Source organism: Dermacentor variabilis, unplaced genomic scaffold (assembly GCF_050947875.1).
Source record: "Dermacentor variabilis isolate Ectoservices unplaced genomic scaffold, ASM5094787v1 scaffold_12, whole genome shotgun sequence".
NCBI classification, from domain to species: Eukaryota; Metazoa; Arthropoda; class Arachnida; order Ixodida; family Ixodidae; genus Dermacentor; species Dermacentor variabilis.
Genome location: NW_027460280.1, coordinates 5,752,811 through 5,824,899, shown reverse-complemented (window position 1 = coordinate 5,824,899; position 72,089 = coordinate 5,752,811).

The window sequence follows — 72,089 nt, the reverse complement described above, 5'->3', positions numbered from 1 at the left end:
GAGCCTGTTAAACATTACTTTAGTTTTCTGCAGATTAATTTTCAGACCCACCCTTCTGCTTTGCCTCTCCAGGTCAGTGAGCATGCATTGCAATTGGTCTCCTGAGTTACTAAGCAAGGCAATATCATCAGCGAATCGCAAGTTGCTAAGGTATTCTCCATCAACTTTTATCCCCAATTCTTCCCACTCCAGGCCTCTGAATACCTCCTGTAAACATGCTGTGAATAGCATTGGAGATATCGTATCTCCCTGTCTGACGCCTTTCTTTATAGGGATTTTGTTGCTTTCTTTGTGGAGGACTACGGTGGCTGTGGAGCCGCTATAGATATCTTCCAGTATCTTTACATATGGCTCATCTACACCCTGATTCCGTAATGCCTCCATGACTGCTGAGGTTTCGACTGAATCAAACGCTTTCTCGTAATCAATGAAAGCTATATATAACGGTTGTTTATATTCTGCACATTTCTCTATCACTTGATTGATAGTGTGAATATGGTCTATTGTTGAGTAGCCTTTACGGAATCCTGCCTGGTCCTTTGGTTGACAGAAGTCTAAGGTGTTCCTGATTCTATTTGCGATTAGCTTAGTAAATACTTTGTAGGCAACGGACAGTAAGCTGATCGGTCTATAATTTTTCAAGTCTTTGGCGTCCCCTTTCTTATGGATTAGGATTATGTTAGCGTTCTTCCAAGATTCCGGTACGCTCGAGGTTATGAGGCATTGCGTATACAGGGTGGCCAGTTTCTCTAGAACAATCTGACCACCATCCTTCAACAAATCTGCTGTTACCTGATCCTCCCCAGCTGCCTTCCCCCTTTGCATAGCTCCTAAGGCTTTCTTTACTTCTTCTGGCGTTACCTGTGGGATTTCGAATTCCTCTAGGCTATTCTCTCTTCCACTATCGTCGTGGGTGCCACTGGTACTGTATAAATCTCTATAGAACTCCTCAGCCACTTGAACTATCTCATCCATATTAGTAACGATATTGCCGGCTTTGTCTCTTAACGCACACATCTGATTCTTGCCTATTCCTAGTTTCTTCTTCACTGTTTTTAGGCTTCCTCCGTTCCTGAGAGCCCGTTCAATTCTATCCATATTATAGTTCCTGATGTCCGCTGTCTTACGCTTGTTGATTAACTTAGAAAGTTCTGCCAGTTCTATTCTAGCTGTAGGGTTAGAGGCTTTCATACATTGGCGTTTCTTGATCAGATCTTTCGTCTCCTGCGATAGCTTACTGGTTTCCTGTCTAACGGAGTTACCACCGACTTCTATTGCGCACTCCTTAATGGTTCCCATGAGATAGTCGTTCATTGCTTCAACACTAAGGTCCTCTTCCTGAGTTAAAGCCGAATACCTGTTCTGTAGCTTGATCCGGAATTCCTCTAGTTTCCCTCTTACCGCTAACTCATTGATTGGCTTCTTGTGTACCAGTTTCTTCCGTTCCCTCCTCAAGTCTAGGCTAATTCGAGTTCTTACCATCCTATGGTCACTGCAGCGTACCTTGCCGAGTACGTCTACATCTTGTATGATTCCAGGGTTCGCGCAGAGTATGAAGTCGATTTCATTTCTAGTATCACCATTCGGGCTCCTCCACGTCCACTTTCGACTAACCCGCTTGCGGAAGAAGGTGTTCATTATCCGCATATTATTCTGTTCTGCAAACTCTACTAATAATTCTCCTCTGCTATTCCTAGAGCCTATGCCATATTCCCCCACTGACTTGTCTCCAGCCGGCTTCTTGCCTACCCTGGCATTGAAGTCGCCCATCAGTATAGCGTATTTTGTTTTGACTTTACCCATCGCCGATTCCACGTCTTCATAAAAGCTTTCGACTTCCTGGTCATCATGACTGCATGTAAGGGCATAGACTTGTACCACCTCCAATTTGTACCTCTTATTAAGTTTCACAACAAGACCTGCCACCCTCTCGTTAATGCTATAGAATTCCTGTATGTTACCAGCTATTTCCTTATTAATCAGGAATCCGACTCCTAGTTCTCGTCTCTCCGCTAAGCCCCGGTAACACAGTACATGCCCGCTTTTTAGCACTGTATATGCTTCTTTTGTCCTCCTAACCTCACTGAGCCCTATTATATCCCATTTACTACCCTCTAATTCCTCCAATAACACTGCTAGACTCGCCTCACTAGATAGCGTTCTAACGTTAAACGTTGCCAGGTTCAGATTCCAATGGCGGCCTGTCCGGAGCCAGGTATTCTTAGCACCCTCTGCAGCGTTACAGATCTGACCGCCGCCGTGGTCAGTTGCTTCGCGGCTGCTGGGGACTGAGGGCCGGGGTTTGATTGTTGTATTCATATAGGAGGTTGTGGCCAAGTACTGCACCAGGGTGGCCAATCCTGCTCTGGTGAGAGAGTGCGTTACCGGTTCTGGTCACCGGGATCAGGCCGCACTCCAGGCCTGTTTGTGCAATTTTCTCAACACACGGTTTTTTTTTTGTATTTCCCGGAGGAGAATTGCGCGGCACCGGGATTTGAATCACGGTCCTCCTGCACTGGAGGCGGATACTCTACCGTCCCCGCAGGAGTTAAATTAAAAATTGAATTATGGTGTTTTGCGTGACAAAAACCACTTTCTGATTATGCACGCCGTAGTGGAGGACTCCGAAAATTTCGACCACCTGGGGTTCTTTAACGTGCACCTAATTCTAAGTACACGGGTGTTTTCGCATTTCGCCCCCATCGAAATGCGGCCGCCGTGGCCGGGGTCCGATCCCGCGACCTCGTGCTCAGCAGTCTAACACCATGACCACTGAGCAACCACGGCGGGTCCCGCAGGAGTTGTACGCCTCATTTAACCTACAGTGGTGCCCTATTTGATCAGTCAAGGTGGACCAATCTGAGCTCGGTTATACCGCATGGATGGCACTCGGCTAGAGAACCTGGTATTTATGACCTGCACATGTGTGGCCACACATAATTGAGGATATATAATTTTTTTTTATAGGAGGGTTTCCGTACAGTGATAAAAGCAAGGAAAATACCTTAAAAAAAAAAGGAACATAACATGTGATTTGAACTCGTGATCCTTCAATGTTGCCCGGAAAGGTAGCTCAGTCGGTTGGTTCGTCAAGCCAGCGGTTACTTTCAAGCGCTATAGCTCCTGCTCCGAGCCTCATACTTATGGGGAAAGGGGCTGGTGTTGTCCGCGACAGTCGATGGAAGTGGTTGGAAGGCATAATTTCTTGGAAAAATGGCCGCCAGAGGAGCAGCGTGAACTCGAGCGGCTTTAGAGACTAGGAAAACTGCCTTAAAGTATTTAGACTTAAGGGGAAGCTTCGTTAACAAACTATAACACGGCAATCAGCACTCGAATATAATTATAACCCTAATAATAATTGTAAATATTCATCTCATCTATAGGATCTAAAGCGCGCGCTGTTTCTTGCCTCTGCGTGTAGTAGTTAAGAGAGCCAGTTTAAGGGCGGAGAAGAGGGAAGGAAAAGAAAGCAAACTTGCAGCGCCGTGGTTTTAAGGCGCAACCGTGGTAGAGAAACGGAAAGGCGATATAAGCATGCGTGGCCACGATACGCACACGACAAACTGCCTTACAATATTTAGACTTGAGGGGAAGCTTCGTTAACAAACTATAACACGGCAATGAGCACTCGAATACGACGAGAGAAATAATTGAGACGTGGAAAATTCCCTTGAAATAAATCTGGTTTGCGAGACAAATGCTTGTATGTATTGAATCTCTTAAAAGATGAGGGGGGAAATATGCGCTCACCGAGAGGGCATCGTCAGCACGAGACCACCACCAGGCTCCTTACGGGGATGTGGAGAGCTTCGCGGCCGGAACGAAGCCTCCCCTCTCCGCCGGCCAGGCGTGGAAAACGCGCTTTCCGATCGCTCAATGTTGCGTAGGAATAGCATAGTTCTAGCGTCTAGGAAAAGCTTTAACAGGTGCGAGGACGGCACGCATAGCGTGGGAAGCTAGCCGCCGGAATAGCTATCTTCGAGAGCTATTCTATATTATATTATATTATACTTCTAGAGCTATGACTGATGCTTTTCTATATATATGTATTCATCTCATCTATGCGATCGCATGCGCGTGCTGTTTCTTTGTCTCTGCGTGTAGTAGTTAAGAGAGCCAGTTTAAGGGCGGAGAAGAGGGAAGGAAAGGAAAGCAAACTTGCAGCGCCGCGGTTTTAAAGCGCAACCGTGGTAGAGAAACGGAAAGGCGATATAAGCATGCGTGGCCATGATACGCACACGACAAACTGCCTTACAATATTTAAAATTTAGGGGTAGTTTCGTTAACAAACTATAACACGGCAATCAGCACTCGAATATAATTATAACCCTAATAATAATTGTAAATATTCATCTCATCTATAGGATCTAAAGCGCGCGCTGTTTCTTGCCTCTGCGTGTAGTAGTTAAGAGAGCCAGTTTAAGGGCGGAGAAGAGGGAAGGAAAAGAAAGCAAACTTGCAGCGCCGTGGTTTTAAGGCGCAACCGTGGTAGAGAAACGGAAAGGCGATATAAGCATGCGTGGCCATGATACGCACACGACAAACTGCCTTACAATATTTAGACTTGAGGGGAAGCTTCGTTAACAAACTATAACACGGCAATGAGCACTCGAATACGACGAGAGAAATAATTGAGACGTGGAAAATTCCCTTGAAATAAATCTGGTTTGCGAGACAAATGCTTGTATGTATTGAATCTCTTAAAAGATGAGGGGGGAAATATGCGCTCACCCAGAGGGCATCGTCAGCACGAGACCACCACCAGGCTCCTTACGGGGATGTGGAGAGCTTCGCGGCCGGAACGAAGCCTCCCCTCTCCGCCGGCCAGGCGTGGAAAACGCGCTTTCCGATCGCTCAAGGTTGCGTAGGAATAGCATAGTTCTAGCGTCTAGGAAAAGCTTTAACAGGTGCGAGGACGGCACGCATAGCGTGGGAAGCTAGCCGCCGGAATAGCTATCTTCGAGAGCTATTCTATATTATATTATATTATACTTCGAGAGCTATGACTGATGCTTTTAAAAGAGAAAAGAAGCATATACAGTGCTAAAAAGCGGGCACGTACTGTGCTACCGGGGCTTAGCGGAGAGACGAGAACTAGGAGTCAGATTCCTGATTAATAAGGAAATAGCTGGTAACATACAGGAATTCTATAGCATTAAGAAGAGGGTGGCAGGTCTTGTTGTGAAATTTAATAAGAGGTACAAATTGAAGGTGGAACAAGTCTACGCCCCTACATGCAGTCATGATGACCAGGAAGTCGAAAGCTTTTATGAAGACGTGGAAGCGGCGATGGGTAAAGTCAAAACAAAATACACTATACTGATGGGCGACTTCAATGCCAGGGTAGGCAAGAAGCAGGCTGGAGACAAGTCAGTGGGGGAATATGGCATAGGCTCTAGGAATAGCAGAGGAGAGTTATTAGTAGAGTTTGCAGAACAGAATAATATGCGGATAATGAATACCTTTTTCCGCAAGCGGGTTAGCCGAAAGTGGACGTGGAGGAGCCCGAATGGTGAGACTAGAAGTGAAATCGACTTCATACTCTGCGCGAACCCTGGCATTATACAAGATGTAGACGTGCTCGGCAAGGTACGCTGCAGTGACCATAGGATGGTAAGAACTCGAATTAGCCTAGACTTGAGTAAGGAACGGAAGAAACTGGTACACAAGAAGCCAATCAATGAGTTAGCGGTAAGAGGGAAACTAGAGGAATTCCGGATCAAGCTACAGAACAGGTATTCGGCTTTAACTCAGGAAGAGGACCTTAGTGTTGAAGCAATGAACGACAATCTCATGGGCATCATTAAGGAGTGCGCAATAGAAGTCGGTGGTAACGCCGTTAGACAGGAAACCAGTAAGCTATCGCAGGAGACGAAAGATCTGATCAAGAAACGCCAATGTATGAAAGCCTCTAACTCTACAGCTAGAATAGAACTGGCAGAACTTTTTAAGCTAATCAACAAGCGTAAGACTGCGGACATCAGGAACTATAATATGGATAGAATTGAACAGGCTCTCAGGAACGGAGGAAGCCTAAAAACAGTGAAGACGAAACTAGGAATAGGCAAGAATCAGATGTGTGCGTTAAGAGACAAAGCCGGCAATATCGTTACTAATATGGATGAGATAGTTCAAGTGGCTCAGGAGTTCAATAGAGATTTATACAGTACCAGTGGCACCCACGACGATAGTGGAAGAGAGAACAGCCTTGCGGAATTCGAAATCCCACAGGTAACGCCAGAAGAAGTAAAGAAAGCCTTAGGAGCTATGCAAAGGGGGAAGGCAGCTGGGGAGGATCAGGTAACAGTAGATTTGTTGAAGGATGGTGGTCAGATTGTTCTAGATAAACTGGCCACCCTGTGTACGCAATGCCTCATAACCTCGAGCGTACCGGAACCTTGCAAGAACGCTAACATACTCCTAATCTATAAGAAAGGGGACGCCAAAGACGAAAAATTATAGTCCGATCAGCGTACTGTCCGTTGCCTACAAAGTATTTACTAAGGTAATCGCACATAGAATCAGGAACACCTTAGACTTCTGTCAGCCAAAGGACCAGGCAGAATTCCGTAAAGGCTACTCAACAATAGACCATATTCACACTATCAATCAAGCGATAGAGAAATGTGCAGAATATAACCAAGCCTTATATATAGCTTTCATTGATTACGAGAAAGCGTTTGATTCAGTCGAAACCTCAGCAGTCATGGAGGCATTAAGGAATCAGGGTGTAGATGAGCCATATGGAAAAATACTGGAAGATATCTATAGCGGCTCCACAGCCACCGTAGTCCTCCACTAAGAAAGCAACAAAATTCCAATAAATAAAGGCGTCAGACAGGGAGATACGATCCCTCCAATGCTATTCACAGCATGTTTACAGGAGGTATTCAGAGACCTGCAGTGGGAAGAATTGGGGATAAAAGTTGATGGAGAATACCTTAGCAACTTGCGATTCGCTGATGATATTGCCTTGCTTAGTAACTCAGGAGACCAATTGCAATGCATGCTCACTGGCCTGGAGAGGCAAAGCAGAAGGGTGGGTCTGAATATTAATCTGCAGAAAACTAAAGTAATGTTTAACAGTCTCGGAAGAGAACAGCAGTTTACGATAGGTAGCGAGGCACTGGAAGTGGTAAGGGAATACATCTACTTAGGGCAGGTAGTGACCACGGATCCGGACCATGAGACTGAAATAATCAGAAGAATAAGAATGGGCTGGGGTGCGTTTGGCAGGCATTCTCAAATCATGAACAGCAGGTTGCCACTATCCCTCAAAAGGAAAGTGTATAACAGCTGTGTGTTACCAGTACTGACATATGGGGCAGAAACCTGGAGGCTTACGAAAAGGGTTCCGCTGAAATTGAGGACGACGCAACGAGCTATGGAAAGAAGAATGATGGGTGTAACGTTAAGGGATAAGAAAAGAGCAGATTGGGTGAGGCAACAAACGCGGGTGAATGACATCTTAGTTGAAATCAAGAAAAAGAAATGGGCATGGGCCGGACATGTAATGAGGAGGGAAGATAACCGATGGTGATTAAGGGTTACGGACTGGATTCCAAGGGAAGGGAAGCGTAGCAGGGGGCGGCAGAAAGTTAGGTGGGCGGATGACATTAAGACGTTTGCAGGGACAACATGGCCACCATTAGTACATGACCGGGGTAGTTGGAGAAGTATGGGAGAGGCCTTTGTCCTGCAGTGGGCGTAACTAGGCTGATGATGATGATGATGATGATGATGATGATGATGATGATGATGATGATGATGATGATTATGCATGGACTGGAAAAGCACTCGATCGTGAGCTGAACGGCACATTTGTTATTTTCCTTGGGTGACGACAAGCCGTGAATAGTTCTCACGTTGTCGTCTACGTTGTATTCCTTCGTTAGTCGTAGCAAGGAATGGAAATGATCCAAACGCAAACGTATTCCAGTACACAACAGCACAGCACACTGCAGAGAAACTCCACCCACCGCAGCCGATTCCTCAAATACATTTGTTATATATATAACCTCTAAAAGAACACCACTGGGCGTGGTGGCTCTGTGGTGTAATGGTTAGGATGTGTGCTTTGAATTGTATAGATGCAAGTGTACGCGGGTACGAATCCACGTGATGCATAGAGCAATATGGTTCTTCATAAGTATGTGATTCCCTTGATTATTGTGTTCTAATTAGATTATGGGACTCCTGATTGGGAAATTTGCGAAAATAATTGCGGAATAAATGTTAATTAGCTTTTTTTTCTCCGCAGTGGTGTTCGCGACGCTACGCATAGGCCGATTCCGAGCCGTCACGCCTCATGGTAGAGAGCAAATAGCCAGGAAAAATGACTTTAAAATCCTGCGTAACTGCTCACGCCTATTCTGAAGGCCGCTTGGAATTGGGCCACTGACTGTGAGGAGCCGCCTAGGGAACGGTATATCAGCGGCCCTAATTTGATCTAATTTCCTGCCTGCATGCGTGGCCAGGACTTCGCCAAGAGGGTATTGGGAAGAGTACTAGCACTCTGTTTTGGGGAGTAGGAGTACTCGGTCTGGTGGAGTGCCATTACCCCTGCGGTGAGAGTATTAGCACTCTGCGGAAGAGTACTAGCACTCCCTGTGGGAAGAGTATTATCACTCTGCGCAAGAGTACTAGCAATCCCTTGCGGTGGAGTAACAAAACTCTGTCAACAGCAGTTGACCTACTCTCTCTCAAAGATGGTCGATCTACTCTCGAAAAGAAAGTGAAATATGGGACAAGCCGCTACTCCCTCAAAGAGAGTGCCCGGAACTCTCTTTGTTTTTAGAGTGTTCTTCTGAGCCTTGTTCACGCCTGCAGCTTCAAAACAAGTGTATGTGTTCATACTGCGCGTGCTTTTAGCGCGTTTAAGTTGATTTTGTTTCCAATGTGCTTTCTTTGTTCAATGTAGTTTCGTCTTGCGGCGAATGTGTACGAACCTGCAGCCGGCCTGTGACATAAAAGTGACTTTATTAATGTTATGTTTTGAACTCCACCAGAAGTTAGCACATTCTCGATGCTTTCGCAAGGCTCGCTATGACTTACAGCTGCAGTCTTTAGCTTCGAATGTACGACCGCATGCATTCATTTCGTTTGTGGTGATTAACGTTTTTAACATCCCGAAGCGACTAAATCTATGAGGGACGTCGTAGTGGATGGCTCCGGATAACATTATTTAGGCCGCCTGTGGATGTCTAACGCGTACTTTGATCGAAGTTGTATATGTGACGGCAAATTCCTCGTTGGCGTTTTGTTATTCTCGCGCGGGAGCGGAAGCACTGCGCCAGACGTTGGCGACTCGGCGTGATTGTACTTCTTTATTAGATTTTCTTTACTAGTTGTAACAACGTGTCGTTATTTCGTATTACTGACGGCGCCTCCAGGGCACCAAAGCGGCAACGGCAACATTTGTAATGTCACGTTCTCTCCAGAGGCCTCTGTTAGCCATTACATGTGTCCTCCTGGAGCAGTACTTGTATAAAAAAACAATCTATCGTCGCAATTACCAAAGCACCCCGCAACGAAAAAAGCGCCCAGCGACTGCTGCAATATACCACGCCCGTGCGAGGAGAATTAAGGAACACGAACGAACGAAGAATCTCTCCACAGGCTTTTTGCATTTCGCCTCTATCCCGGCTGCTGCCGGACGCGTCCTCAATATTGGAGGCATGAGCAGCGACTAGCCGTACGTTTTGTGTGCAGGATTATAATGGCCGAGAAAGGTCGAAAAGGACCGCAGGCCCGCTGATACGGATTAACATTTTACTGATTAACGTTAACATATTATAGGTCCAATTAAATAAACGGGTATCGCATGCGCCACATGCACTGTATGTGAACCTACGAAACAACGTACACATACTTTCACGCTCTCAAAACCTAAAACTCTGGTAATTACGCACGTGTTTGAGCACACCACGTGCATCAGTCGTGTTTCAGCAACATGAACTTTCTCAACGTGGGCGTGCTTTACGCCTTAAATAATGGTCCTTTTCTCTATTTTTTCCGCAATTCCAACACGACATTCTTAAGGCCAGTTGCCGACTGACGAAGCAAGATCTCGATTGGAAAAACTGCTCCGCAGGGCGCTGAACGACCTTTTCCGCTGATTTACTGCCGTAGCCTGTTAGCCGTCGTCTGCTACGGCAGGGCCAACACAGGCGGCGCTACCGTCGAGGCCGCGCCGAGTGGTCGAGGAGGAAAGTGGTTGGCGCCACTTTTGGAGATTGAGGGGTTTTACTGCCACGGAAACGGTGGAGTTTCCGAGGCCGGGCAAAGCCACGATTTATTCCGTGCTTTTCAGAGTCTTCGCAAAAGACATCCATGGTTCTTTTTATTGCGATTTTTATTACACTCCAAGCAACGTTACTAGATTACCTCTTTCAGTTTGCAAACTCCCACGCCGCGCGAGTTTGCATGTAATTGCATGTTCCGCCAAGCGAGGACGCGCTCGCCTCCGATTGACCGGTGTCATTGGATTTGACCAGGGCCGGATTAAGAAAAATGGGGTGTCTGGGGTAAGGCGCATGGAAGCCCCCTTTCCCTATACTGAACACCCTCCCCCCTGTCGCCTGTTACGCTACTGGAAGTATGCCGTGTTTCGTTTTACTTCCACCAAATTAAACAGAACGAAGTGCGATTAACGGGATTATTATTATTGTTATTATTATAAGGAAAACACAAAAGTTGCTTGAAACGCGTGCTTTTTTAAACACCAACACATATGTTCACTTTGTGATTAATCTGCATTCTGTTTTCACCAAAAGCTAGGCTTTAAGGAAATGTTTAGTGCACTCAATACGAACAAGAACGTAGAAAAGACAACACAGCTCAGATGTCGATCCAACTGAAGCTAGGCTTTGTTTGCATCACTAAGTTTAATCCCGTGATGGGACGCATGGTTGTATCCAAAACATTCTTTATTAAAATTCAAGCATCAGACATCAGTAAACGTTATACACGTTACTCTATGAATATGCATTTGATATATACATTACTTGAGGGAATATAAACACAATAGAAATGCACTAGAATACAGATGAAAATTACCAATCGTAATTACAAAACATTATTGAAAATATTTTCGTTAAAGGTAAGACAAGCAAGGACGATACCAAATAAACGTGCCACTATCAAAAACAACAAAAATACAGTTCTTTATAAGCACGCTAAATATCACAAAAAGAACAAACAAGAGACAAACAACGAAGAGTTGCATATCTTGAATTACGCTGCTCAGCGTTTCATTGGCAACGTGGAGGCTGGGAGGCGACACAACGAACTTATTGAAACTATTCATGTATAGCGCAAACAGTCCTCTTTTAAAATAGCATCTTTCGCGCCTTCGCTTTGGCGAAATAAGATATAGTCTGTTCGAAGGATAGATCGCGGAGTAGGACACTTTCAATGGATATGATAGCAAGCGAGTTCAGCTTGTCGTCAAGGAGGCTCGAACGAAGGCGATTTTTTATCAGCGACAACTTGGAAAATGATCGCTCGGTTTCACAGTTTGCCACGGGTATGCTTAAGTACAATCGCAAAGCAATGGAAAGGTTCTGAAAAACATTAATAAGCTTTCTTTCGTGCAGCAACTTCATTATTCGCAGGGGACTCTTGTCCTGGCACACAGAGTTGTGCAGAAAGCTCGTAAACTGAACGATTTGAGCGGTAACTGCTGGCTCCGAATAATTTTTGTAGGTTTTCACTAATTGAATCTTCAGGTTTTCACTAATTTCACTGAGTTTTCCCTCAGTGAAAGCGCTGGGGTTGCTTGAAATGAAAAATAGTTTGCACATGAAACAGTAAATGGAACCTTTGGACTCCGAGTACATTAACCAGTGTCGCTTGTACGCCTCTCCATTTACAGCCTTTCGTACGAAAAGATGAGGTGACATATAGCGTTTCTGAGCTTTATACTGCCTTTCGGAAGACGGAAAATTTTCTGCCCGATTTTGAAAATAGAATGGTCCTTTCTCAAAGCATGCAGTCCGAAAGCTATCAGTAATAATGTCGGCCACTTAGCAGGGTCACTTCGGAGAATTTTGCAACGTACCTCTTGCTGCGGGAGTGTCTGTACTTCTCTGCTGCCGCAAAGAGAAGCCGTCTCATTCGTCCTTTCGAGGCACACTTTGCGGGTGGTAACATGATTATTTGAAGCCGAACTCACAGGAAACAAGTGAGTTGGTTCTTGAAGTGTTGTTTCTTGGTACTCATTAACAGAAGGAGGCTCATCGTGGAAGTTTGGCACCTGTTGATCAGCAGTAGTAGAAAGCGGGCGTGGCGGACCGGACACCTGGAGCTCTGTGGCAGGGGCCCGGTCAAGTAGTATAGACGTTGCTGATTCAGGAACAGGACAGGGCTCGGTTAGCGTCGGTTGCTCAGAAATATGGACGACCAAGGTTGGCACCGTTTTCACAGGATCTAGACAACTAAGATGAGTCAAACCTTACTTCTTGCCAGGAAACCGTGGTGATGGAGTTGGCAATTCCTCCGCAGAAGCACAGTCGGTACAATTGGGAGTTTGACAAAGACGCTGGGTAGAGCGATCATACTGCTCCGTGGAAGCTGCATCCAGTAGGTACTTTGTCATCTTTGGTAGCTTCTTTTCACGCTCTTCTCTTTCTAACTTCGACTTTCGTTTAAATGCACCACTTTTATGCTTCCGACCGAGCATGATCGCATGAATGGATGCTAATCGTTCACAGGGCACTTCGTCTATCCGACGCGACCGCAGGAGTCCAACGATGGCCGCCTCGATGACTCGCGCATGGTGCCTTGATGGTCCGTAGCTGGCCGAGAGTGTTGCGTCCCCCGGGAGCTCATCAGCGGGCGGGCTTATGCAAGCTTAACCGGCTGTTCGGGGCTGAATTGCAGCCCGCGATAAACTTTCTTTTATAGACGCGAGTCGCGTCTGTCTTTTACTAGCGCCAAAGCAGGCGTTCACATGCGCATAGAGTTCCTTGTACAAATTCCCTCCTTCTCCGTACAAACTCACTCCTTCCGTTCCGGTCTCGCCTTCCTATTGGCTATGAGCAATCGTCTGTTCTGCGAGGTTCTCGATTTTTCTTTTGCTCCGTCGACACCGAGAGCAAGAACGAACTCGAGAGGGCGACTCCTCGCGCGGGCAAAGTTACGCGCCTTCCGTCACCTCTGAGTCATCTTCTTCTACTTCTTTCTGGAAAGTTCGGCGGCCAGTCCGACCTACTTTTTCCGTCGAGAGCACGCGAGGGTGCACAGCCGCTACGCAGGAATGGGCCCAGGAGATAGGCCTTTGTGTCCAGCTCTCCAACTTCCCCCTTCACTCTTCCACAATCCTCGCTCCTCCCTCTATTAAACAACTTGCTTTTCTAACCTTTGTGCGGCCCAAGCTTGAGTATGCCGAAGCTATTTTTGACCCCCACCACAATAACCTTATTAAAGCCCTCGAGTCGGTTCAGAACCGCGCGACACGATTTATCCTGTCAACTTATTCATACAATTCAAGCATCTCGGCACTAAAAGCCCAAATAAACCTACCCTCTCTAGCCTCACGTCGTAGAATAGCCCGTCTTAACCTTTTTCATAAATTCTTTCATTACTTGCCTTTTGACAACCCGTACATAAAAAGTGCACATCGTATTGCCCGCACCAGTCACTCTAATACAGTATATCCCCCACATGCCCATACCGTTACTTTTCAGCAATCATTTTTTCTGCACACAACACGAGACTGGAATGGCCTGCCCGCCGAAGTTGCCACTATGATCGACCCACTTGCATTCAAGCGACTCATCGGAAATATCCCTTTGTAATTTGTTGTATCTATATTTGTCACTAACTCCCCACTCCCTCATGTAATGTCTCAACAGAGACCTTTGAGGAAATGAATAAATAAATAAATAAATAAATAAATAAATAAATAAATAGCCCGAATAGTGAACATTCCATGCCCCACGGCACGCGGACAAAAACACGTGTGACGTCTTCTTTCCTTTCTTGCCTAGACTCTGCCATCAGACTCATCATCATCTGCTGTCAGACTCATCCTCCCCAGTCCAAATTGCCATCGCGGTAATGTCGAATGGGTAGCACTGGTGGGTACTGCAGCACATCCTTTCTACGAGAAGGACAGCAGCGGAACTATTTGTGAGGTGGAGCGTGGCGTGGTGGTGATGAGGGGCAACGGAGATTTAGGTCCTCATCCCACATCACATGTTTTAGGTGTTTCCCTCCTGCCCCTCCTCTCCAGACAGCACCGGACAGACGGATTGACAGGCAACCACGAAAACTCTTCCAAGCAAACACACCTCGCTGCGAAGAAAGAGGGCCCCGCCGGTGTGGCGGGGGATTCCTGTTTTCGCAGATTGACAAGCTCTCCCAAATCATCAGGCTAAACGCATGCTGTTACATTAGGCGGGGGGCCCCGTCTGGTCGTTCTGGTTTTCTTGCTTCACGCATGTCGCTCGAAGTTCCGTTGCCCATGGTTTCATATACTAAGCAGGTTAGAGTAAATGGGCCCCCTTCTCCTAATGTCCGAGATGAGGCCCTGGGCTGCAGCCTCCTTAGCCCCCCCGCTTAATCCAGCGATGGGTTTGACGGTGGCGACGGCAGTTTCGGTGGGTGTCAGCGGTGCGTCGGTGTTTTTGCAACTGCTCTGGCGAAGTCAACGCCGGCTTGGAGGCGTGTCGAGTGCTTCTTCATTGCCTACAACGATGTTGTGTATCACTGTGAGTGCCAGCGAGACCTATCGACGCAGCTCGTGTGGCGTGTGCTCCCGGTGCAACTTCTCAAATTCGCGACAACGTGCGGCGTCCTTGGGCCCGAGCTGTGCGTCTTGCGGATCGTGCGACGCAGCTTGATTTGCTCGCTTAAAATCTAGGCGAGAACAGTTTTTCAACGTAATGGGCGACCACGGTTCATCACCGTTGATTATAGCAAGTGCATATATATCGTGTCTTGGTGTGACCTGTCTTGAATGTGAGAAAACATGCCCAGTTGCTTTGTGACTAGTTGTCGAAGTGGCTGCGATTGGACGAAATCCACGGCTGAAAAAATACATCTTTAAGCTACCCGCTGACGAGGTCCGCCTTCAACAGTGGCCACGGGCTATACCCAGATTGGATAAGGAGCTGTTCAGCTCATGCGCTGTCTGCGACCTCCACTTTCACGACGAAGATAATAAAGCGAAAGCTTTACTGGCCGCGAACTTGCGATTTCGCCGTGGCGGTGCTCCGAGGAGGCACATGACGTCACAATGCGCGCCGCGCCGCGGATACAGCGCCACCCCACGTTCCTCGTCATTGCGCTCGCCTCCACTCGCTTCGCCAGCTGCGTCGCACGCCTGATAATATGGCGGAGGATTGAAAAGGAGAGCTCGCGTGCGCCGTAACCAATGTTGATGCGGCAGTATTGACGGCGACAATTCTGATAAGCAGGAGGAGGCCTGGAATTTACATCAGAACGGGATGAAGAGGAAACGAATCGCCTAGGAAACAGACGAACAGCGCGCCGAACGACTGGATAAACGCCGCAACATAGCTAGACAAGCAGACTAACCTGGACTTGCAATCAAGATTAACCAAGGTTGGCCATGCTATGCCTAGCTTTCGCTACGTATATCCTGTCATAGCCGAGCTAAGCCACTGCCAATTTTTGTGAAATACTTCGTTCGCAAATTTCATGGTGACGTAGTTGTCCTGCCGCGTTACAAGGGGGCTCTTAAGGGAGATACTGTGAGGCGAATTTTTCCCAATTGCCCGGGAACGCCAGGTGGCACCGAGCAGTGCGGACGCGCTCTCAACGGCTCCGTCTACGATTGTATCCTGTTGCAGCCAAAATCAAAGGACAACTCCCGAAATTGCACCATATATACCGGAAGGCGTTAGAATGTCGCCGATACCAAGTTTTTGGTGATGCGAATCCCGGTTCTTCCGAAATCGAAGACCATCGCCTGCACTTCGACTCGCCACGCTAACCCTAATGGCTGGTGCGGAGAGCGCGACTCCAGGAGCCTGTACGCGGTCTAACCGCTACGTGGCGAGCAGCACTCCACCCGATATGGGCCCGGACCAACCAAACACCACAACGCACAAGGACCAGGACTCCGAAAATCAAATGGCGGCAGTTACGAGTGTTGATGACGACTTTCTCTCGCCTGACGAGGTGAATTACGAGGAGTCCGCCACCGACGCTGAGAACGCCGAGGACATCAGCAAGCAAGGTCAGTGGCAAATAGCATTATCCCTACGAACGCGCAACAAGATAAGAAAAGAAGCGCGGACCACCAAGTCGAATGGCGGGGTCAACCACCCCAACCACGAAGCCGGGGTGTAGCAACGCGCCGGAGACGCTCGGCGCGTCGCGCTTGCGCAAGGACAACGGGGGCGCACTAGCTCTGGAGGAGCAAGCGACGGGGCCCGTGACGCAATATTACCTACAGAAGAGAGAGCCATGAGACGATGCATGACGGAAAGGGGCCACCCACGCCGAAAAGCACCCCCTCTAGCTAAAAATGACATGAAAATTATTATTAGACCGAAACCAGGACTGGCGATTCGGGAATCGCGCACGCATGAGGTATCCAGAGCAATAGTCCAGGGTTGTGGCGGACCTGCAAACATCACAGGAGACGATTTCTTGCTGCGTATACGGCCGGGCTCTAACATCGTCATAGCAAGCACACCCGAAGAATGAACAGCGGAACGAATCCTGAGGATTCAGGAACTGGAGCTTCTAGGCAACAGACATTGTGTCAACACCTACATCTCCACGCCTGACAACCTCTAAGGGAGTCATACACGGACTGGAGCCTCGAACTACAGAAGAGGAACTCATCAACAGCCTAAGAGTACGGACGCAAGGGGTACGAATACTCTACGCCCGTATGCTTGGCACATCGAGGACGGCAGTGCTGACGTTCGATGGCCCCATCGTGCCACGCTACGTATATTACTACGGTGGCGAGACGCCATGTATACCCTACCAACCCACTCGACAATACTGCAAGATATGCCAAAATCAAGGAGATAGGACGGATGTCTGTCCAACGCCAACTATCAAGGCTTGTGCGAAATGTGGCCTCCGCGACCCACCAGCGGACCATGAGTGTGAGCGCAAGTGTCCTGTGCGGGGGAGCTCATCCTACAGCGGCACCAGAGTGCACCAAAAAACTGAAGCGCGTCCCGCAAAGGGGAAGATAGCATATGAGACAACATAACCAGGTCACAGGGACCCCCAAGAAGATGTGGCTCAGTTCGGACCGAGAGAACTCTGACTCGCCGGAGAGGTCCCGCTCGCGTACCAGGTAGACCTCCCGAGGCCGATCCAACTCTCGGGGCAGAAAACAGGAGAAGCAAAGCACCAGCCAACAGAAGAGCAAGAAACAATCTCCAAAGAATGAAGGCGACAAAAACAAGGTGAGCTGGTCAGCAATAGCCTCCCAACACACACCTCAAACAACTGCACAGATAACGCGCCTAGAAGAAGAGCTAGAAATCATGAGAGTTCGCCTAGGCGACTTAGAGCGTGAGAATGCGATGGTAAAGCAAATGCAGTCGCAGCAACAGAACACACAGGCAAAACCGACGCAATCAGAGCATGCTTCGGGGCAAGCTGTAGAAGCACACCAAAAGCGCCCTAGAATACAGTCGGTCGAAACACTCCAGACACAAATCCAAGAGACTTTCGAACAACTATTACCCTCAATAGCACAACAGATCCCCCAACAGTTGTCAGCCCAAATAACACAACTAACGCAACAAATGACTGAGTTTGAAGTAAAGTCCCACAAAAAGCTCCAGGCTCTGCAAATTGAAATCATGAAAACGGTGCGTAAGCAAATTATCGGAACTAACATTAGAGAGAGAGCCGAGAAGCCATACGCCAGACCAGGGCTGGCAGCCATTGCACAAGAAAGCAACCATGCCTAAACATAAACCAACTATAACAGAAAATTGCGAAATCTGGCAGTGGAACTGTCGTGGATACCGGCGGAAAAGGGGACTTTTAACACAGCTGGTGAGCTCACAGAGCGAGCCACCAGCTGTAATAGCCCTTCAGGAAGTCGGATCCCCTCCAACCCTTCAGGGATACGAGGTCTACACACACCCGGATTCGGAGAAAGCAATAGCAACTTTGGTAGCGAAATTTATTACCGCAATCAAACAGGATCCTTTTACTGACCCGGATATTAACCATTTACTAATAGAAATCATATATAAAGGCCTGAACAAAAAGAGTGCCTTTATACTAAACATTTACAGTCCACCAAGCCAGAGAAAGACAAAGTTTGACAGACTCTTGCAGGAAACTGCCCGCCTGGTAAAGGGAAGACCACTAGTGATAGTAGGTGATTTCAATGCAAATTATCCTAGTCGGGGATGCCCGAAACAGGACGCTAAGGGCAGAAACATTCTGGAACAAACAGAACAACTCGACATGACAATTATAACGGATCCTGCAGTGCCCACTAGACAGGGCAACAGTGTGAGCATGGACACCAGCCCTGGCCTCACGATAGTGCAGAATTGTGAAGATGCGCAATGGATAAACACCCTAAATGATTTAGACAGCAACCATTACATCATCAGCACTACAATTCGAACTGGGAAAATCACACGACACATAGCAATAGCCAAAATTACCGACTGGGTGAAATACCGCCGGATGCAGAGCACGCAAAGCACCACGATCGATGATTTAAGTAAATGGTGTGAAAGTTTTAGAACACAAAAGGATAAAGTCACAAAAGAAATAGCCCGCACATGTGAGATACCAGAGATAGACCCTCACTTACTGCATCTCTGGGAGGCACGCACAGGACTAGCAAAAAGATTGAAGCGACAGACACAGAACCGGAGGCTAAAAGTACGCATTGCAGAAATCCCCCGCAAAGCGGAAGAGTACACACCCGCAACTGACTACTTCCAATTGGGAACGCTTCTGTGACTCCCTCAATGACACACTGAGTACCGCAAAAACTTGGCGCATACTAAGAGCAATTATGGAACCAACAAAAACCAAGAACGAGGGCTGTAAAGCGGTGGAACGGCTAATCCATACGTACCCAGTGTTACGTTTCGCCTACGACGCGCGGTATAGCCGGCGCGGATGCAACGGACGCCGGGGCTTCGTTCAAAGCGGCGGACATTTTGGCCCGTTCGGCGCCGCCGCTACGCCTCCCCGCCAAGCGCGTCCAGGCATGTTCCAATGCCACGTGTCTTCGTGTGCGCGTGTGTGTGTGTGTGCATGTTGGTGCCCACGCTTGTCAAAGCGCGGCAGCCGGGGAGAGGAGCTCCCCCAACTGTGAAGCGAGGAGGTCTGATCGGCGCCAGCCCGGCGGATGCGTCACCTACTCGTCTCAACGTGCCCGAGCGGCGCCGTCACGTGCGCGACTATCGAGGCGTTCCTTCTTGCCCTCAACTGCGAGACTATAAAAGCAGCTGCCCCCGGACGCCAAGAGGCGCTCCGATTTCTTCTGTTGAGTAACGTGCTCTCCCGTCTCTCCACTTCGGTCGACCTGACCGGCCGCTCTTTTGCGATGCTAGAATAAACAAGTTGTTCTGTTAGCAGTCGACTCATGCTTTGCCGGGACCTTCGGATGCTTCCAGTTGTGCCCCAGGCCGCCAGGCCAACGCTACCCTTGGGGCTTGCAACCCGATTGCAACAACGGGTGTCAGCGCTGAGATTACAACACCAGGGACGGAACAAGGACTCACAGAAGAATTATATGACAAGTGCTTCGGAACAGACCCATCTCCCCCACCCTGTGTGACCAAATACGGGGGGGGGGGGGGCGTCTCACCCTGAACTCGATGAACCCATCTCCATCGAAGAAGTTAGAGCTGCCATAGCGAAAATGACCCGAAACACAGCGGCAGGCAAAGACCGGATAACTAATCCTATTATTAGAAACCTAAGCGATGAGGCGTTACAGGCCAATACTACCTTTATAAATGAACATTTGCAACAGGGTACTATTCCAAGGGAGTGGAAGCACGCTCAAGTAGTTTTAATTCCCAAGCCTGGCAAGAAATTAGCAATTAGTAACCTTCCACCAATCTCCCTAACTTCCTGTCTGGGGAAACTATTTGAAAGAATAGTAAACTCTAGATTACAAAACTACTTGGGGGACAATGAAATCATTCCAGACACTATGTTTGGATTTAGACCCAAGCTCTCAACTGAAGACATCCGCCTACAGTTGAAGGCAGAAGTCCTGACAAATATACCAAAATCAAGCGAACACGTTGTCATGGCCATCGACATAAAAGGAGCTTTTGATAACGTAAGCCACCAAGGAATACTCGATGGCCTGGCTGAAACAAATTGCGGAGAGCGGATATACAACTATGTTAGCAGCTTTTTAAACCAACGAACCGCTGAGATTAAATTTGGCGCAGTTGAAATCAGGACTTTCAAGGCATCCAAAAGAGTACTCCCCAGGGCGCAGTGATCTCGCCAACGCTATTTAACGTGGCGATGATAGGCCTTGCAAGAAAAGTACAAGCCATCCCGGGTATCCAGCACGCCCTATACGCGGATGACATTACAGTCTGGTGTGTCACCGGGTCGCTACGTGAAAAAGAAGAACGATTACAAGCAGCTGCCTGTGAAATCGAGACATACGTCCGAGCCAGAGGGCTGCAATGCGCGTCAGAGAAATCGGAGATTATACGGGTCTGGAAAGGCAAAGGGAATCGTAACGTCCCGATGGACCCTGCCCTTAAATTGGAAATCAGGTTGACAATGATGCAATACCTGAGAAGACCACAATCCGGGTACTAGGCATGTGGCTACAATCAAATCAACACTGCCAACACGGGCTTAACCTCATCAAGACGGCAACACATCAAGTCGCGAGAATGATAAAACGGGTAGCCACGAAAAGGACGGGGATGAAGGAATCAGACACCGTTCGCCTAATCAGAAGTCTGGTGGTTAGCCGCTTTATTTACAGCTTGCCGTATTACCAGGTAAGGAAAACAGAGAGGGATGCGATAAATTCGTGCTCAAGGAAAGCCTACAAGATCGCCCTACAAGTTCCGCAGTGCGCCCCAACCGAAAAACTCATGTCTCAAGGGATTCATAATACATTCGAGGAACTGGTAGAAGCTCAACTGATAACTCAAAGAAACAGACTCGCACAAACGACCACGGGTAGGAAACTCCTTGGTAGACTCGGGTATCACGAGCTCCTTGAAAAACACAACCAAACTAAGCCAATCCCCACAATAATCAGAAACTGCATCAAAGTGGCGCCAATACCCAGAAATATGGACCCAACTCTACATGCAGGCAGAAGAGAAGCCAGAGCTGCATACATTGAAAAAACGCACGGTGACAAACCAAACTCCCGCTTCGTGGACGCGGCGATACCTAGGCCGGCAGAAAAGAACGGTAGCTGCTGTCACTGACTACATGGGCAGAGAAATCATTAGCGCCTCCACTCACAACACCACTATCGTGGAAGCACAAGAAATCGCAATAGCCCTTGCTATGAAAGCGACGGAACCAAACCAAGAACAAATAACCATCCTATCAGACTTTCAAGCCGCATGCAGAAGCTACCTAGGGGACGAGTATGCACCGCAGCCTATAAGATTATGCAAGATATAAAACCCCGAGCAAGATTTTGCCTTTTATTTCACCTTCTATAGGTACCCGGTCATGAGGGAATTAGGGGAAACGAAGAGGCTTACAGAGTAGCTCGTGCGCATGCTACACCCCACGGGTGCTCACAGGACGCCTCTCACGACCCGATCCCGATTGACCAGAACTACTCTGCAATTTTAAAGTATCACAGAGGAAATAGAATGAAGCTACCACCCCCAGATAAGAATCTCAGTAAGGAAGAACAGGTTATATGGAGAAAGCTCCAAACCTATAGATATAACAACCTGCACATTCTCCATAAAATTCATCCGGAAAGATATACCGACACATGCCCATGGTGCGGAGCCACGCCCACCTTAGACCACATCTCATGGGCATGCACGGCATATCCACAAAAGACAAACACAGAAATTACGGAGCATACACAATGGGAGGCAGCGCTGTCCAGCTCACAGGAAGAGATCCAAAGGGCCATCATCCGACAAGCAAGACGGCGCGCGGAAGCCAGTGGGGCCCTTGTCTAGGGGCTCCACCCATTGAGCGTTTTATTCTACAATAAAGTTGTTGTTGTTTTTCTTCTTCTTCCCAATGGCCCTAAATACTTGTCAATGCCAGCGCAAAAACTCAAGGCTCCAACCATGCGTGCGCCACCTGGGCCTAAGCTTCGCAAAAAACAAAAAGAGAACTACCAATAAGAGCGACGTCAAACTTCTGCATTTCTAAGGAAAGCAGTGGTGACATTGTCAGCAATGTTGTGCTGGAGAACAATATACAGCTTTTCAAATAGTTGTGTGGCATGACAGCAGCAGGCCAACGGTTTCAGGGTTGGTCACTGAGGTTGCTGGCACTACAATTGTGGTGCACAAGCTGGTAAGGCCAGATATTCACATGCCAAATATTGAACTTTGTCGTTGTGACAAGAATGCGCATTTTCTCCAGAGATCTTAACCATCGGTTAGAAAGGAAGGAAAAGGAGGCTATAACAAACAAAAAAGCGCATCTCTTATAATTCTGATTCTTGAAACGCGGTTCCCAATTGATGTTTATTGCGTTGATTCAATGAATTGTTTTGGATTTGGCTTTTGTTCTCGTCATTTTTCCGGTTTAGAGCCTTAAAAACGGCGAGCTTTCACTGAAGTAGTTCAGTATCTTCAGTATAAACGGGTATCGTAGCATTCAGTGTTCTGGAACAAAAGGGTGATACTAAGCTATCGGTTTCAGTATTTTCGGCGGCGTCAGATACCTATATTACGTGGCTCACCGCTAACATGTAATTTTATACAAAGCTGAATTAAAAAGAACAGGAAACCGATGAATACTCACAGCTGAATAGATAGGAGTCTCGCGTAGCAGTATCTACATTCAGGCATCTCAGTCGCACCGCTGCCAAGTGGCATCCCTCTAGTGGCTCAAACGATACTCTAGTAGCGAATTGGAAATAAAGTTTGCTCAATATCTCAAAAACAACTCCCCTTACACATTATTAACCGCGCAGATTGCGTTTAATGCAACCGGCAAGTTCCGTAACGATGATGCGACCGGGCCAATGTCATCATCATCAGTCTGGTTAAGCCCACTGCAGGGCAAAGGCCTCTCCCATACTTCTCCAACTACCCCGGTCATGTACTAATTGTGGCCATGTTGTCCCTGCGAACTTCCTAATCTCATCCGCCCACCTAACTTTCTGCCGCCCCCTGCTACGCTTCCCTTCCCTTGGGATCCAGTCCGCAACCCTTAATGACCATCGGTTATCTTCCCTCCTCATTACATGTCCTGCCCATGCCCATTTCTTTTTCTTGATTTCAACTAAGATGTCATTAACTCGCGTTTGTTCCCTCACCCAATCTGCTCTTTTCTTATCCCTTAACGTTACACCCACCATTCTTCTTTCCATAGCTCGTTGCGTCCTCCTCAATTTGTGTAGAACCGTTTTCGTAAGCCTCCAGGTTTCTGCCCCGTAGGTGAGTACTGGTAAGACACCGCTATTATACACTTTTCTCTTGAGGGATAATAGCAACCTGCTATTCATGATCTGAGAATGCCTGCCAAACGCACCCCAGCCCATTCTTATGCTTCTCATTATTTCCGTCTCATGATCCTGATCTGCCGTTACTACCTGCCCTAAGTAGATGTATTCCCTTACCACTTCCAGTGCCTCGGTACCTATTGTAAATTGCTGTTCTCTTCCGAGACTGTTAAGCATTACTTTAGTTTTCTGCAGATTAATTTTAGACCCACTCTTCTGCTTTGCCTCTCCAGGTCAGTGAGCATGCATTGCAGTTGGTCCCCTGAGTTACTAAGCAAGGCAATATCATCAGCGAATCGCAAGTTACTAAGGTATTCTCCAATAACATTTATCCCCAATTCTTCCCAATCCAGGTCTCTGAATACCTCCTGTAAACACCAAGTGAATAGCATTGGAGAGATCGTATCTCCCTGCCTGACGCGTTTCTTTATTGGGATTTTGTTGCTTTCTTTATGGAAGACTACGGTGGCTGTGGAGCCGCTATAGATATCTTTCAGTATTTTTACATACGGCTCGTCTACACCCTGATTTCGCAATGCCTCCATGACTGCTGAGGTTTCGACTGAATCAAACGCTTTCTCGTAATCAATGAAATCTATATATAAGGGTTGGTTATATTCCGCACATTTTTCTATCACCTGATTGATAGTGTGAATATGGTCTATTGTTGAGTAGCCTTTATGGAATCCTGCCTGGTCCTTTGGTTGGGAGAAGTCTAAGGGTCTCCTGATTCTATTTGCAATTACCTTAGTAAATACTTTGTAGGCAACGGACAGTAAGCTGATCGCTCTATAATTTTTCAAGTCTTCGGCGTCCCCTTTCTTATGGATTAGGATTATGTTAGCGTTTTTCCAAGATTCCGGTGCACTCGAAGTCATGAGGCACTGCGTATACAGGATGGCCAGTTTCTCTAGAACAACCTGCCCACTATCCTTCAACAAATCTGCTGTTACCTAATCCTCCCCAGCTGCCTTCTCCCTTTGCATAGCTCCCAAAGCTTTCTTTACTTCTTCCGGCGTTACCTGTGGGATTTCGAATTCCTCTAGTCTATGTAAGGGGCCAATGTAAGGCTCCTTAAACTTTGTAAAGTAGTGACACTCTCCTCCGCCTTCACTCCTTCTCGTTTCTCCTCTCTTTCCCGCTCCCTCCACAACCCTAGTGCCGCCTACACTGCTCGAGCGTAGCAACAGCGCCAACAAGCGCTCCACGCCAGTCCGTAGACGCTTCGCGAGCAATAATGTGCTCATGCACGGCGCGAGGGCCCACGTGATGCTATTAGGCCAATAGAGACGCGGTGTCGGCCTCGGCCTGAGCGCGTGAGGAGGAGGCGACATTCTTCAAAGCGTGGCACTTCTTTAAAAAGTTTAAGAAGTTTTAGGCCAATGGTGTAAGAAGCGCCATCTAGCGAGCGGGAACTGAAGGGGGCCACATTTGCCACCGCATCCGGAGGAGTTTGCAAACTGACGAAGTAATCTAGTAACGTGGACTCCAAGCGCATTTTTGCCGTCGTAATCGCCATGATGTACCGCATAAAGTCCACGGGCGATAACAGCGCCGCCGCGTGATCGCGGCTCTCGCGCGACGAAGAAAGCGGAAAGCAAACGCACCCTTTTCCGTCGCGCGAACGGCCGTGGGGGGATGGGAGAGAGGAGGGTAGCGTTGTGCTCCGGCAGCAACGGTGAATTTCCCGACCGGGCGCAAGGGGAACTAATGATCGCGGCTCACTCTTGCGCACCTTGCTCGCCATATATGGAGGGAGCGCGAGAGGGAGGGGAGCAGCTTCGAATCCGCCAGTGTGGGTAGAATTTATTGAGAGAGACAAGATTTGGAAAAATTGCGGTTTGTAACTGGCGTAATGCCACTGCTTCCTCCCGCGAGAAGGTCGGCGGTGGTGCGGCGTGGGTGCGACTAATGCGTGTATAATGACGGAGTATGTCTTTGTAACGGAGCAAGGGATCCCCCCTCTCTGAACTAGTCGCCTCACCACGCCGAGTCGCCAGGAGGGAAATTTCTCGGGCAACCGCATGTGCGCGTTCGTTACCCGGCAGCGAGGTATGACCAGGGCTCGAGAGTAAGTGGATTCGGGGAAGTGTGGTTGGTGTATTTTGTGGGATCTGTTTGAGAATTTGGTGCGCCGCTCTCGGGATGCCATGTCCTCATAGGAACGCCCGGCATGCCTGTTGCGAGTCCGTCAATATATACACTTCCTCAGGAACACGGATGGCGTATTGAATTGCAAGAGCAACACCACAAGCGGCATTTGTTCCGCGCATTGCAGCAGAGTCTCTCAAGGATTCGGTGCCATCCAAAACTACCGAAGTATAGCCCTCTTGAGTGCGTGATGTGTCCGTGTATAAAGTATGTGTTTCCGGGATGTTTGCAAGCATGCGGCCAATGTATCGTACACGGGCTTTGCGCCGCCCTTTGTCATGCTCGGGGTGTATATTACGTGGCAATGGATGAATACTTAGTGCTTGGCGTATCGCTGACGACAAGATCGTTGGACGGGTTTCAGACTCAAGGGGTGGGACAGAGTATCCTAGCCGTGTGAGAAGATGGCGGCCAGTAGGAGTGAGTAGGAGGCGCTGGCGATGGCTGATCCAATGTGCCTCTAGCAGCTCGCCTAGTGTGTTATGTGTCCCTTAGTGAAGGAGACGGTGTGTGGAAGTATAGTTCGGGAGGCCATGGGCCAGCTTCGTCGCTTTGCGAATCATTGCGTCTATGCGAAGTTGTTGCGCTTGGGTCAACCGCTGAAATGGGAGATGGTATGTAAGGCGGCTGATCACGCATGCCTCCACCAAGCGCAGCAGGTCCTCTTCTCGAAGGCCCGAGCGCCTGTTGGAGACCCTCCGGATCATGGCCAGAATTTGCTCAATCTGGTCTGGATAGAAGGGAAATAGTGTAGTTTGACCTGCCATCCGCTTGGACGCGTAGGCCGAGGATACGAGCAGTATTAACTTGTGGTATCGGTGTGGCATCGACGTGCACAGTGATATATATAGAGGGTTAGAGGAACGGCTCCGGGGGCGATGATTATGAGCTCCGACTTTTCCGGAGCACATCTTAAGCCGCATTTTCTCGTGTACCCGGAAACTGTATCGACTGCTTGCTGCAGTCGGTCCTGGATGGCTCCGTCGGAACCCCGTGTCGACCAGATAGTAATGTCGTTCGCATAAATAGCGTGGGCGACATCAGGGATTTGGTCGAGTAGCCAGGGGAGCCCTGCGAGCGCGATATTGAATAGAGTAGGGGAAAGAACTGAGCCCTGGGTGTCCCTCGTCCTACAAGGCGAATCGTACCGTATCGATGCGGTCCCATTCCTACGGTGGCTGTGCGATCTCGTAGAAATGCGCGGATATAGTTGTACATACGAATTCCACAGTGTGAATTTGCAACATTGCGAAGGATGAGGTCATGTTCAACATTATCGAATGCCCCTTTTAGGTCTAAGGCGATGAGTGCTCTCGTTTGGGCGGACGACGGAGGTCCTATGACTTCCTCCCGCAATTGTAAAAGCACATCTTTGGCAGACAGATGAGCCCGATATTCGAATTGAGAGTTAGAAAAGAAAGATTTTTCTTCGAGGAAGGGCTGCAGACGCCGCAAGAGTACATGCTCCATGAGCTTATGCAGGATGTTAGGGAGATGGGTCGTAAGTTTTCAACCTTAACAGGCTTGCCCGGTTTGGGGATCAGTGTGATGTCGGCGTGTCGCCATGCTTGGGGAAGCATGCCCTTGCGCCAGCAATCATTGAAGATATTGGTGAGGTGGTTAATATCCGCGTCACTGAGGTTACGAAGGGTGGCGAATCGGATGTGGTCGGCTCCCGGTGCCATGTTGCTGCGTAGGTCTTGTAGGACCACCCGCACCTCGTCAGATGTGATGTCTGCATCGAGCAATTCGTTCACCTCGCCTACATATAGGATAGGTAGGGTACTGCGGCGGCGGGCCTGTGGGTATGAAATGCTTCTCTAGCTCTCTGAGCAGTGTCGAGACGTTGTCCCTGTACTCGTGCATTAGGATGTGCAGCTGTTGAAATGTGTTTCCATTTGTTGTGGTGGGATCGGTGAGCGAGCGAAGAATCGACCACGTTTTTGCTGTGCTCAATGTACCTGAGAGGCGATCGCAAAATCCTCGCCAGTTATTCCTCGTAAGGATCTCTGCATACTCCTGAGATTCCCGTGTAATTTGATCTATACGTTTCCTGAGTTTGCTGTTGAGGCGTTGTCGTTTCCATCGTCGTGGCAACCCTCTGTGGGCGTTCCAAAGATGAAGTAAATGCGGGCCTATGTCTGGTGTCTCGGTTGTGGTGCGCAGTGTGCTCGTGGTGGCCTCTAGATCTTGTGCGAGAGAGTCAAGCCAGCGTTCGTACCCTTGGCGCTCAGGTGGGTCCTGGTGACGTTCCGTGAATTTCGCCCAATCAGTTATACGCACATTTCGCTCGGGCCTGCGCGCAGCCCGTAATGACAAGGTGGTCGCTACAATGCAGTGGTCACTACCAAGGTGCTCCTCTAAAGGCGCGTGCGCAACGACTGGGCCAGTATTGCGCACGAAGGTAAGGTCAGGGCAGGTGTCACGAGATACGCTGTTGCCCATCCGAGTGGGGCGCTCTGGGTCGGTAAGCAGTGTGTATCTCATGTTACAGATGGCATTCCATAAGCGGGTCCCTTTAGCCTGCGATTTAACGTAACCCCATGCAGTATGCGGAGCGTTAAAGCCACCGGCCACTACACAAACCCGTCCAAACCTACCAAATTCTGTTAGTAGGTGCTGAAAACAGTGCGTTCGCGAACGGGGGGAACTGTATGCATTGAGTATAAACAGACTCTCGCTGCGTTTACCTTGCGTAATTATTTCCACTATTTGGTGAGGAATGTCAGTGTTAGTGGTATGCATGCGACATGTAACATGTTTCGAAACTAAGGCTCCCAGAAGAGGAGAGACACCCGAGAGCGTGCTGTAGCCGGATAAAGAAGGTGTGCAATTGACTTCCTGTAAGAGGATGACATCGGGAGGGTTCGCGGATGTGGCGATATACTGCTGTAGGGAACGTAGTTCTCAACGGAATCCCCTACAATTCCACTGCCACACCACTAGTTGCTCCCCGTTACGCGGCGCCATCATCATCGCGAGAGGAAGCAGGCAGTCGTGCATAGGGATGCGGGCGCCGGGTGCCCACATTTGAAGGTTCCGGCCGAGAGCCTTGGTCGGAAAGCGCGCTTTCGTTGTTACAGCTAAGCTCAGGAACTTGCATGCGTGCGAAAGTGCACTATATACATGATTTCACTTGCTCCGTAATCCCTATTTGAAGGGTCTCCATTTGGCGTTCTATCCTGTCCAGAGCCGCCTGCATACTAGTGCTCATGTTTGCCACCAGCGCGTCCATTTGTTTTTGCAGGCGCTCACAGCGCGCCTCCATGTCACGACGTAGGCGGGCTGTTTCTATTAGAGGATCGTGATTTGGTAACGAATTGGCAATAGGGGAAGGGGTAGGGAGAGATTTACGGGGCGGAGCGAGCTGTGGGAGACCCTCCGCCCGACCTACCTCCCGAGGCGCCTCCATTGCTGTTTTCTTCTCCAGGGTCCGCTGCATCCCTGAAGGGACCAGGGTCACCTTGGCTGGGGCGTTGGTCTGAAGGGCCTCTTGTAGGGTTGTTGGGAAGATGGGGGAGGAGGGCGCTTCTCTGGGAGGCGCACCGATGCCTCGTGGGATCGGGACCGAGACTTGAACTTGCGACGGGATTTCGAACGTGTCTCCGACCGGACTTTTCTGGTCTCCTTCGTTGGGGCGCGCGACGTTCGGGTCTCCGCCGTATCTGTGGTAGTGGTCGAGTCGTTGGAGGGTTGGAGTTCACGCTGCTCTTTCTCGAGAGCTTTGCGCACCCAAGCTTTATTCAGTGTCTGCCTAGCACGCCGCGGGCAGTTTGGATCCGCTGTAGGGTGGGTTCCGTCACAGGATCTGCAGTGTGGGGTGCACGGATGTGACGGGGTGGGGTTGTCAGTCCCGCACGTCGCGCAAATGGCCACGTGCGGCGTAGGAGAGTAATCAGCCCAATGGCCGAGCTTGTGACATATCTTGCAAACCAGTTGGCGGGGTCGATGTGGGTAGCAGCGGAGTTCTGCACCATAAAAACGCACGTAGCGAGGCACTTTAAGTCTTTCAAATGTTACCAACGCAACGTTGGTTTGACCCATCATTAGTGCTTGAAGTATTTGAGTTCCAGGAGCCACAAGCTCATACACTAGCTTGGAAGACGGCGTACCGGGCAAAAGGCCAGGAAAAATTTCCTTGCATGAGTTGTCTGGGGCCGCAAAATATGTCGTGATGGGATAGACCCGCTGACCAAGGTTCAGCTCCCTCACCTTGTACAATGCGTCGGCTACGTGTGACTGGGGTATGCTGATGATTGCCAAGTTCTGCTGAGGTGGAGTCAGAATATGATGTCCTGACGATCCTCGGTGGTCAAGCCGGCTGCACTCCATAGAGCACTGGCGAGTTTTGGGCGCATCCACTTATCGAGACAAAGTCCTCCGTGAGGCCGCAGAATTATTTTTTCATCGTTCAAAGGAAGTTGAGGCAGGTTATGATTCCGAATGCGCTTGCGTACGGTAGGCTGGGAGGCGTCCGGAATGCCCAAGATGTTCTCGGAGGGTTGCGTCTTAGCGCGCGTTTGAAGGATACGTCGCTTATGTATGACTGTCTTCCAACAGCCACCTGTGTCGTCGTCAGTTTTGTCGTCGTAAATGTTCGGGGCAGCATCTTCCTCCATCCTTTCCCCGGTCGGAGTGCCCACCTCTCGCTGTTGGGAGGGAAAATTGGCGACGATGGGATCGGCGGCCACTCCCACGGTATCCACCTCGGGCGTCTTCATTGTTGTTAAGGAACGTGCGGCGGCGTTCTCCATCGCCGATTGCGTCTTCTGCTCGTTGGAAAATGACGTTGCGGTAGATAAATGCTCCATCAATACAGAGCGGTGAATTGGCCGAAGGCCCTTTGCACGCCCGTTTAGAACATGGGCCTGGGAAGAGCTGGTCGCTTGGCGCTCTTGGTTCATGGTGTAGAAAACACGCCAAGGCAGCTATGGCTCCGGCAGGGGCAGCCGCGTCGGAAGTGCTTCAGAGCTGTAGAGGCGCGGCGAGCGGCAACAAAGTCCCGGGAAGAAAAGGCGGTCGGTGGGAAACGGCGAGAAAGCCGCTTCCCATATGACTCCCGGCGAAAGCGGCCCGGGCAAGGGCGGTCAAGGGCGGTCGGTAAAGGTCACGTAGTCATTGTCACGTCCGTTCACTTCGTGTCCGCGCTCATCCACTGTGATGGTTTCATGTTTGCTCGGTCGCGCTGACACAATATGCCTTTTAATTGAGTTAGTAAGCGAATGGTTCCAAGATTACACGGCCGATCAAACTACTATCCTTACTTCGTATCATCATCATCATCATCATCATCAGCCTGATTAAGCCCACTGCTGGGCAAAGGCCTCTCCCATACTTCTCCAACTACCCCGGTCCTGTACTAATTGTGGCCATGTCGCCCCTGCAAACTTCTTAATCTCATCCGCCCACCTAACTTTCTGCCGCCCCTGCTACGCTTCCCTTCCCTTGGAATCCAGTCCGTAACCCTTAATGACCATCGGTTATCTTCCCTCCTCATTACATGTATGGCCCATGCCCATTTCTTTTCTTGATTTCAGCAAAGATGTAATTTACTCGCGTTTGTTCCCTCACCCAATCTGCTCTTTTCTTATCTCTTAACGTTACACTTATCATTCTTCTTTCCATAGCTCGTTGCGATGTCCTCAATTTAAGTTGAGCCCTTTTCCTAAGCCTCCATGTTTCTGCCCCGTAGGTGAGTACTGGTAAGACACAGCTATTATACACTTTTCTCTTGAGGGATAATGGCAACCTGCTGTTCATGATCTTAGAATGCCTGCCAAACGCCTCCCAGCCTATTCTTATTCTGATTATTTCAGTCTGATGAACCGGATCTGCGGTCACTACCTGTCCTAAGTAGATGTACTCTCTTACCACTTCCAGTGCCTCGCTACCTATCGTAAACTGCTGTTCTCTAATTCCGAGACTGTTAAACAATAATTTTCTGCAGATTAATTTTTAGACCCACCCTTCTGCTTTGCCTCTCCAGGTCAGTGAGCACGCATTGCAATTGGTCCCCTGAGTTACTAAGCAAAACGATATCATCAGCGAATCGGAAGTTACTAATGTATTATCCATTAACTTTCATCCCCAATTCTTCCCAATCCAGGTCTCTGAATACCTCCTGTAAACACGCTGTGAATAGCATTGGAGAGATCGTATCTCCCTGCCTGACGCGTTTCTTTATTGGGATTTTGTTGCTTTCTTTATGGAAGACTACGGTGGCTGTGGAGCCGCTATAGATATCTTTCAGTATTTTTACATACGGCTCGTCTACACCCTGATTACGTAATGCCTCTATGACTGCTGAGGTTTCGACTGAATCAAACGCTTTCTCGTAAAAAATGAAAGGTATATATAAGGGTTGGTTATATTCCGCACATTTCTCTATCACCTGAGTGATAGTATGAATATAGTTGACTAGCCTTTACGGAATCCTGCCTGGTCATTTGGTTGACAGAAGTCTAATGTGTTCCTGATTCTTGAAGCACTGTATATGCTTCTTTCGTCCTCCTAACTTCACTGACCCTATTATATCCCATTTACTGCCCTATAATTCCTCCAAATAGCACTGCTAGACTCACCTCACTGGATAACGTTCTAGGGTTAAACGTTGCCAGGTTCAGATTCCAATGGCGGCCTGTCCGGAACCAGGGATTCTTAGCACCCTCTGCTGCGTCGCAGGTCGGACCGCCGCTGTAATCAGTTAATTGCTCTGCAGCTGCTGGGGACTGAGAGCCGGGGATTGATTATTGTGTTCATATAGGAGGTTGTGACCAAATACTGCACCAGGGTGGCGAATCCTACTCTGGTAAGGGAGTGCGTTACCGGTACTGGTCACCGGGATCAGGGCACAATCCAGGCCTCTTTATGCTGTTTTTATGAACACGCGGATTTTTTTTTTAATTCGGTGGAAAATTGCGCGGCACCAGGATTGGAACCATGGTCTTCTTGCACGCGACGCGGCTGTTTTACCTCTACGCCACCGCTGCGAATTGTCCACTAGTACCATACTGCGCTCATCCTTGTAAGAGTACTTACAGAGCTCCGTTATTAGGTCAAATGTTCTCAGGAGTAAGGCCGCCGCTGGCCGATGTGGTAACGAGAAGCAAGCCGTGGCAGAAAGTGCTATAACCTCAGTTTTAGCTCTGAATTGTTTTGACCACTTGCGCCATACAGTGCCCAACCTTGTAAGGGTACTGAAAAAGCCACGCTGATTAGGAATAATGGCCTAAGGAGTAAGGCCGCTACTGGTCGACGTGGTAACGAGCCGCAAGCTGTTGCAGAAAGTGCTATATCTTCAGTTTCAGTTTCGGATTGTTTTGACCGCTAGGGCCACACCGCGCCAAATTTTGTAAGAGTACTGCTCGGTGTCCACCTTCTCCTCTTTTGAAATAAAGCCAATCCCTTTGGTCCCCGCAGAAGGAAGTGCACATTTTTCTGCGGCACTCCGTGCCCCAAGCCGTTGGCCTTTCTCTTTAGGCCCTAATTTCTGGCCCCGCCGTTGAGGCAACACTACAACTTGGAAATACAACAGAAAGCTTGCCCCAAATACCCAAGATTCCACGTACCGTTTATATTCATGGCTTCTGAAGTGGTATTTAATTTGTTGACGCGTACCCAACACGATCTGTGTGCCTTCGGCAGTGGTTAATCAGCGAGATTTTCGCAATTTGATTCCAAAATAAGTGCTGTTTTTGTTGCCATTTCCTCTGTCCGCATCGCGTTATAGTTCTGATCATTCCTGTTCACCTTCCAGAGGCGGTCCTGGTTTACCCAGGGCATTGGACCGACTTCAAGAAGCCCCTGCAGTAAGGCAGCAGAAGCATGAAAGAGCGTATGTTCGCGCGTGTTGGTATTCCATAAATGAGGTTTTTAGCGCACGAAAAGGGACGAGAGACAGAGGCAAGACGCGGACATAGCGCCATCAGAGACAGCAGAAGCACTCTCAGAGACAAAGTGTGCGACTGTGAGGTGCTCGCTTGGGTGGCACTGAGTGCTCAACGAGCACGAGGTGCTAAGTAGCGCTGTGCAGGCCTTTACATCGAATATACGGTATTTACTCGAATCTAACCTGCGCTTTTTTTTCAGATAACATGGGTCCGAAAATTGTGTGCGAATTAGAATCACGCACGGCCCTAAATATGTACTTCCATATCACCATTGGCACTTCAAAATGGCCGCCTCGTACGCGCTTCGAGCCTAACTGCCGTAGCTTTCTCCTTATGCTGTATTACGTGTGCTTGACAATGCTTCATTTGACTTTAGTGCACCGTCCATCTTCCCGTTCTCTGCGTTTGCTCTATCAGCACGGAATTGCCGACTGCAAAGACATGCCCAGTTCATCCCGATGCCACAATTAAAAGGAAAGCGACCACGTGTGCAGAGACGGACGGAAATCGGCGCTCTACACCGGCGGCTCCTGCGCACGGCGCGACTGCGTAGCCCCCATCTTGAAACGATCTGGGGAAGAGAAAATGGTCTACGCATCTAGGTGCACCGTGCTCTCGTCGCTTAGTCCGTGTCGAAACGAGAGGCCGCACAAAGGTCAATTCCCTTACCCCTGCTACCACACTTCCTTGCTCTAGCGTTTAAAGAGTTTCCGCGGTCAATGAGTGAGACGTGCTCATGCTTCTGTTGGTGACACCATGCTTTTTAGCTTACTAAGTGAATATCTTAAAGTTTATACACTCGATAAAACTACTATGCTTACTTTTCGTATAGCTGTCTACTAATTTGCTATCGCAATCGATGCTTCTCCTTTCACGCGAAAGCGCAACTTTTTTTATTTATTGCAATTTTGTGCACTGGGAGTAAACCAATGTTTTTTATCCACATGAGAGAAATCTGTACAGTCGAACACACTTATAACAATATTCAAATGCCACGAAAATTCCATTGCATACCTGCCAACCTGGCTAGCTCATACATCTGGAGATTTTTTATTCGCGCCAATAGGGGGGGGGGGGCGGAGATGCATTTACTGTTTCAATTTATGGTGGGACCTGGGGGAGGGGGGGGCGGGTTCGTTCGAATTTTCAGGCAATGTTCTCCTTTTGCAGGGACCTTGCAGTAGCAGACTTTGCTGACTTCAAGAATTTGTCGGAGTGGCTTTGCCGAAAACATAGTCCAGACTGAAGGCCCTTCACTAGCAGCAGGTGTTGGAGGGTTGTGTTGCACATCGATGAGCGGAATTCAGTCCTAGTTTCTCGCGCAGCGCTAAAAATACTCTCACACTCTGCGTAGCTATGCGGCATCACGAGTAAATCCAGCATCACCTTAGCAACTCGGTGAAACATGTTTTCCATCAGTGTTTTTCATTTTTCCAACCATAGACCACTGCACATCCCACCTTTCTTCATTCAAAATGCCCTCTGGAAGATTGTACGCCTGTAGGGTGGCAAACTCAGCTTCGAGAGCAAGAAACGAAGACTCAAGAGCGATGTCTGTGAAATACTCGGGAGCGATGCCTGTGAAATAAATTTCAGGTTGGCCACCTCCGCATTTTTCACAGTTGCGTTTCAGAGTTGCTTCCACATCCATAACGCTTCGCCTAGTCGCATTTCGGAAACTTTTTCCGTAGAAGAGGCCCAACGTGGTCGCTGACACTAAGGGGTAGGTTATGTTCGACGAGGAATCCCGTAAACAGGCATCCCACACATATGCAACTGTCGTCACAGTTGTTCCGGAGAAAGTTGACTATGTTGTCTTGCTGCTCAGCGGAGCGAACATAGCTTTGATGCTTCGCCGCTTGCAGCTTTGCAGCTTCAAGTCGCCTTTGCCATCGTGAGACACGCTGACGTTGCATCCACACGTTGTACAATATGCAAAATGTTCTTTTCTTGATGTCAAAAATCACGGAAATTCAGAAGTATAAGATCACAAAAACTTGTGCAAATGCCATTTCCTGGGCTTTGATAGCTCCATGGCATCAAGCACACGAGGATTCTAACTTTACACGGTGCACCGCACACACAAGGCCTAGCCAACACTAATCATACACACAGGCAGCAGCAACAATGCACCTTCGAGGAATGCATGCATAAAATGCAAGAGCTACATTGGTTCTGGCTTTGGTCGGCTTACTAGGCACCGTAGTCAGCTGCTTAGTCGATGATACCGATGGTGCTAGTGCAGCCATTGTTAGTGATGCTGACGATTACGATGTAGCTGTAGATTCCGCGGTGCCGGTTTCGCAAAAACTATTATTGCGCGAACAGAGGCCACTTTTCGGGAGATATAAGCCAGTGATCGTAAAATCGGAAAGTTGAGTCAAAAATCGGTAGTCTCCCGGGCGAATCGGGAGGCTTGGCCGGTATGCCATTGTTATAACTGATAATTGTTAAAACCGGGTTGCATGAAAAAAAAATAGGGGGATGGCCGATGTGAGAAAACTATATAGGCGGAGAGGCCACTGCCCCTCCGCACTATATCCCGACCGCCTTCCTCCATCCCGCTGCCGATTGTGCTCACTCGTTCAACTGCTTCCCGATCGCGTGTAGCAAACCGCGACCGAGGTACCTGGTAGCGAAGCTTCCATAGGAGCCCGTACGTTCAGAACATGGCGGTCCATTGGCGGTTCATGGGGCTTAGAGGCATCTGTATGGGGTGGGAACACTTCCGGCGAAAGAAAAAAAATAATGTGACGCCATGTCCGTTAAAAGCAGAAGTGACTTAATTTTGTTTTCGAATGCGCGAAATTTGTTTTGTAGGCCTGCTTTTGGAGCTATATATTCAAGTGCCCCGCCGTTCGACTTGATGGGCGTTTCGAGCTTTCAGCGCGGAAAGCGATGCAAGAAAAGGCCAGCCGTACGGTTGTCGTAATCGCATCCCTGCACAGAACATACTTTCTTTGGAGGCCGACGAAAGCTTTAGGTGCAGATTGCTGATCCAGTCGTCGGACGCCAAGCCCATCGGCCGGAGCAGTCGCTCGAGAACAACTACACAATTATCTGGCGGTCGTAACTCACTACTTTTGACTGGACAGATTAAGAAGCGATGTAGCTACCCGCACCACCAAATTCAGACAAACTTCGACAAGCAAGAAAGCACAAACTGTGAGGGGGGCGTATTTCAACAAGTGAACTTTACGAGTGCATCTTTCTGCCCATTTCAAGACGTGCATTGCATTGCGAGTGATAATGGCGTCAACGCCCCCTCTAACGATGGGCGCAAAAATAAATGAATGTATTAATAATAATAAAATGGAATAAACTTGAATTTCCTAACTCATCGCGAATATATAAAATTGACCAGGAATTTTATTTTCGTTGCATGAATCTGTGTCTCACTTGAATTTAAAGAAACGCTTTTTTTCTTTCCCAATGTTTGTTCCCTCCATAGCCGCGCTCCAATCGCTGCTCCCATAACCCCCCTCGCTGATGTCGGTGACAATGCGTACTGAACCGCTTTTCGCTGGATGCTTCGCGACCTATTTGGATCGACCTTGCCGCGGCTGTCGGCGTTAAAGAATGGCACTGCTACAACTGCAGAGGAGTCACGGGCGGCAAGCGATATGCGAGCGCTGCCGAGGCAGCACTGTGGTGAGCCCAAAAGATGCCTTTTAAAAAATGTGAGGAGGTTGCCACGGCAGCCTGCCAACTTGAGAAACCCTTACTTCATATAGCTGTGCACAAAGTTGCTATCACAATTGATGCTTCGCCTTGCGGGCGAAACTACGACTTTTTTATGCTATGGAGTCAACGGGCTAGCATAATCGTCAGAGGCACTCAGCGGTAACTTTTCTCCATTCCGAACACATTCTTAGCCTCCGAACGTCGCACAGCGTCTACGAGAGACGCCGTCGTCGACGGCTTTTCACCTGTGGGTTCACCTGTGGGTTCCGTTAAGGGGCCCACAATTATTTCCCTAGCAACTTTTCTGTCAGCCTATATGGGTTACCGCGGCAGCTGCAAATCGAGAAAAGATGTGCCTAACTGTTAGGATGGACGCATAAACAAGTTCGTTTTGCATCTTGAGGCAAAAGGCACGACACAAAAATTGTGCAAACTCTCCTTGTGTCGCCGTCCGTTAGCATGCTATGGTCTAAGCTGCTCACAGTACTACGTCACATTTATTGGCCACCGGGCCAGGTACATGTTTGGGTATGACATGTACAGTACATGCAGTTAGCTGTCAAAGTACTTTTCTGTCATGGTTATCAATGAGAGTGAAAGTAGACCGCTATTTAAGATACTGTGCAGTAATACATGTGGGATTTGTCTGTTTTCCATACTGTCTACCGTGTTGTCAGTACACCTTCATAATTTTTTTGAAGAACCAAGTGGCGCTTTCCAAAAAAGACGCACTGAAAAGGCGGCGGAGACAGAAAGAACACTCTTTCCATCGCGTTTTCCTGTTGTTGTCTTTCTTTTAATGCGCAACTTGGTTCTTCAAAGCAATGCGCGAACTAGATCAACAAGACGTTCTTCTACACCAGCTTCATAACATAGCCACAACGTTGAGTAGCAGGTGTCGAACGCCAAAGAGGCGTTCGATATCTACCAAAGAGAACGCCATATACTGAAAGGCCTCGCGCACAAGTCCTTCTACTTACTTGTATTGAAGAGCTGTCTGCATGTCAAGGCCACCATTAAGGAATGCTGGCAGTTCGAAGAAAGTGACAGCCGGCACATCAGACAATTTTTCTCATCCTCATTGCACGAGAATCGGTACCAACCGTCGAATAAGGACACCATAGAGTGCGTTGTATTCTATGTGATGGAATCCGCGTCCCAAATTTCAGACCCGACTCACTTGTCTGGTCAAAATTAATCAGGAGTCCCACGACGGTGTGCCTCATAATCAAATCGTGATTTTGGTACGTAAAACCCAGTAATTCAATTCAACAAACCAGGTTTGACGGTAGTCAATAAAAACAATGAACAGAAAGTGTCAATACAGAGCCAGGAATAAATTTTTGTGACAGAATACAAATACACCGTTGTATAAATAAACGAGGGAAATGTATTTGTTTATTTATTTCATTTCACACTGCCAGCCTGATTACGAGGCCCCGGCCGGAAGTGGGTAGTACAGAGATGTGTATGCTGGGTAGTAGAAAGGTACAGAAATAGACCAAAATGTGTAGGAAGAAAGAACAGCATGCGACCATAGAAAAAAAGCTGTATCTCAATAAAGAAGATAGCATTTCGCATTTAGAAATAAGAGAAAATTCAAAAGCCCAAACAGAAACAAGGGCATGGTAGAAAGCATCAAAGCAAGTAGGAAAACAACGACAAAACAAAGAGCAGTTCAGGTGGCGTACACATGCATGTCAGTGTTGTTTATATATATATATATATATATATATATATATATATATATATATATATATATATATATATATATATATATATATATATATATATATATTGTCAAGTGTACTTGTTTGTCTAAACCGGGCGACACGTTCCACCGCCTAACAAATGTTATCGCACAGCGCAGGACGCGCTTGCATGTATCGGAAGGTTCTGGAATGTTACCGATGCTTGCATCGGCTGTCTTTGACCGAACCTGGTGTAATCTGATCGCATGTGTGCGCGACGCGAATAATGTAAAACTTTGTGGAAAGCACGTGGGACCCAGCGATTTCTCTGGAACATTCGACGACTGGTATATAAAGGCCGGCGCGCTTGACCCACTGATCAGATTTTCGACGATCGCCGACTGCGTTCGCCGCTGTCGTTGAGCTTTAAGTGTAGCCTGTTTTTGTGGGCACAGGTTTGCCCAATAAAAATTAGTTTTGTCTTTCACAGTATCGCTACTGTGTTCTTTAACGTCACTACCACGTGACACCTGGTGGAGGTGAGTTTTGTCCATGTACCGGCCGCCCCCGACAACCCGTGATCTAAGCCCGGACCGCAAGAAGAGCACCAATGTAGTCCCGGACCATCGAGCAAGTCGCCGTCTTCAACAGCTGCCCCCGGAGCACGGACTTCTACGTGAGAAGACCAAGAAGATTGTGGCCAAGGCAACCACAATGGCAGCCCCAGTGTCATCCATCGTACTTCAACAACCCAGAGAGCCCTCTACCTTCCGTAAAGCTACGTCGGAGGATCCGGAGACCTGGCTCGAAACCTTCGTAAGGATCTCGACCTTCAACAACTGGACCTCTGAGGATAAGCTACGACATGTGTACTTCTCATAGGAAGATGCCTCGAGGACTTGGGTCGAGAACCGGGAGTCCACCCTTGCAACATCGGACCTGTTCCGCAGTAACTTCCTGAGGACTTTCACGAGCGTTGTCCAAAAGGAAAGGGCCGAAGTTCTGCTGGAAATCCGAGGCCAACAGCCCAATGAGACCATTGCCGTCTTCAGAGATGAGATGACCCGTCTTTTCCGGCACGCCTCGCGGAAATGTTCGAAGAGAAAAAAGTGCTTTTCTTGATGCGAGGCTTAAAGCAAGAACTTTTCGCCGGACTAATCCGAAACCCACTGAAGACCGTAACTGAGTTCCTGACAGAGGCAACGACGATTGAGAAAACTTTAGAAATGCGCACTAGGCAATATAACCGCCAAGTGCTCACGCGTCAGTGCGCCATCCAAGTGCTGGGCTACGGTGATCTCCAAGAGACCATCAGGGCCACTGTGCGCGAAGAATTGCTTAAGGTCTTGCCTTCGTCGCAGCCTCAAGTAGCCTCGATCGCTCACATCGTGAAACATGAGGTTCAGAGAACCCTTGGAGTTCCTGAGGTGCAACCTTAATTACCGCAGCCCCAGCCAGAAGCGATGACCTACGCGGACGTTGCACGCCGTCAAGGTACCCCTCCGCGATCGCGCCAGGGCCCTGTAACGCCGCAATTCCGTCGTCCGCCGCCAGCACGACCACCCGTCGCCCAGCACAGCGACGCGAGTAAGAAGGACATTTGGCGCGCCCCGATCACTGACGCCAGGTGCTACCACTGCGGCGAAGCCGGCCATGCGTACCGCCGATACCCATACGCGACCTGGGATTGCGAGGCTTCGCCGTCAACGCAGCGCGCCCGAGGGAATGTTAACGCCCTCGTGACATCGCCGACTACCTAGCCGCTACTCATTGGAGCCCTCGACGACCGACCCGTTAACAGTCACCAGGCCGCTACCTGTCGCCGCAGCACCGTCCATACACTGGCCCAGCCCGGGGCCGATCTGTGAGCCCATATCCGGAAAACTAAAAGCAGCAACCCATGGAGGTGCGGTTGCTGTTCGTCAAACTGACGAAGATCCTCCGCCGCCTACGAAGACTACTAAGAGACTACCTCGACGAGATAACGACACGCCGCCGTCCCGACGAAGACTGGAAGCTAAGAATGCGCCGACGAAAGACCACCTGACGACGCCACGTACCAGCCACAGGTCAACGCGACGCAGCCGTGATCCCACGCCAAGGCCTAACTGTAACGCAATACAAAGAACCACCGTCCTCGACGTGCTTTTCGACGGCCACGCAGCCATCGCCTTAGTAGACACAGGAGCCGATTACTCCGTCATGAGTGGACCCTTCGCCGCCCAGTTGAAGAAAGTTAAGACTGCATGGCAAGGCCCACAAATTCGGCCCGCTGTAGGACACCTCATCACGCAGACTGGAATCTGCTCGGCAAGAATTACAAGTCATGACCGGGTTTACCCTGCCCCCTTCATTATCCTGCAACAGTGTTCACGAGACGTCATATATTTATCGTAGATACACTGGGAAAAAGCTTAGGTCATCGTTCCTTTGCGAGTGCGTGCACGAAGAATGTGGTTGGGCTTTCAAGTGCCCAGCTTCAGGCAGAGTGTCCCATGTTCATGAATAGGCGGGGGAAAAACGATTGTTTCAATGAGTTAACTCCGCATAAATACTCGTTTATCCTCAATGAATGAACGCGAGGGGCACCGGTTAGATGGTTTCGTGTAATAGTTTTTATCTATTTTAGGTATTCGCGATTCATTACGTATAACATTTTGAAGCTATCTCGATACCGCTTCTAGAGTTTCGAGGTTCGCACTCTGAAGAAGAGGGTGAACTGATGCGTGAGTGCGATAATAGTTACAAATGTCTCAGTTTCGCCCGAGAAACGAAGCATCGATTGCGTTCGATCGATGGTATACGAAGTAAAGATAGTACTACTATCAGCCGTCTATACTTTTAACCATTCGCGCCCACATGAACGTATCTCACTGAAGGACCACGGACACCGGCTGTCAAAACACTTGGCGACATTCCCGCCTTATTTTGCACCATCGCGTTTCAGCTCATCTCCTTCTCCAGCCAATTTATTTGTCCCGAAATTGCCCCACCCCGTCAACGTTATGCTTTTTTTAATCTTTAAAAACGACAATGTTTTGAAGGTTGGATGTTAGACAAGTGTACAGTGTAATTTTCAATCAATAGCGAGTTTAATAAACCTAGTCTGTCAAACGCTACCCTTCGTCGTACCTGCCTATCTGCGCTTGCCTCTGCACGATCTCATTGCCCTTCATCGTCAACTTCTGCTGACGCGCCTGAATGAAAACAGCTGCGTCCAATATGACAGCTCCCCTTGGAAGCGCACACAGTGACAGTCAGCACCATCACGTGGTCTAAAATGACGCCCTTTTTCGTCTGCTGGTCGCGAGCTATACGCGGCAGTTGTTCGCAACCGCTGAGCAAGATGACACTTTTCAATGCAGGCTACGCTTGAATGAATGACGTAGCCGGAGGAGTCCCAACGTCCCTAAATTTTTAGTTAGTACGTACATATAAACACGCACATATACAAACACACGCATGAACGTAAATGTAGGAGTACGGCCGCCCTCGATTCCTCGAAATAAAATTCTGTCTACGCCTGTGGCTAGAACAGCTGAAAAGTTCGCGTGCAAACGCGCATAACCTTGCAAGAAAAAGCGACGCAATGTTTTTCAGCATGCATATGAAGTTTTATCAGGGGGGGGGGGACACTCCCCGGTTTCGGTGGCACTAGGGTGCCTCGATGCCAGCGCCGCCGTCGGCGCTGGCATTGAGGCACCCTAGGTGGCACAGGAAATTGGCGCCATCTCTGTAATCGGTGAACGCAAAAATCCGTTTCCCTTGCATGGCCTCGTAGATCGTCGCGCGCACGCGTGCCCATCCAGGTGGCCGAGCCCATAGAGTTTCTCACTATAACACCTAGAGGGTAATCTGGCGCCACCGTCTATGGGAGTTTCTTAAGGGGGCACCGTGCCGTCATGGGAATGACGGTATATGTGTCTGCGAGGCTCGTGTTGGCTGGTGTTGTAAGAGGCTTCGTCTAAAACGTGGATATGGCTACACAAATAACGCGTTCTCAAAGTAAAATCTTCATAAAATGTTTCCATTCACGCATATTACATCTTTACTCACCCACAGCGCATGACGAAGCGAAGAAAAGCAAGAATAGACGACCAACTGTTTCAAAGCGAGCGCGAACCTTGTCGTCTGTCCTCCAACTTTAGCGGCCCGCTGATACTTTTTACGTAACATGTAGTCGTACACACAATAACAACTTCTCATAGTTAAACAAAACATGTTTTCGCGTAATAATAAAGCTAAAACAGCTTTTCACGTGCTGTTCTAGTAGAAAATGAATCATGGTGACAGACGGAACGGTACTTGCCAAGCTCGTCTTCAAGGTGTCCTGTCTCTACGAGAACGATGCCAATCCGAATCCACAATATACCGGCATTCCCATGCTTACCACAGCGCAGTAGCGCCAGATTTCCCTCTAGGTAATGTGCCGAGCCCTTCCCCTTCCTCAACTCCTCTCTAATCGCCCTCCCTCTTTACTGCCCTCTCAACTCCCTCACCTTCGACTGTCTCTGCGCGCACGCCGTGCGGCCCCCCCGGCCCTGAGCCAGCTCAGCCCGCTGTATGACGTTTCATGTTTCGTTATCTGCTGTTATCGCGAAGCGTGCGCTGCTGTGCGTTGACCGGCGTGGCTAGTTTCGTCAGTTTCGTGGTCCTCGGTAGCAGTGTGCTTGTGCTCCACGATGTTTAACCCGTTTCACGACTCGTACCGCTCGTGCATCGTGCAGTGGTGCACAAATACCTCAAAAACAAGCCCTGCAGGGTTGTTCCGGGTGCCTAAGACAACAGGTGAGCGCTGAGACCCAAGGACATCAGAAGGCGCATGCACACGAACACAGCCCTGTCCATTTGTGTGCTCCATGAGGCTCCGGACGTCGTTGCGCCTGGTTGCGCCTTGATTGTGCTACACTTGCCTCTTCCAGGTAGGCAAAGCTGACAAATAGATGTTCCTCCTCATTGTCACCTGGTCTGTGACTTGTGTTTTTCTGTGCCAAGTCTGATTCTGCAACTTCAGTAACTTGCCCAGCTTTCCATATCGCTCTCACTACTTTTTCTGTGTGTCACGTTCTACAAACCTACTAAGTAGTGAAATTACTGTTACTGTTAGTGTCTGTGTACTATCTCAGTAATCCCCGATGGGAAAACCGCGCGAACAACCTTCATGTGTAGGCATGATACGCTTTTTTTTTCTTCTGCAAAGCATGAGCATTGCAAGTGTCCTACATGCAGATTTTGGCAGTTCGTGTTTATTATACAGAGGAGAGCCCAGTAGGTACGACTTAAGTGACGTAATTTTATTGCTAAGCATTGCATTCGGGTCGAAAGAAAAGTTGTGTTGTTCACTTATTTTACCTGGTCTTTGATTGAGGAATAAGCCTTTCTTTCTGCGAATGTTTCCTATGTGCTGCTGCAAAAGCCGACTACCTTCTGTTCCCCTTGCCACCGTTACTCAAGCTGTGGCCAAGTGCAAAATAATGTGATAATGTGTGTTTCAGTTTTTAGTACAATGTTATTTTTTTTTCTGCCATGTTTTTTCAATTTGTTCAGCAGTAATGAACATGTCACGCATTTCATATACTTTCGTGCAGATTTATGTGTAAGCTTTCTTTTGGTATGGCTCTCAATCAAACAATGCTAGCATTTTATTCTATTTTTCAGGTATTTTGCGTGTGATTGTTTTTGCTATTACCAGTGAGTTTTCCCTTTTTATAGTTGTCATGACTCATACACGTCGTCCAATTTTGTGCAATATCTTAGTGCATATATCAGGAGCTCGTCTATATTTCGGTCTTGAGGACGTTATATAAAAATCTTGTTTTTTTATGTGTGTGTACACGAAAAGGCATTCGCGTTTTCTAGCGCTTTCTTTTGTTATTTCACCATATGTGAACTTTTGTGTTTTGTACTCTTGTATATGTCACGCACCTTTCACTCTTGCTCATTTTTTGAGCGTGTACACACCACATTGTAAGAAAAATCTGTTTTCGGAAACGAAGTCAATAAAGCGAGTCTAAACATCTGTTGTGTTGGAAGTGTAATTTTTTTTATGCCCCGGCACATGCTGGTATATTATAAGTATGGGCAAGACTGCGTGCATGCCAACGCATAGCCCACGGCGCACCACGCGCCAGCTCGCAAGCAATGCCAATGCGCTGCGTAGCGCGCGCATTGCTTGCGAGCTGGCGCGTGGCGCGCCAGCTCGCAACCAGAAGTCAAGAAGTCAACCAGAAGTCAACCAATGTATTGAAGGGTGTTTAAAGAAAACTTCACGCACGTGTGGTGGACAATTATGTGCGCACATTTTGGCTGCCGACACCAGACGAATAATAATCGCCGCCAAGTGAACTATCGTGCCTGCAGTTGTGTCAGTACCCGTTACATTGCTGCACGTTTCCGATATTGGGGGCGAGCTCCACCACTGGAAAAGCTGGCGTCACCGTCGGCGTGCCGTAGCATCAGGAATCACGTGGAAACAGCGTCCGCGTCCGCTGCTTCTGATGCGCCGAAGCGAGCTGAAAACGAAAGTTTCAAGTCCCACCTGCGCTGCACTTCTGATTAAGTGGTGAGGCTTTACCGCTTGACAACATTTAAAATTACTCTAATAGGTAGTGGCTGCCTTTGGGGGCGTGTAGCATGGTGGGCTACTGCACGGTGCCGCAGTGGCGGACATACGGAACGGAGCCCGGTGTCAGCCTTATTGACACGTAGCCGCAGGGCAAGGAGCTGCGTGAAGCTTGGCTCGCGAAACTTAGAACCGGCAGACAGCCATCGCCTACAACTCCGGTATGCAGCAAGCAAAGACGCGAGGAAGATTTCTGCTACGGCGCCGGGACTGCGATGTTCGGTGAGTAGCAGAAAACGCGCACTGAGACGCTCGCCTGCGCTCGCTGACCGGTTAATGTCATCACGGTTTTGGTCTATGAACGTGTTGATGCTAGACAAGTTCACTGGAACGGAAAGGGAGCGGTAAGACGCACATTAAAGAAAGGCATGGCATATGTGCATGTTTGTGTAATGAATTAACGGACTGGATTACGAAAAAGAAGCAGAGGGAAATCGCATGCTGAGAAGACCAATAAACATACAGTGCGACGCAACTTGAGAAATAATATTGAAATGTCCAAGAACATAGAAGAGAAAAAAAGATTCAATCGTGACTACAGCAAATCCCAGTTGCAGTAGGCGTCGAAATCTCAATAACGAAATTATTTTTGAAAAGTTCTGATAGAATCTAAGCAACAATGATTGCCAGCGTACTGTCAAATGCTGCTATGCTGTGGCCTAAAGCTCACGGCATGGTGCGAGAACACGCTGACAGCGAAAGCAAAACATTGTGCGCGGACATGCATGCAGACGCGCAGTCGGTCGCTGCGAACCCGTGCGATCGCTGCATGACGCCTTCTTCTGTTATGCTCCATGCGGTTATACAGGCAGCCCACTATAAGAACATATTTCAGATAGTTTACTTGCAGTGTTTTCCTACCTTTTACTCAAGAAGCAGGTTCGGGAGATTCAACCGCGGCGACCACGCACAGTGGCGCTCACTGTACATATTCGGCAAAGAGATAACGTCTGTAAACGATTCTGTGCTTTCAGTTTACCCAAGATTATTATATCGACAGCCAAAAACTTCCCTGGTTGTGAGAGTACTTACATAAATGTCCAGTAAGGCTGCCGCGGGGTGTTTTTATTGAGCGCCGTAGGCGAAACCTATGAGGAGCGCGCCGCGGTGATCCTTCTTGCTACGCAAGGGAGGCGCTTCCGACAGATGGCGACTCCGCGAGTCTTCGCCCCCAATATGCAGTACAGACTCGTAGATTTAAACGCATTTCAAACGTTCACATGCGCACATTTTCTGCAATGCTTGCTTTTAGGATTCATACCGCAAGCGTAGCAGCAAATCTGCAAGTGAGCAAAGGTTCATGATGCCTGAGCTTCTAAATGATTATTATTTAGTACAAGGGAATGGATGAGCAATGCCTGGTAACAGTAGGGGATAAGTGCTTGTTCTTGTAGCCTTGGGAGGCAGAATTCAAAGCCACTGGAGCGGCAACAAGTTATCAAGAGTGACAACAGGTTATTTTTATTGCACTAATCACGTAAAATGGCAAACTTGTAAGGTAATTAGTGACACATTGCACACTCTAATATGACAATACATTTTACTTTATCTCCTCATACTACTTCGGTTAATTAACTATAAGACAGCGCTTATTAAGCGTACAAAAATAGTTTTACATTCGTTACGTCGAGTAAGGCTGGTCGAACAAGCAACATGTGGCGGGAGGTCAGTGCTGAAGCTATGACAGCTATCTCGCCAGCGGGATCGCACGATGATTTCGCTTGCCACAACACAATGAACACAAGTACATCGATCGACCTTACATGAAAAATCAGAATACCGACAAATAATTTAAAAAAAAGCAGAGTAGAGAAAATCCAGGGGGCAGCGGGCGAATTGTACCTGCTAGTATTTACTCTGTTTTGAACACACTGTTCTGGAGCCGCATAGTCAGAACAATTGTACAAGCAACACAGCGAATTGGGCGAGTTGGCAAGTTATCATTCTTGGCTTATATGTGCAGCGCCACACAGATGTGTCGTCCTTTCTTTGTACCGTGCCTGTGTCCCGCTGTACATATACACCAGAAATTGCACAAGTAAACAGCCTCTCATGCCAGCCGTTCGCATTTCAGCGTGTACAGGAGTGTTACTCGAGATAAATGCTGCTTTAATGTAAACAAGCCAAACTCACCTCTTTTAACAAGGTGAACGCACCTCTGTAAACAAGGCGAACGCACCTCGCATATCGTCCCTTTCAGCGCCGGCTGGTCTCGTCCGTCCGCACGGCAACGCATAAAAAGCTTTGCCACCTTCCGTGCGATTTGTGCAGTTTGGTGCGCTGCAACCCGTCATACAGGAATACAAGTGTCAAAATTATGTGCTTCGAAGCCCTTCACCAAAGTCATTAACTTAATATCGTCGAACACCATACCTGCAGCGCGGATCATCGCTGCGCAGGCTCGCCGGTCCGCTGATTGCAATTTCGACGGCACTGAAGGAAAAGAGTCGACACCGTTTTCCGTCAAGTTGGGCTCGCAGCGGCGCACTTGATCATTTGACGTGATTTTGCATCAGGTGATAGCGCTCGACGAACAGCGGTGTGAACGGCGCCGGAAAAGTTATGCGCAACTCTGCTCCATGCGGGAGCATATTCAGGAACACAACCCTGCCTTGACTGGAAGTCGGAACCGGAGTGAGGGCCGGCTATTACACTCTAGTACGAGGTCAGCAGGCGATGCGTGGCTTTGCATCGCCGTCTCCTCGTAAGCCGGCTTAAAACGGTCAAAGCTGACTGTCTCTTCCCGGCCGTTCTGCAGGAGGGTGGCTGTTTTCGGGCTGCGTTGGAGGACGCGGAATGGCCCGTTGTAGGCCAGGGTTAGCAGTGGTGGTACAGCGTTGCGGCGCACGAAAGTGTGTGTTGAAATGGCCAGGTCGGGGGTGCACGAAGATTGTATTCTGGTGCGAAGGACGGGATGGAGGTCTTTACCACGGGCCAGGAGGCGCTGTAGGAATTCTTGTGGCTAGGCTGGTAGCTGCGTTGATGTAAAGAAGTCTCCGGGGAGATGCAGAGAACTACCATACACCAGCTCTGGTGCTGCGCACTGTAGGTTGGCCAGTAGGACGTTCCGTATACCCATGAGCAGAAATCGCAAGGCGTCCACCCAGGTGGACGAATTGAGACAGGCAGCCAGGGTGGCCTTCAGTTGTCGGTGAAGGCGTTCCACATGATACCTAGTGGTACGGCAATGTGTGGCGCCGAGAATGCGTGAATGTAAATGCGAATACGAATGCGAATTCATAAAGAAAATAATAAGCTAGTTTGCGTTCGTAATCCCCATAAGAAAATTGAGCGTTTTGCGCCATTTTTGTTCACGACTCTGATTGTACAAACTGCAAATGTATACCATTAGAGTTCTCAACTAATGTAAAATATTGAGGCATCATGTTTGATTGTGATGTTACATGGAACATTCATTTTACTGGTATTAGCAAAAAGCTTCGTACAATACCTTGTCTTCTGTATAATTCTAGATAATTGTTCCCTTTTCTATCCAGAAAGTCATTCTTCACGCACTTGTGTACTGCTATCTTAGATACGAAATTAACATATTTTATCACTGTTCATTTACATGACGCTCAACATTAAATTCTATCCTGAAATCTGTTCTTCGAAATGTTCCATACAATGAGACCATTCCCTCTAATTTTAAAATCTATTTTGCTTTCTGCAGTTGCCCTCATTTGACACATTATTTTTTCAAACAGTGGTGATGAAACATTTCCTGAACAGTGATTTTCTTTTTCCTTTCCCTTCTGTCAGACCACTGAGACACCATAATGCGTTCACTACCCCGTGGTGTTATACCCGTTTTGGTCGTTATACCAGAAAACATTATGTTCCTAACGTTTTTAATTCTTTACCCACTGAACTGTACTCGATCCAATCAAAACGGGCACTCAGACTGTACCTCAAAAGGAATTATTCTCCTCTTTAGTTGTCATTACAGCCCGTGCCATAGTTTGGATTCGTTTCGTTTGGTCTAGATTTGAGTGTATCCTTGTTTGCTTCACTTTATATCTTTTGTAGCTTGCTTTTGCTCGTAGCTCGAGTTTGTTTTTGGTACTTTGCTTTGGTATTGTAGCCTCCTCTTGTGTTGTAGTCTGCTTTTGTTTTGTTTCTATTTTCAGTATAAAGCTTGCTAAACTTGCCTTTTTTAGTACTTCTCGCTGACTGCCGAGTTTTTGAAATTGTACTCATTTTAATTAAACAAAGGATATTATTATTAAAAAACTGTGATTCATGCAAGTTAACAGGGAGCACTTAAATTCGCGTCCACGGCCTGTTGTCATGGTGCCAGAACAACCATAGCGACATACCCATGCAGAAATGAAAGCGCGCGAAACAGCCTTAGCGGGATGTCTTGAATGGGAACAACCTCTGTCCAGCGTGTGAAGCAGTCGACCACGGTGAGTATACAACGATAACCTTGAGACACAGGTAGGGGGCCCACGATGTCAAGATGAACATGGTCGAAACGATGGCGGGGTGGAAGGAAGGCTTGGGGAGGAGTCTTGGTATGACGGGAGACCTTTGTCGTCTGGCACGGTAGACACGTCCACGTGAAAGCGCGCAGATCACCGTTAATTCCGGGCCAGACGTAGCACTGGGTGAGAAGGCGCTGAGTAGCCCGAATACCCGGGTGACAGATGTCGTGTAGAGAGTGAAAAATGGTGCGACGTAGTGAGGCCGGAACAAAAGGGCCGGGTAGGTCTGCTGAGACATCGCACCACAAGGGCGAGCATGGATGGGCCGTAGTCGGAGGGAACGGGGGTTCTCCCGAAAAGCGGCAAGCTCTCTGTCATTCTGCTGTGCGGAAGAGAAGGGAATCGCCGGGTCTGCAGGCGGCAAGACAGCAGTGATGGACGGGCAGGTCGCCTCGTGAACTTGATTGGCGAGGGTGCGAGGAGGAGGCGAACGGGCTGCGAAAGGCGTTGGAGGAAAATGTCTCGAAGCAACGCTGAATGGGTGGGGACCTCGCGCTCCCCGAGAAGCTGTCGCATCCGGCGCAGCCGTTGGGAGGAGCTGTGGTCACCAAAGTCCTCCTTGACAAGGAACTGCAAAATGCATGTGCGTTCCGACGGCATGAATCTCTCCAGCACCTTGGTCTTGAGGTGCTGATATGGTGCAGGGCCTGTGGGGGCGGAACGCCCGAGAGCTCAGTGGCAACATTAGGAGGAAGGACTGAGGTAACGTGGTATTAGCGTGTCGTTGCCGAGGTGATTTTATTTATTTTGTAACGAAGAAGAAGCGCCGGTTAGCCCGGCGCATCTCCAGCATATGAAATGTAACGAAGAAGTGCCGGTCAGTCAGGCGCATTACTAGCGCTTTACCCACGGGGACCGGTTCGGACTCCTCGTGGGGTTTTGACTACCATACCGAGTTCGATCTCACCCTCCTTGCGTACCCTGTCAATAAACACCTTGACATTTGGTGGAGAGTGCTGGGTGCGACTCCATCAACGCTGGAACTTCGAAGCCGAAACCTTCAACCATCTCGGCCCATGCCAGGCGAACCCGCGCAGCCTTCTCGAACCATCCCTGACGATCCAGCTCAACAAGCTGCAGTCACGGCACCAACTGTCATCTGCCCTGGCGTATAGCGTCAGCGGGATCAGGACGTCGATGACTGGCTGGCCTCGTACGACAGAGTCAGCGCACACTGCCACTACCACGATACGCCAACGCTGAACAACGTAATTTTGTACTTGAGCAACGTTGCACAGTTGTGGTATCGTAACCACGAATCGGACATCCCGATATGGTCGGCGTTCAAGACCAACTGCACGGAAGTCTTTGGTCGTCCTGCTGTTCGCAAACTTCAGGCCGAACAACGCCTGCACGAACGCGCCCAGCAACTAGGTGGGAATTTCACAAGCTACATCGAAGACGCCGTTTATCTGTGCAACAGAGTCGACGCAACGATGCCAGAAGCCAACAAGATCAGGCATATCCTCAAGCGAATTGAGGACGACACCTTTAAAATGTTGGTCGCCCGAAACCCGACCACAGTGTCTGTCGTCATTGCGCTGTCAGCGTTACGACGAACTTCGAAGGCAGCGAATAGTCACACGACATCCGTCCTCAGAATTCGCCGCTGTCTTAGGTACGACGCTAGATGTTGACGAGTGACCTTTAATGCACCAGGTAAAGGAATTCGTACGAGAAGTTGCTCGGCAGCTTTCCCTGGTGCCCTTTACGAACGCGCAACCATACTCTCCATTGACACCGGGGTTACAGAGCGTCATCAAGGATCAAGTCGCCGAGTGCCTGCCAGCTGTTACTCAACCGCCTACCGCCGCGGCGCCCCTGACGTACGCTGACGTCGCTGCAAGGCCGCCCTTCGCTTCACGTCCATCTGTCCAAGCTGTTGCGCGACCGCCCCCGATTCGCTTCTCACGGCCTGCACCACAGCTACCACGTCAGCGAAATCCTTGGCGCACCGCGGACAACCGCCCAATTTGTTACCATTTTGGTATTCCGGGACACGTTGCCCGCTTTTGTCGACGCCATATGCTGCATACTTATGATAAACGCCGTCCCATGAGCACTTACTCCCCTCCACAACTACAATCTCCTGTGCCGCCGGATGAAAGCCCTGTCCTCAACCATGCTCGTCGTTCCCTATCCCCACGCCGCCGTTCCAGCTCAGCGATGAGACGCCGGCCAAGCCCTCTACCTCAGGGAAACTAAGTGTCGAAGTTCCCGAGGCGAGAACTGCGTCCCCTTCGATTTGCTAAAGGCCTCGAAATAACCCCTGCAACGTCATTGAGGTATACGTCGACGGGATTCGAACATTTGCACTGGTCGATACGGGCGCAGCAATTTTGCTGTTACGCGCCGGACTTTGCCGACGAATAGAACAAGTAACCAAGTCACTTTCCGGAGTGTATTTGAGTACTCCGAGAGCACAGCCTGTCGAACCATTGGGAGCCTGCACTGCACGTGTTGTCATCGAGAAGTCGCTTCACGTCATTGAATTCGTTGTGCTACCGTCCTGCTCCCACGATGTTATCCAAGGCTGGGATTTCCTTTCGTCAAAGAATGCCAACATTGACTGTGCGCGCGCCGAGGTGCAGTTGTCCTTTCTTGCCGATGCAGACATGGACCGAGATCCTGTGACGTCTACAAAAATGCTTGTGGCCGAAGTTACTGATATCGCTCCTCAGTCAGCCGCCGTCGTCTCCGTATCTTGTGCATCAGCATATGACGCAACCGTGCTATTCCCGCCATGTGACTTCTTCGTCCGCCACCGTACCTTCCGTTGCCCTTTGTCGTCATCGCTTTCTGTGTTGGCCATGGTATCATGTGTGTGCGCAATGTGTCTTTTCTGCCGAATAGTTTGCATCGCGGAGAGTGCCTTGGTTACGGGCAAAATGTGGATTATTCAATGCTCTTCGATGCTCCCGACGACGCACATTCCAAGCCCCTCGCTACCCTCGACAGTGCCAATCGACTGCCGTTGGAGTGCTTCTATCCGTCATTCTCCGGTGACCTGACCACACAACGCGCTCTACCTATCAGCTTGCTACGCGAATTTACCACCTCCTTCGACTGCCATAAACACTATCTCGGCCGCACCGCCACAGTATCGCGCAGCATCGACACTTGTGAACACGCCCCACTCCGGCAGCTTCCTTAACGTGTCTCAGCTTCTGAACGCAGTGTCATCGACGAACAAGTGAGCGATATGCTTCGGCGTGGCGTGATTCAGCCGTCCCATAGCCCGTGGTTGTCGCGAATCATCCCCGTAAAAGAGAAAGATCGTTCTATTCGCTTCTGCGCAGATTACAGACGCCTTAACAAGATTACGCGCAAAGACTTATATCCCCTACCGCGCATAGACGATGCTCTTGACTGTTTGCAAGGTGCCGAGTTTTTTCCTCTTTGGATTTGCGGTCTGAATACTGGCAAGTCCCCATGGCAGAGGCTGGCAGCTCGAAAACCGCCTTCGTCACACCGGACGGATTATACGAATTTATTGCCATGCCATTCTGCCTATGTAATGCGCCCGCTACTTTCGAGCGTGTGATGGGTCGCTATAACGTAAAAGTATTCCAAAATTTTCTATTCCAATTCTGCAATCAGCCCTCCGCGATTGGTCAAAAACATTTTTGGACCACCTCCACTTCACCTGTCTGTCACGCGACGACACGAAAACCGCGATAGTTCTCCATCTGATACGACGTGTACACTCTGATTATGCCGGATTTGACGGAATAAAAGAAAAATTGTTATTTGCGATTCGACACATTTTCCTCATTATGCCTCGGATATTGGTCGAAAGTTTTCGGGCTGCACCCGCTCCACCTGCCTGCCACGTGATGTCAAAAACCGCGAAACGTCCCTCGTCAAAGTGAAGCTTACGCATTAAAGATGCATTACTATGCCGAACAAAACTAAATTTTCTTCTGAATAGACGCAGGCTGCCTCGTTCCGAAAGGAATAAAAGATGGCTGCCGCCGATCGCTGAGGCACTGGCTACTCGCAGCTGCCGGAAAGCATGGGTTTATTTGCGTATAATACATTTTGCGTCGCCGTGTTACATTTTCAAGCAATTTCGGCACGTTTACGACCTCGTTCTGCCAAGTCTTCTTTGCTGAGGATCCTTTTCAGCGTTGTATCAGGTAGATAAGCCGAAATGATACGTGCCTGCGTGTAGCATCTTCGGCGCATGCTCACCACTTGTGTGCCCTTTCCTGTACTGGGTATAAAACGAGCACGAATAAATGCTGGGGTGTCTTCGTTTGCGGAGAACTGGTCCAGGCTGTTACTCTGTCGACACTACAAACGATACATGGAGTCAGTAGTTACGCCCACAGTGCTCGGGCATGGTTAAGCATCATGGAACTTGTGAAGCCACCAGAGCCACTACATTTCACCGGCGAAATCAGTAAGCAATGGAAGCTTCTCAAACAAAAGTTTGAACTTTTCTTGGTTGCCTCCGAGCCCGACAGGAAGCCTCGACCGGATGCCTCAAAGATTGCTTTACTGCTAACCGTGACAGGCGACGACGCACTGGAAATTTACAGCAGCTTCACCTTCGGGGACGATGAAAGCCGGGAAAGTTACGCAACTGTCATAGCCAAGTTCGACACCTACTGCGCAGAACAGCTGAATGAAGTGCACGAGCGCTACCTCTTCAGGCAACGCGTCCAAGCTCAAGGTGAGCCGGTTGAACAGTTTGTCAGAGAGCTCAGGAAGATGTCTCGTTCATGCAACTTTGGCACCATGGCAGAGTCGTTCATATGTGACCAAATAGTTTTTGGTACAAATGATGACAAAGTAAGGCAAAAGTTGCTGCAGGATAAGAAGTTGACCTTGGCTAAAGCGGAAGAAGTCTGCAAGGCTGCGGAAATGACTGCCGCGCAAAACGAAATCTGGTCTCGAGAACAGAGACAGATTGACGCTGTCAAACTACGGGAGCATACGAAGCAGCAGCAGTGCGATGAACGACCTGCAATGTTCAAGTGCCGCAGGTGTGGACGTCCGCACGGTCCGCGATGCTGCCCTGCATTTGGCAAAGTGTGCAGAAAATGCCAAGGGCAGAATCATTTTGCTGTCAGTTGCAAGGTGAATAGACAAGTTAGGGAAGTGAGGAGCACCGAAGATAGCGAAGAGAAATTCGACATCCTTGATGTATCTGTCAACAGCATTGGCAGACCGTGTGGCCGTGACTGGGTGGTCAGAGCGCATGTGGCGGACACGACAATAGACTTCAAAGTTGACACAGGATCGCAGGCCAACCTCGTGCCATTCTCTGCCTACAAAAAGCTGCAGCCGAGGGTACCCTTGGCTAGAAGCAACTGTATCCTACGATCTTACAACGGAGGACTCATGACTACCACGGTGGCCGTCGGAAGCAAGACGGCAAAGATTAATTTCTTTATTGTAAAGAAGAACCGTCATGCCATACTTGGACTGCGAGCCAGCGAACTGCTTGGACTGTTCTCGCGCACCGTAAACGACATCGGAATAAGCAACAGCGAGGCAGTTGTCCAAGAGTTTCAACAACTTTATTCTGGGACTGGATGTATCAAGCGACCATATCGCATGGCTCTTCGAGAAGATGCGGTGCCAGTCGTCCAGACAGCCCACCGTGTGCTCCTTTCCTTGAAAGAGCCTCTGCGCGAAGAACTTCCCCGCATGGTCAAAGCCGGCATTATAGCCAAGCAAGACCAGCCGACGGACTGGGTGAGTCCTCTAGTTATTGTGAGAAAAAAGGACTCAAAAGTACGGTTATGCATGGACCCGAGGAAAATTAATGACAGCCTCAAGCGCGAGCACTACGAGATGCCGCGTCGAGAAGATATTGAATCTGAACTAGCTGGACCACGTTTTTTTTTTTTCGCGCCTTGACGCCAACTCGGGGTTACACCAGATACCGCTGCATGATGAAACGTCAACAATTTGTACGTTCGCGACTCCCTTCGGTCGTTACCGCTTTCTGCGGCTGCCCTTCGGTATAGCCTCCGCCCCAGAAGTGTTTCAAAAGGCTCTTAGCGAAATATTCGAGACACTGCCAGGAGTGCGAGTGTACGTTGATGACGTCATCGTGTGGGATGCGACAAGAAAAGAGCACGATCAGAGGTTGCGAGTGGTATTAGACGCAGCACAGAAAGCTGGTCTAACGTTTAATGCAGACAAGTGCAGCATTGGCGTGCGCAAGATTTTTTTTTCTTGGCGACGTTATTGCGGCAGACGGCAAACGCCCAAATCCTACCCTGGTCAGTTCTCTGTTAAGTATGCCACCGCCGACTGACAGGCAAGCAGTGCAGCGCATGCTCGGTGTCGTAAACTATTTGTCGAAGTTCCTGCCATCAATTACGGACCGAACGAAACTGCTTCGCGACTTGATAAAGAAAGACCGCAGTTTTGAGTGGACGGAAAACCACACGAAAGAATGGAAAATTATTTGTGCCAGTCTGAGCAAAGATCCTGAGCTGGCGATTTTCGATCCTAAACGGATTACGAAGATAACATCCGATGCTTCACAAAATGAAATAGGCTCGGCTCTCTGGCAGCTTCATGAGGGTTCTTGGAAGCCCATCGCTTATGCCTCACGCGTCTTAACCGAAGCGCAACGTAGATACTCCCAGATAGAAAAAGAGGCTATGGCTGTTGTCTTCGGGTGCGAAAAGTTTCACCTTTTTGCGTACGGACGTAACGTTGTCCTCGAGACAGATCATTTATTTATTTATTTTACAATACTGCCGCTCTCAGCAGAGAGCCTAGCAGACGGGCATGAACATTTCTTTTCCCGACATAAATACATGTGCGAGTTACACAAAGAATGAAAAAGCAATAATATTCAACAAAAATACAAAAGATAAGGTAGATAAGCTTTACAACAGAACACTAAAAAAAAGCAGAAAAAATGAACAACAACCGGGGCATATCATAGTTAAAGCAAAAACGTGAAGTATTTGGAAAAAAAAAAACAAGTCTATACATATTTTTTTTTAAGCACTGTTAGTTGTTAGATGAGAAATCGTTAATAATCTCTTGTGGTGAGCTCCAGTTGTGAAACGAACAGGGATAAAGAATTTGTCGCTGTTAATGACGAGTTAAGTTCATTCCATTCTCTGACTACTCGAGGAAAGAATGAGTACCTGAATGCGTCATTAGAAAAGGAATACTCGGTTAGCGTATGTTCGTGTTGATGCCGTGTTATCCTAGATTGCGAATATGAAATGTACCGGGTGATATCAATTTTATAGTGACGGTGCAGCATTTGAAACAGAAATTTTAGTCGACCTTGTTTCGCTCTCGTGGATAATGTGTTGAGGCCTGAGGAAGCTAAGAGACGTGAAGGTGAGTCAGTAGAACGATATTTGCTATGAATGAACCTTGCGGCTTTTCTTTGTACAGCTTCAAGTTTAGCTATGTTAGTTGCTGTGTAAGGAAACCAAATTGTGTTAGCGTATTCTAAAATAGGTCTCACAAATGTTTTGTAGGCCAGAAGCTTAATGTTCGTTGGAGCGATCTTTAGGCGTCTTTTTAGATAAAATAGCTTTCGTAGTGCAGTAGTTGTAATATTAGTAATGTGTGTTTCCCAATTGAGGTTTGATGTCAGCGTTATCCCTAAATATTTCTGTTGCTCAACCATGGAAAGAGGCGTGCCATTAACGATATAGGTGAAATGAGAGGGTTGCTTTTTTTTCGTTATTGTCATTGCCACTGATTTATCGACGTTAATAGACATTTGCCACTGGGAACACCACTCGGTTAGCGTGTTAAGGGAATCAGAAAGATCGAGATGGTCGTTATGGCTGTTAATTTCTTTGTATATTACGCAGTCATCCGCGAAGAGTTTGATTTTGCACCTTATATTATTGGTAATATCATTAATAAAGATCAGAAATAACAGCGGCCCGAGTACCGAGCCTTGTGGTACTCCAGATGTGACAGGAACAACATTAGATGGCATGTGGTCAAACATAACAAATTGTGAGCGGTGTGTTAGAAAAGCTGCTATCCAAGCAGAAACCTCTCCTTTCCCTATGGCATGCTCCACTTTTGCAATTAGCTTAGTGTGACTCACGCAATGACCCTTAATAGGTATCTCGGAGAAGCCGATTGGAGAAATGCCGCCCAGATTGCAGCGATTTTTTCTTCGTTTGCTTAGATACCACTACAAACTCCAATTTGTTCCAGGAAAACGCTTGGTGGTCGCTGACATGCTGTCTCGAGCGTCCGTCAAAAACCCAGAAGCAAACATCGACAATGACGTGGAAGTTCACGCAGTAAGTGTTTTGTCGTCACTTGTCAGCGAGGAAACGCGGAAGCGCTTGGCAGAAGCAACTAGCAAGGACGACTACTTGAGTCAAGTCATTCATTGCTTGGAAAGCAGTCGTCCAGTCCCTGGGACACTAAAATCCTTCGAAAGTGAATTGGTTGTCTTGAGTGGTGTGTTGCTTAAGGGATGCAAGGTGGTGATACCGTCAAGCATGCGCCCTGAGCTTCTTCGAAGAATTCACGAAGGCCACTTGGGAATAAATAAATGCAAATCTCGAGCACGTAAGCTGCTGTTTTGGCCTGGTCTCAATGCTGACATTGAAGCACACATCAAGAGGTGCGCAGTTTGTCAGAAGTATGCATATCGGCAGCAAAGTGAACCGCTCATTGACCGCCCAGCGCCTGAACATGCATGGTAACGAGTAGGTGTTGATATTTTTCAGTGGGCCGGAAAATCGTACCTGTGTGTTTTTGACGCGTTATCCAACTTTCCGGAGGTGGAACTCCTAAGTGATACAACGACGGCCACAGCTGTGAAAAAGCTCAGCGCAGTGTTTGCAAGGTATGGAATACCTATTGAAGTGTGCACAGACAATGGTCCGCAGTTTGCGAGTCATGAGTTTTCACTGTTTGTCAAGAAGTACGATTTTAAACACATTACGTCCAGCCCGTGGTTTCCTCGCTCGAATGGCCTCGCAGAAAAAGGCGTTCAAATAGTAAAGCGAATTTTAAAGAAGACGTCGGAGATGAACGATGATTTGTGGCTTGGATTGCTCGCTTACAGGAGCAGTCCGCTAGAAGACGGTCAGTCACCTGGAGAGTTGCTTCAGGGCAGACGACTTCGCACAACTCTCCCAGACTTCAACGAAGCTCACAGACAGTCGGTAAAGAAACATGAACAGTACCGATCGCCAAGACGCAGTCTTGCGCTGCTACAAAAAGGCCAGGTTGTCAGAGTGTGAGCAGACTCGTGGTCGCCGAAAGCACAGATTCTTAATGCAACTGCCCAGCCAAGGTCGTACCAGGTCGCCACCGAAGACTGCGTCTTTTTTCGACGCAACCGACAACATCTCATGGCTACGGCTGAGCCTTTCAGCATTGCACCTAGTGATGACGACATACCAGACGACAGCCACGAGAACGGGTCCCCTTGCCAGGTCCAACCACACAACGAAAGTGCTGCCGCCATTACGCCACCGACACGAGAACCAAGAAGATCCCAGCGCGAAAAAAGACAACCACAGCGGTTGAGATATGATGACAATTTCGTGCAAGTTCCGTGAGCTCTAAACCTTCTGAACTGCGTACGCAAACGTTAATCGGGGATGGCGCTGTGTATTCTCCTGAGCGCATTTGTTCGTTAAAACGTTAAAATTGTTCAGTTTTCTTCCAAGAAAGGAAGATGTATCAGGTAGATAAGCTGAAATGATACGTGCCTGCGTGTAGCATCTTCGGCGCATGCTCGCCACTTGTGTGCCCTTTCCTGTACTGGGTATAAAACGAGCACGAATAAATGCTGGGGTGTCTTCGTTTGCTGAGAACTGGTCCAGGCTGTTACTCTGTCGACACTACAAAGGATACAAGCGTCATTCTTAGGCTTCCGTTGGATGCCGCCGCGATTATGGACCACCCACCGCAAGCTAAGTAAGGGAAATTGGACCAATCGCAGACACGGCGCCACGCTCTTCATCCGGTTATCGATTTTCAGAGCGGTGGCTCGGCCTCAACGAATCCCTTTCCACTTGAGCGTGCTCCTCGCCTCTTGTCAGCCAATTAGATAAGACAAGCCGCTTGGCGTAGGCAATGGTATTCGTTTTTCAAGTAAACAAATGTTACCTCCTATGAACGAGGAGAGCGTATGATTGGTCTATTCAGACAACCCTGCGGGTGACCGCCCGATGCTCGTGTCGGCGGTTACGCAAATTTGACATCAGGAGATTGGAATAAAAACATATTGCAATAGTTTCACGTTATAGGGCCCATGGACAGCATCTTGCGCGGTCTGAAGTGGCGCACATGTTTGTGCTACCTAGATGATGTCGTTGTCTGCTCACCTGATTTCCCGACTCACCTCCAACGACTAAGAGAGGTATTAAGCTCCCTTACTAATGCTGGCTTGCAGCTTCACATAAAAAAAATGCTTCTTTGCTGCGCGTAAGCTTACGATCTTAGGCCACGTCGTATCCAAAGAAGGCGTGCTTACGGATCATGCAAAACTCCGTGCAATTGCGGAGTTCCCCAAACCCACCCACCAACCTGAAGACACTACGCAGTTTCGTCGGCCTCTGCTCCCATTTTCGCCGCTTTGTGAAGAACTTCGCTATGATCATCACCCCTTTGAATCAACTGCTGGCTGGAGACAACCGCCTATCCGCCTGGTCGAAAGCATGCGATGACGCGTTCACAACCCTTCACCATCTGCTCACCTCTCCTCCTATTTTGCGACATTTTAACCCTGCTCCCCCAACTGAGGTCCATACAGATGCTAGTGGAGTCGGCCTTGGGGCGGTACCTGCCCAACGCAAACGTGGTCTTGAGGAATACGTCGTTGCTTATGCTAGCGGCACACTCACAAAGTCGGAGCTAAACTACTGTTTTACAGAAAAGGAGTGTTTAGCCATAGTCTGGGCCCTTACCAAATTTCGACCATACTCATGCGGCCGCCAATTTGATGTAGTAACGGACCATCATGCGCTGTGCTGGCGCTCCTCAATGAAGGACCACTCTGGCCGCCTCACTCGCTGGCCACTCCATTTGCAAGAGTACGACATCCGGGTCGTCTACCACTCTGGACGCAAGCATACCGATGCCGACACTCTCTTCCACTCGCCCATTTCACCTGACGCGCAGTCTTTGCCCACTCAACTTTGTCCTGTCAGCACTTGCCATCGATGACATGCACTCTGAGCAGAGCAAAGACCCGTGGATTTCTTCCCTTTTGGACTTTCTCGCTGATCCTGCCACTGTTACAGCATCTAGGACGCTACGGCGGCAGTCGCATCACTTTGTTGTTCGCGACCAACTTCTTTACCGTCGCAACTATCTCCCCAAGGATCGGCAATGGCTCCTCGTAATAGCGCGTCATCTTCGGGCTGACTTTTGCGCATAGTTTCACACGGATCCCCAATGTGCACACGGTGGCGTGTTAAAGACTTACACACGCCTTAGGCTCCGGTATTACTGGCCTGGCATGTACAAGTTCATTCGGCACTGCGTCCGCTGCTGCCTCGACTGCCAGCGCCGAAAGTCGGTCCCTACTTCCGCTGCTGCACTTTTGCAGCCGCTTCATTGTCCGTCCCGTCCTTTTGATCGTGCCGGACTCGACCTTTACGGTCGACTTCCTTGTACTGGGGCAGGCAAATGCTGGGTTATCGTTGCAGTGGATCATCTCACACGCTATGCAGAAACCGCTGCACTTCCATCAGCCACTGCCAGAGACGTTGGATCATTAACACTGCGGCGTTTTGTTCTTATTCACGGAGCCCCTCAGGAACTTTTTAGTGATCGAGGCCGCGCTTTTCTATCTGAAGTCTTGACGTCGCTTCTGAAGGAGTGTCACATCATTCATCATCAACAGGAGCACTAGCGCATACCATCCGCAAACGAACGGGTTGACGGAGCGTTTCAACCGTACTCTTGGTGACATGCTCGCCATATACGTCGCGTCCGACCAGTCCAACTGGGGCGTTGTGCTTCCGTTCGTCAAATTCGCCTATAATACTGCCACTCAAGCCACCAGTGTTTTTTCTCCGTTTTTCCTACTGTACAGCCGCGAACCTTCCTGCACCATCGATACCATTCTACCATACCAGCCTGATTCATCAGAATGTATTCCTGTCTCTCAAGCTGCGTATCATGCTGAAGAATGCAGACAACTCGTCCGCTGTCTTACCACCGCAGATCAGACAAACCAGAAGCTTCGTCGTGGTGGCTCTGACCTCCCAAGCTTCCCTCCGATTCATTGGTTTGGCTGTGGGTGCCACCTTTAGCTCCCAGCCTTTCTTCTAAGCTGCTCCCAGATATCATGGACCTTACCGTGTTATTGCACAAACTTCCCCCGTGAACTATGTCGTCGAGCCTGTGTCGCCGTCATCTGTTCAGCGGCGTCGCGATAGTGAAACTGTTCACGTAGAACGGCTCAAGCCCTTCTACGGTCCCTTTATGCTACCTTATGCTTAGATTGCCAGGATGGCGCCTATTTCTCCGGAGGGCAAATGTAGCGATGAAAAAGCGCCGGTTAGCCCGGCGCATCTCCAGCGTATGAAATGTAACGAAGAAGTGCCGGTCAGTCAGGCGCATCACCAGCGCTTTACGCACAGGGGCCGTTTCAGAGTGCTCGCAGAGTTTTGGCTACCGCACCGAGTTCGATCTCTCTCCTTGCGTATTCTGTGAATAAACACCTTGACATGTTATTTATTTACATATACTGCAGCCCAATATAGGCCTATAGCAGGAGTGGGAACATTATACATTACTATACATTACACATTAAAAACACATATTTACACAAGAAAATGAATAATCAAAAGGAAGCTTTTTACATGCTAGCGAGGTTACCAGTGGTAGCTATAATATCTTTTAGTGATAGTGAACGAATGTTACCGGGTAGAGAGTTCCAAAGCACTACTGTACGGGGAAAAGGTATACTTGAATGTGTTACTACGGAGCACAAATAGGTGTTATCTTCAAGGAGCGGCTACAGATACAACTAGAGTTAGTAAATGTGATATAGCTACAATCAGAAGGACCAAATGTGGACTTACTAATTGGATATAAATGTTTTAATGCTTCAGTGTGAAAACGGGAAAGTAATGGCTCAACGTTGAAAGATTGTTGAGCATGTGTTGTTGAGAAACTTTGGCTGTAATTTTGGCAAATGAAACGAATATATTTTCGTTGAACGTTTTTGAACAAGCTTATTTCGTATCGTTTGTAGGGAAACCGAACGACAGATGCATATTCTAGAACAGGGCGAATTAACATTTTTTTATAATAGCAGTTTAGTATCACGGGGTGTCTTAGCTGAACTGCGGCGCAAATAACCTAATTTTTAGGGCTTTCCCGGTTAAATATTTCATATCTTTAGACTACGAAAGATGTTAGAATGACACCTAAGTATTTATAGTGATACGCTCTTTTAAGTTGGATGCCATCCAAAGAATAATCGAACGAGAGGGGGCTCTGTCTATAGGCAAACGATGGCACAGCTGTTTAATCACAGTTGACGTTGATTCGCCACGTTCTCCACCAAGCGCACAAATGCATAAGGGATTGGGCGGTGGTCATCAATGGAGTTATTAGATACGTATAATACGCAGTCATCTGCATAAAGTATGATTTTAGTTGAAGTGTTACGAGGTAAGTCATTGATGTATATTGGAAATAATAAAGGCCCTAATACAGATTCCTGAGGAACGCCTGCTAGAACGTCGACAGCAGTCCACTGATTTGAAGGAAACAAATTGTGATCAACAACGAAGAAAACTGTCTATCCAGCAAACAAGACAGGGATTATTGAATATGGCGTTTAAATTTACCAGTAGTTTAGAATGAATCAGAGAGTGAAAAGCTTTAAAGAAGTCAATATAGATGGCATACACTTGATTACCTAGGTGTAGGCTAGAAGCGATATCATGAACAAAATCGACTAATTGCGTTACAGTGCTACAAGCAGGGCGGAAACCATGCTCGGCAGATATTAGAACACCATTATAGTTAAGGAATCGATTATATGTTTGTGCTCTAACATCATACATGACTGGGGTGTGAGAGATATCGGCCTGTAGTTAGTTGCTTATCACGTGATTTATGCAAAGTCAGGACTTTGTCGGTTTTCAATTTAGTTGGTACTTCACCAGACTCTAAGGTTTTCTGGAAGATTGCAGCAAGGTACTGAGCTTTCCATAGGGAGTATCTGACAAGGAAAGAATTCGGGATACCATCTGAACCGGTACACTTTTTAGTGTCATGATTCAAGATTAGGTTTAAGACACCATCACAACATACTACCATGTCGCCCAATTTATTATTTTGTACGTCGTAATTTCACTTCGGTACTACGCGGTTATCGAGGGTGAAAAGAGATTGGAAGTATGAGTTAAAAGTATTCGAAACTATGGTGGGGCCGTCAATAATAGCGTCGTTAATCTTAAAACAGGTACTGCACTTTACAATGGGTAAGCTTGATGTCCAGTGCCTGCGAGGTTTTAAGTATTATAGGCAGTTGGACTGAAAAATAGAAATGTTTACCTTTTTTTAGTGCGAGCACGAAGTTCCTCCTTGGCTTTTTCGAAAGGAACGCGAAGCGCAGGATCGGAATGATTTCATTTCCGTAGTCTATCTACATGGCGTGACAGGTGCAATATATCCCGGTTAAGCGAAGGAAGTTTATCATTTATCTTTTTTGTTTTTAATGGAACATAGGTATCGATGCAAGATTTTACTAACGACTCAAAACAATCAACAAGACTGTCTACATGACATTCGGTACTGAGTGACAAAAGATGGTGAAAGTTATAGGCCAGAGTATCAATGATAGACGTATCGTCAGCCTCGTTAACATCGTAAAATGTGATATAGCTAAAGCGTTCATGTAGTATAGGGCAGTTAATGTGTAGGAGAAGTACGTTATGATCCGAGATGCCTTCCAGGATATCATAGGTAAAACCTAAATGAGCAAGACTGTCACTTATAAACACTAAGTGAAGTATTCTTATAAACTAATTGTATTTGATTATGGGACAAATAGAACGTAATTAATTCTCTAGAAATAGAGGCACTAGTGGCGGAATATGTGAGAGAAGGCCAGTGAATGCCGGGAGCGTTAAAGTCACCAAGAACGATTAAGTTAGATCTGTTGAGGCTATAGTCATGCAAAAATGCGAAATATTATCGAACAACTCACTAGGGCTATCAAGGGGGCGATAAAGAATACAAATTGTTAAATTCTGTTTACGGACTAGTAACTTGCACCAAAGCGATTCTACATTGGGAGGACCTGGTGGAGCCTTAAAGTTAATATCTGTAAGAGCAAAGCAACATCACGCCTTTCTTATTCTGACGGTCATACCGGACTGCAGTGTAACCAGCAGGCATGAATTCCGTGTCCTGGATATCCTCATGAAGCCATGGTTATGTGATGCATATAACACGAGAACATGAAGAAACTAGCGAAAGAAATTGGAAATTTGTTGGTTATTGTTCTGATATTAACATTCAAAAGCGCAAGATCTCTGCAAGAGTGATGAGATTGTCAACCTAGTGATGATGATATGTTTGGAAATCTTTGCCTATAAGCGAAACCAGGAGCTATTACTAAACTATGTGAGGCACCTACCCAGTTGTAATGAACGTTATCTATAAATAAATGATCGAGCCTCATTTTAATAACCCAGCCGTTATTCCGCTCTTGAACCGAAGCGTCTCATAGCTCTTTACGTAGAGCGCGCACTCTGGACAAAAAATCTTCGAAAAGTTTGATGCTGCAATTTTTCATCTTATAAGCGTGTTTCTGCATCACTGCCTTATCGCTGAAATCAAGCAATTTTAAAATGATAGGGCGAGAACGCCCCGGGCGCATTCTGCCTAACCTATGGAAGCGTTGAATAAGCGGACAGTCAAGGGCCTACTGAAAACCTTCGCAACCTTGGAGTGCAGTGTGGCACGATTCTCGTTAGTATGCTCTGGTATGCTATGAAGGATTATGTTATTTCTTCGTAAACGATTTTCAAGATCGTCATTATTTCCAAGTTAGTCGATCAACAGTGAACTTCAGGCAAGCCGCCTCAGAACGAAGCTAATCAGAGTCTTGATCAGACGGTGCCTTCCAACATCAGGTTTCGAGAGCAGCCACTCGCAATTCGAAGACATCGAAACATTGTCCACTATGCGATAGAGGCAGACTTGCGCCTCAATCTGGTGAAACCAAACTTGCGGGTTCTGGGGCCAGAAGGGTGGGAGTCGAAGCTGCAGCTACGAGACGTCCTGCGGGAGGATCAGTCATTGTGTTCTTCACGACATGTAGGCTTGTTCCTCAGGAGCGACGGAAAGCGACAGCTGACCTACGTCGACGCCGGAAAAGAACCGCGAGCCACGGCCAGGCGCAGTCTTTACTTTCTTCTCATGCGGCTTCTCATGCGCCACTCACGAGAGCGCGCTACAAGGCTTTGTGGCCTGGCACCCACACCGAACGAAAGGGGTGTAAATATATTGTGATAAGAGAATAGACTGCTTCTAAGGAATTTGACAAATCGGACGTCGTTACTGAAGGAAAGAGAGCCGACAATAGGTTGAGATTGCGCCTGATGAGATAGATGATGGTAATTTGCTTAAAGCTAAAGGAATTGCGCGTAATTCAGCCTGAAAGATAGGCGTGAAGTCAGGTAGTCGAATCGAAAAGGACCAGTTTAGGTATGGTGAAACAATCCCACACCTGCCTTCTCGTCACAGACGGAAGCATCAGTCACTATCACGGTCTTTGTATCTAGGTGTTCCTAGTGTGTCTATGTGTCTAAGGTGGTCTTCCAAAATATCATTCAGGTATTCATAGGCGTAAGGGAATCGCGGGACTTTCGTCACGCTGGTGTGCGTGCCGCGCAATGAGGAAAGGATGCAAGAAAAGTAGTCGAACTGGTGATGAAAACCAAACTGCGTTTACGAAAGCCACAAAACTCAAACAGCAGGCCTCCAGATACTTAAGGCACATTACAGGACACGCACATTAGGCTAGAGGAACTAAGGTTGAAAGATGTCCGCGAAGCAAGCAGTTGAAATCTGCTCATGGTAGGATGGACAGGAGACGAGACGTTGCCGAAGTGAGGTGCAATCACGTGATGGAGTACAATCTGCCACGATGTTGGAAGGTGAGAAAAAGATGGCGCTTGACAAACCGGGGACGACCACTCAACAGGGAGCCTGCATTCGAGCCTCAGTGCGGGCCGCATATGCAGCCGTTTGCCGATCGGGGACCCCGCGATGCTCGCGCCAAGGGGTTGGACAGCTTGCTCCCAGCTGCAGTGCTGGCTGGCTACGCCTGGGTCAGCCGACAGCTCCACAGCCCTGAGCCATGGAGCCTCGTTCGCCGGCACTTCGTCTTCCGTCTGCCCCTGTCTGGACGCTTGTCACCACGTGCTCGCGATACGTGACTCAACTGTGGCATGACGCTTCTTCGGAGTAACACAGTGCCATCGCTGATTGGATGAGGTCACGCGCACGCATGTTGCAATGGCTAATGAAACGGCGCGAACTATGTCGTCGTCGGCATCGTTTCCTTTCTCTCATCATTATAGGGCAAATGTTTAGCATTATTCGGAAAAATATCAAAATTAAGCTTGAGCGACTGATGCGGAGGAGTTTAGTAAGAGCACTTCGCATACGTGAACACTTAATGGGTCCAGTAGTTTTGTACGAAAACAACCTGAAGGCAACATTGTCGAGAACATTGATGGTTAAGAAATGAAGATGACTCGATAATGGAAACATATTATTACCTTCTTTTTGGAGATGCATATATCTTTAGGCAAGTTTGTACGCTTAGGATATGAAACCGCATGAGCAGAGAAGGCAGGCCTGCTTTTTGATCTAAGGTATCGTTCGCGACAAATTTAGGAAGCGCGAAAAATAAATGTAATGCCTCTCTTTCTAACAGAACCAGAGAGAGAATTGTGCATGCAGTTCCGCCAGAAAGCGAAACGCAGACCACTTGTATTATCGGGCGAACACTAGATCATACTGAGAGCGTGCATGACGTACTAGTGATCGACTCTTGCTAAGTCTGTTCAGTCTTCCTAGTGCACGTGCTCCCTTTGAAGTAATGTGCTCCGTATGCTGACTCCAATTAAGCTTTTCTGTGACACCCAAATGACACCCAAATATTTACGTGAATACACCTGCGGGAAACTTTCTGGTGAATAAAGTATCGAAATTTCCACATGAATGCCTTGAGGAAAAACTAGGACGGCGCTTTTCGTAATATTAAGAGTGAGATAAAGAATGAGATTAAAGACTAAAGGCATGAAGCCACCGTTGAAGGCTGCTCATATCAGACTAGCGTTGCGTAAAATGTATGCATACCTGCCGATGCAGGGAAACTTTTGATGTCGTCGGCGTATACACATGCACATCTTTTTGCAAAGGGGCATCACTTAGTAAAATGTTAAACAGCTGTGGCGGTAGAACTGCTCCTTGGGGGACCTCTTGACTGTTTATAGGTTAATGCAGACAGTCTGCATTCAGTGCAGGAAAATTCGCTGCTGTTGAAACATGCATAAAACTTCACGACAAAATAATTTGGCAGACGTACATTCTGAAGTGGGTTTATTAATACTTGCATATTCTACACTGTCTTAAGCTTGTGTGATATTAAAGGTGACTAAGACTAAAGCAGCATACGTTTTGTGGCATCGAGCAAGCTGAATGCAACTTTATAGGTCAATATCGGCACACCAAGTGGAGCACCGACGTCTGAAGCGAATTTCACATAGCCGAAAGGTGTTGGGTGCGTTTAAAGAAGCAATGAGCCCGCTTGCCCTAACGCACCAACTCCCAGTAAACTGCAAAATTAGATTTTTAGATGTCCGTTTCCGGTTTAATGGTGTTGGTGTACGAGACTTTCCTTTCGAAGAACCCCCATGTGGGTTTCCTTTGTCACTTACTACAACAAACGTGGCTGTTCTTGCGTTAATGTATAATTAAATCTTATTAGCAGGAGCAAGGTATGGAAAGTAGCTTCCAGTTGCAAATGTTGAGGCTGATTGCAGCCGGATTCTCTTCTGCGATTCTCATTAGCCTGTCCGAGACGTTACTCCGAAAGCTAAAAGGATGTAGCACAGAGCCAGAACCTTTGCAGAGGCGACCGCATGTAGTGCCATACATACTAAGAATCGCCCACAACATCAAAAATGTTTTAAACAGGCACAAATGTTCCTTTCTTTTCGGCATCGAATAATCTGTCGAAGCTATATGCCGGAGATCTGTCCTTTTGTGCGAAAGGAAGCGTTCCAGGCCAGTTGTGCGATGCACCGTGGGCATTACCCAAGAAATTGCGTTGAGCTGTGGCAAAGGCTACATAGGCCAAACCGGCCGCTCTGTTAAAGACTGCTTGAGGGAGCGCACATATGTGTTTTCAATTAAGAATGGTTGACACTAGCGTTTGCACTGTGCGGCTGCGCGCTGCTGTTTGGGGACGTGTGTGTGTTAGAAGGAAGCCAGGGAGGTGCTCGAAGCTTATCACATTAAAAAGAAAGATGATGGCTGTGTTCATTTGTTTGTGCTAAATTGAATGTGAATTTTTATATACTGCATTAAGATAGTCTGTCTGCACCTGCTGTGCCTTCGTTGTGTGCGTATCTTTGGCGATCATATATATTTGAGTAGGGTGCTTGAAGTAAAATTTGTTTAAAGGCCAGCGCTCCTTCTGTCGTCGCTTTTTGCAGCGAAGCTGCGTACCCTATGGCGGTGGTCGATGTCTGTCCGTCTACACGTCGCGTCAACACGAAAACATTTTAGACTCCAGTTTCTTGCGAACGCTCTGCAGCTCTCAATTTAATGTAGGTATCTTGAAAAAATTCATACTGAGATTGACCGCTAAGGCAACTCGTATCATTGCCCCTAGTTTCATTTACTTGTCATAAATAGTTCGAAGTGAAGTTGTAAACGTTACAGAATTGCCGTCTGCAGCGAACACATGGCCGTCTACGGAGGAAGCCTGCTTACAGAAAACGGCTGTACTCTTGTTTTATCAAAACTATCTCGAAACAAATCACACTAAAATTGGCCGGTAAGAGGACTGTTTCGTTACGCCGAGTTTCGTTTACTTGTCTGAATTAGTTATTTCACGGTGAAGTTGTAAACGTTACAGAATTCCGGTCTGCTATCAATACATGTATGGCCGTCTACGCAGGGAGTATGGTTACAAAAAACGGCTGTAACTCTTGTTTCATCGAAGCCATCCCGAAAAAAAGTATACAGAAATTGGTCGCTAGGATGACTCTAACATTACGCCGAGTTTCAACTACTTTTCTTAATTACGTAGTTCACAATGAAGTTGTAAATATTGTGGAATTCCTGTCTGCCATGCCGTGGTACTTGCACACGATACTACTTCATAAAACAATAGGAATAAATCACTCCACAGTCAAAAGGTCTATTCGTTGTCGGCGTCCTTGAATAACAATAATTTGACAAATGGCGAAAGTACGAACACAGGCCGACGAAGCAGCGCCCGTCAGACGCAGAACGTCACACAGGAACACTGCGAACGGCGCGAACTTTTTCCGGTACTGGATGTACCCCGGATGCGTCAACGAGGTGTCGAAACACGGTAATCTCATGGCGCCCAAATTGACATTTCGTGGAGTTCAGTTGGAGGCCGGCTTTTCGGAAGACCGCAAGAATGGCAGTGAGTCGGAGAAGGCTGCTGCCGTACGTGGGAGAAAAAAACAATACCGTGGTCAAGGTAACAAAGACAGGTAATCCATTTGTAGCCTCGCAGAAGACAGTGCATCTTACGTTCTAATGTCGCAGGAGCAGTGCATAGGCCAATGGCATGACTTTGAACTTTGAAACCATCCGGCGTGATCAAGGCCGTGTTCTCACGGTCCATTTCATCAACTCAGATCTTCCAGTAGCCGGATCGGAGATCGATGGACGAGAAGTATTTAGCTCCATGCAAGCAGTACAAGGCGTCATCGATACGAGGTAGTGGGTAGACGTCTTTTCGCGTGATCTTGTTTAGGTGGCGACAATCGACAGAAAAACGCCAGGTACATTATTTTTTTTTCACAAGTTCGAGAGGCGAGGCCCAAGGGCTAGCTTGATGGTTCGATGACCACTTTGCGGAGAATTTTGTCAATTTATGATTTGGCGACTCGACGTTCAACATGCGATACACGATAGGGGCGCCAACGAATAGGATTCGTGTCTCCTGTTTTTACACGGTGGTGAACAACAGATGTTTGGCCTAAAGACCTGTCGCCGAAGTCAGATGTCACTGTACTATTCGATCAGGAGGCGTATATTCGTGCCCTGTGCAGAGGTGAGGCCAGGTGCAATCATTTTCACGAAGACATCCGTTAAGGAAACGGAGCTGTGAGCTGCAATTGGCGGTAATAAACCACTTTCGGCATTCAGACTCTCAATGTCAAATTCGGAACTACTAGAAACGCTGGCCAAGAACATGCCGGCCGGAAGCACTTGAGGGCACAGGCTGAAATTCTGAAGCGGTGGAACGACGTCGTTATTAGTAACCATGACCAGCGTAGGCGAAACAGCAACGTTCCGGTTCAGAAGAACGTCGGCGATGGGGCGAAGCACATATTCACCATCAGGTAGCTGCGGCTGGGCGGTAAAAGTGACGTAACTGCCTCGGTGACAGATGCACATCGTGAAATGAGCACAAGTGGGGCGGTGCTCGGAGCATCGGCGAGTTGAGCAGTTCTAACTAAAGGACGCCGGTTGCGAAGTCAATGAGAGCAGAATGATTGGATAAAAAGTCCCATCAAAGGATGACGTCGCGAGGGCAGCTGTCGATCACAGCAAATAGAACAGAAATAGGGCGGCCGGCTATAATTGAACGCGGAGTACACATGCCAAAAGCAACCTACACGCCGCTGTCGGCCACACGAAGCACTAGGGCAACTGATGGGGTGAGGGCATTCTTTACACGTCTACGCAGGCTAGCACTCATCATAG